Below are 66,737 nucleotides of genomic sequence, written 5' to 3' on the forward strand. Positions count from 1 at the left end.
CTGATCTTTATTAGTTAGTAAATCTGATTATATTGAAATGGGTTTTATTTAGGGCACAAAATCCAACATCTAGACGCTCCTATAAAGTATTTACTGGTGTTCTATTTTTTGCCCAGGTGTAGCTATCACCTTGAAATGGTGGATCAAAAAGATGACAATGATCAAGGGCACTTTGAAAAGCACTTATTTGTGTTTCACTTCGCAATGACCCCCCTGATTTATTCTGATTTGACAATATCTCATTGAAGTCTCCAATGATTAACCATGGCTGCAAAGGAGCCACATCTGCAAGCCTACAAAGAAGTGTCCATGAACTAGATCTATTTTGTGCAGCAGGTGCTCCGTAAAAAGCTGTAAAATGGAATTGTGGGCCTCCAGCTGCAATCAAAAAATAATCGAGAAAAGAGGAACCAAAAGTATTAAGGGTGACATTAATGTCGTCCTTCTACAACAACATAAGACCTCCGCTAAGTCCTATCCTTGGTGCTTCTAGACTGTGGGTGAATTTTAAAGATTGTCGTAGTGGTTTAATGTATTGTTACTGAGTCAAGTCTCCATAAGAAAGAGAACATGGGGAGATTGCTGCTAAACAAGCAATCGTAGATGTGTTAAAGCTCTCGGGTTCCCCAATCCCCAAGCGTTCCTTTCCGAGATTGCAAAGCAATCTCCACAGAGTCGTCTGAATATCCTTGAATACCAAGGAAACATTCTTGTTTGTGCAGTCACCTTTTGACGATGAAGGAATGACAACATTATTATTCTGGTGTCAAAATCTCTTAAGCATTTGTCTCATAGATGGAGCATCAGTGTGCCTCTTAAAAACTCTATTGGGGTTGATATTTTCTTTACTAACTTCTAGTTTATTGCATATTGTGGATGTAATTGGGGGTGGAATGGTCATCAGAGAGGGATTTATAGAGGAAGAAAGATGCAAAGAACTGCCACTGGTGCTGATATTAGGCTGTAAATTTTGTGGATAGGTTGCAAATGGAATGTGTGGATGGTTAGCAGAGCCAATATCAGGGGTATAAATGTTGTCTAAATTGGTGATGGGTGTAAGGTTATGGGGAAGTGAATTCGCTACAGAGCAACCCTGACTGACAGTGCTACTTGTAGTTAAAGGTATGGTAGGAGATGTAGAGCGTTCAGTGATGAACATGTTTGATTCAGCAATGGTTATGGAGTACATTTGGTTATAGGGGGAAGTTGTATTTGTATGAAGTGGCAGGGTCACAGATTGATATGGATTCTGTGGAAAGGCAGCAGAGGCATTGCTATTATTCATAGACATGTTTGATACAACAGCAGATGATTCTCCTTAAAAAAGAATCCGGGGTTGAGGCTGTGATCTGATACCCAGTTTTGGGATTGAAGAAACCAGATATTTTCGAGCAAGGCGTGTCAAGAGTGGCCAGGCATTACCCTTGGAGAAATCTGTCTGATACTTGTTGTAACCATTAGTTGGCAACTTCGCACCTTTGATCCAAGGACCATACAAGAGATCATCATCATTACTATTATCCATTCTTTCCATGAAAGCCTCACATTTTTCAAAAGGATGTCCAAGCCTACCACATTCAAAGAAAAATTCTGGTAGTCGTTCATATCTGAAATCAATCTAAAAGTCATCTTTAATCCTTGGCAAACTGATCATTTGACCTCTGAGTAGAGGTTTGTCCACAGGGAGTCTAACACAAATCCTTAAGGAAGGCCCCCATCCTTCATCAAAAGAGTCTTCATGGACATCAATAAATTCTTTAATGATGTTATCCAAGGCAGTGGCAAGCATTTTTGACTTGCTAAGGAAGGGCAAACGATAAATTTGAACCCAAAAAGGAGTAGTCATCAAGTTTTTCGCTGTGACATTCTGCAGAGTATTAGGAAAGCAAAAGACTACAATAGGGCTCTGAAAGTACCAAAGTTCCTTGTTCAAAACATGAAATTTATCTCATGCACAACCGAAAGAAATTTTGAACAAATTAACCATCTCCACAATCAGAGATTGTGGCAAGAAATATTCCCTTCCAATGGCCAGACATTTGATTATAGAAAGTAGGTTTATGAACATAGTTATCAGTGAGAATCTGTGCTATAAGGATGTGGCTCGAGGTAACAGTTGAAGCAGGGGCGACTTCAGCAGGCAAAATAGCAACAGAACATTCTTCTTCTGTAAGAGTTAATGCTGAATCTAAGGAGTGCAGAAGAGGATCCATCACGGCAAGAATGAAACAAGCAGAAAAAATATGATCAATAATAGCAGTTATCGCACAAACACACTGAGGTGATGAAAACTAAAAGCAGGAAAAAAAAAGGGGAAAATAAAATTTTAAAAAATAGTTAAACACCCAAAAAAGTAGTTAAAAAACCAAAACTACTACAGGGCACACTTATACTTGGTTTGAGGTAATTAGTGTATACAAATTTGTTACTATATATAATTTGTATATTAAAATAAAAATATGTTTCTCATATATATTTAAAAAAATATATACAATTATTTGTAAATAAATTTTTTTCACATATATTATAATAAAGTTTTATAATGTATATATTGCTGTAAAGTTTTCTATTTTTTTTTTTTTTTGAATCATATACAATAAAAAATTATTGGGGAATTATTTAATATACCGTTTTTTTTTAATTTTTTTCAAATTTACAGTTTGAGTTTCTAAAGTGGTTTCTCCGGTGGTTTCTATGTGGTTGCTATACAATTTTTTGTTGCGATTTAGGTTGCAGCACTAATTGCAATACGAGTTTCTATGCAGAATTACATAAAAATGCAAAAAAAAAAAAAAACTGTTTTAAAATGTAAAAATGAAAAAAGTCCCAAAATTCTCCTATGCTTTCAAAAAAAATAAAAATTATTCTCCTTATTTCCTTTCATTCCCCTTGCCACAGACCGGAAACTTCTTTTTTTTTTTTTCTTTTCAATATTTTCCCTTTTTTGTATGTATATATTTTTTAAAAGTTTGTCTAAAAATTTAGTAAAAAACCCTTTAAAATATTTATTTTTACACTGTCGCCCCTCACATATAATAATTTTCTACCTCCGTGATGTATATTGAAGAACCAATTTTCTTTAGTACTCTTCTTGTTAATTATTATGTTTTTATTAATCTACTACGGAATTCCCCGCTAGTTTTTCTTGCAAAATTTCTTTTCTTTTTCTTTATTTTATTTTTTTAATAAAAAGAAGAGAGAGAAGGCCATTTGCACCGTCTAACTGTTGATGATGACTCCAAAAGACAACATTATAACAGAAGAAGTAGGTAAAAGAATTGGGTTGTATACATTAGCTTGGCCTTGTTCCAGGTTGCTTTGTTCGCACCCAGTAATATATATATATATGGAACACTTCTTAATGGGTAATACTCATGGATAGAAACTAAAAAGTATTAATAAGATAACAATTTAATAACCTTTTATGACAAGTTTCTAACAATTATTTTTCGAAAAAAATTATATTTATTATTTATAAAATTGGAAATAATAATTACAATTAATAGTTTGACAAAAAATTATAAATTATTTTTAAAAATTAATTAAAATTACTACTTTATTATTTTATGAAATTGTGAGTTGATTAATAATTTATTATTGTAAAACTAAAAATTATTTACATGTATATTAATGTGTTTTTTTTATTAGGAGAATAAGAGTTTGATTATGGAATCCAATGGTCTTAATATTATTCATACTCTTAAAAATAAAATGCTACAATACTTCTTAGTTCTTACTTAGGCTATCATTGTTAGAAAAATATTATTATCATCCAATGATTTTTTTGATATTACCATGCATCATTCTCCTAGAATAACTAATGAGGTGTTGTTCATTATTTATATTTTTAGGATTGGAAGATGATAATCTTATCTAGGGGTCAAATATAATTTTTTATGTTGATCGTGTTGGCAATTGCCATTATTCAATAATGTTTATATATGACACTTTTTTCTTCCTTCATTTTTTTTTTGTTAAAATTTTCTTCATTGGTTTTGTTCTTATAGATTTGGTAAGCTCAAGTATTTTTTAAAAAATAAAAACATATAAATAATTGTTAATTATTATAAAATTAAAGATGTTAGGTTTAGAAAAAATCTTATACATTTTATATGTATTACAGTTTAAAGCTTAAAATTATTATTTTTTTTTTGTTTTCAGTAATGCAATTTAGAATTCTAGTTTGAAGAAATTTTATAAAAATATAAATATACATTTTTTTTCTTTTTAATCTTTAAAATGATTTTTATTAAAAAATTGTTAGTTTTTTTAGTGTGTTTTATTTTTTAAATACCAATTCCATTTATAAATTTTTTATTTCTATTAATAGTTTTATCTATTTTAGGAATATAGAGAAGGGTAAATACCATTTTGGACCCTGTGTTTTGCAAAAGTTGCCAATTGGACCCTCTATTTTGTTAAATGACAAAATGGACCCTGTATTTTTTAAAATGGTAAAAATAGGACACTGAACTGATTTTTTATCAAAATAAAATTTAATAATAATCCGATGTAAAAGTGTTATGACAAAACTGTTTACATTTTCTGTATCTGTTTGTATTTTCAAGTTGGTTATATTAAAAAAAAAAGTTGTTATAAATTAAGCTCAGGGTCCTATTTGTACTATTTTGGAAAATACAGGATCCATTTTGTCATTTAACAAAATAGAGGATCCAATTGATAACTTTTGTAAAACATAGGATCTAAAATGGTATTTATCCTATAGAGAATAACAAAATAGGAAATATTAATTTTTTAATATTTAATCAATGATTATAAATATCAACCATTAGATATTTGATCCGATGGTCAAGAATAAAATACCCATACATGGATAATACCCATTAAGAGCATACCCATATATATATATACTAGGTGATCGTTACGTGCCAAGCCACGTACTGTTAGTTTTATTTAATATTTTAATATTTTAATTTTAATTAATAATTAAAATAGTATAATTATTTGAACGATTTGTTTTAAAAAAATAAAATTTGTGTCAGTATATTTAGTAAGTAAAACATAATTGTGTTATAATAATGTATGTTATTAATAGTAAAATGTACATTAATCTTCTAATTGAAAAAAGTTCTATTATCTCATTTCATATCTAATAATAGCTACACAACTATATATTTATAGACTTTCACATTCTTTGCAAATTACTAATAAGCACCAATAATATTTTCATATTCTAATATTTTTCAACCAAAATAATCACAAACATATAAGGTAAATATCTATATTTTTCTTTTTTTAAAAAAAAAAAAAAATTTATTAATATTCTCCCAAAATAAGTTAGTTAGAGAGATATGTGGCTAAGATGATTTTTTTTAATTTAAAAAGAGATTATTAATATTTAAAAGATTGTTTAATTTTTTGGTTTAATTATTGGGTTTATTTGTTAACGGGAGATCAAAGCTAATCGTTAAATTTAACAGAATATTCTTTTATTTTTAAGTATATTCTGTTAAACCAAAAAATGTCGTTAGATAGACACTTTTAATATATAAAGATATATATATCCTAAAGTACTATTATTTTCCATCAAAATAAGGCTTAAAGGTTTCAGCTATATAATCTCTTTTTGGTGACAGATATTAAAGTGGAAAATGTTGACTGCTGTTAAATTTTCTAATGCAGTACTTCGATGTAGTACTCCTTTAAGCTTTATATGTAATATAATTGATAATATATAGCTAGACTCTGTTTTGCATGCGAAGGAGAGAAAGCTTTATAAACTTGAAGCTTACATTGAGTGATCTTTTCATTTCTTTTCTTTGCGCTTAATCAGCCTTGGGAGTATTCCTATAGGACACCAATAACAAATATATAAGATACAAATGAATTATATTGTACCATACAAAAATGTGTACTATAGTCTCACTTCTCACCAAACTGTGCGCCTTGCCCATTTTTTTTTTTGCTAAATGCCTTGCGCTCGCATTATTAACCAAACCTGATATAGACATAAGCCAACAGCCACTAAAAAGTTTCATGAATGTTTACATTACCAATAGATATATGTATATAGTTTGCTTATCTTGGAATACTTGTACGTTAGTCCATTTTTATACAAAATATTAAAGGAATTTCTTTCTAAATAATTGGCGTCAAGTCATGACTTGAACATTAGTTGGTAGAGCATGCCTAAATTAATAAAAAAAATTCTAAGAGTTATAAAAAAGAAGTGTGGGAAAACTTAGGTCTTTAATTTCCTCCCAACATATGTTATTTAGTTTTAAAGCTCACACTCACACAGGTGTAAATACTTGATCTCAAAGCACAGTAGCCAGAAAGCAGGGTCAAATTTCTAACAGCTTCTTCATCCATTGAGTAACTTAAAAGCATATACCAAAAGAAAATGTATGTGTATAATCCTGAAATTAAAGCATTCATGATATTTTATTTATAAATAGCTAAACTTAGAATGTTAAAATTCATCAACTGATCTCGACAACTTCTGTTTTTGTTGTCTTTTCTCTCTCTTTTTCTATTGATCAAATGGCAACCTTTTCACCAAAAACTACTATCTTCTATCTTACAACTCTACTTTTAATTACTACAGTTCCACAATCAAAAGCAGCTTTAAACGCAAATTATTACAGCCAAACATGTCCACAAGCTGAGAAAATCATTCTACAGACAGTCTATAACGCCTCCATATTCGATCCCAAAGTTCCAGCTCGACTCCTTAGGATGTTCTTCCACGACTGTTTCATTAGGGTAGCTAATAGTACTATATATTTCACTTATACACAAATATTTATATGGTTTCCTTTTTGTATTAATGTGGTGCCTTGTATGTAGGGATGTGATGCGTCTGTATTACTAGACTCAACAGCAGAGAACCAAGCAGAGAAAGATGGACCTCCCAATCTTTCTCTTGCAGCATTTTATGTCATCGATGATGCTAAAGCTAAACTTGAAGCTGCATGTCCTCAAACCGTTTCCTGTGCTGATGTAGTTGCCATTGCTGCCAGAGATGTAGTAACCATAGTACGTATAATCCTATTTAACATAACATGCATATTAATAACAAGTGTATACATCCTAATTCTTATAATTATTAATATGTTTAAATTTTTATAGTCTGGGGGCCCTTACTGGAATGTCCTAAAGGGAAGAAAAGATGGAAGAGTTTCGAAAGCTTCAGAAACCGTAAACTTACCAGCTCCAACCTTCAACATGTCTCAGCTAGTTCAAAGCTTTTCCAACAGAGGTTTAGGAATTAAAGATTTGGTTGCTCTGTCTGGGGGACACACTCTCGGCTTTTCGCACTGTTCTTCCTTCGAATCACGGCTACGTAACTTTAGCGTGTCCCATGATATTGATCCTAGTTTGAGCGTTGAATTCGCTCAACAGCTCAGGCAGAAATGTCCAAAGCCAAACAATGACATAACCGCAGGACAGTTTTTGGACTCAACTTCGTCCAGCTTCGACAACGATTATTACAAGAGATTGATCCAAGGCAAAGCTGTGTTTGGTTCGGACCAAGCTTTGGGTGGTGATCTGAGGACTAAGTCGATTGTTGAATCGTTTGCCAGTGACCAAAGTTTGTTCTTTAGAGAGTTCGCGGCTTCCATGGTCAAACTTGGAAATGTTGGGGTCATTGAAAACGGAGAAGTTAGAGTGAAATGCCGTGTGGCCAATTAGAGATTGAGTATAAGAGAAGGGGACTGCTCTTACGAAAAACAAGGTTTCTTTTTGTTGTGGGAGAGACTAATAAGAGTGGTTTTATTAATTAATAATCGGATTATTGGTTGTTTATATGATTAATTGATGTTGATGTATAAGAAGTTCGGAATTGAATAAGAATGTAATAATAACATATGTTTATTATGACGATGAGTATTTGTATAAACCAAGAAATATAACTGATGAGAAATACAAAGACAATAACATTAATAAAATAATATTACAACTTTATAGCATAAATATACATAAAATAGAGAATAGTAAAAATAAAGAGAAGATTACAACTTTACATAACAAATAGAAACCAATATACAAAAATAGTATACATATATATTTATATATAAGAAATGTATGAACAATCTTATCACCATAAACACCAAGCACCATAAACACCAAGTGATAAGTAAAGCTTATTTCCCACTACCATAAGAACTTATGGAACAAAAATAATTGAAATACCTTTATAGATTTATCAAGTCTATAAATGTTTCTAGCAAAGTACTTTCTTGATAGAAACTCTAGTCTCACACAAAATGAATTCGATTATCAAGCCCTCTATTTCAAACATTCATACATTTTATAGCTATTACCGATCGAAATGTGGGAGTAAATAGGATTCGAAACGTTGATTTTGATTGTTGGTAACACCCCCATTGAATTGGTGTACGTTTTAGAGCATTTTGAGAAAAATTCACCTCCACGCGACGCTTGACACGTTTTAAGCGTGCTCAAATATGGAGTTTTGTAACTCCTGTCCCAACCAATTCATACCCTAACGTCCCAAAACTTTTAATAATATAAATGAGTACTATATCAATTTTTAATGGCTAGAAACATAACTCTTTGAATCCATAACCTCTTTGTGTAGTAACTCACTTATTTACACAAATTAATTCAATGTGGTTCATCAGTTGCGAATTTGTAACCTCCCATATGTAACTTTTTGGTGTATAATTAAACTGTTTACCGCAGATTTTCGTTAACTAAATTTTGAGTGTCACGATAATATTCCACACAGAAAAAATAAAAGCTATAGAAAAATAATGTATGAACACAGGATTTTTTTTACGTAGTTTTGCAGTTAAAAATCTGCATAGTCCACGAGTCAATCTTATTCAGATTTCTGAGTATTTTTCAGGGCATCTTTCAAATGAGTTTTTTTTTCTTCCCCTTATTTGAGCTTATCTGCCACTATTTATAATTACATAGTGGACAGTTAATAACAAAGTTGACTAGAATATGTTTACAACAAATCATCCCTAAAATCGTGGGATTTGATTAAATATTATATAGTGTAAATGCAGTTTATGATTTAAAAACCGTATAGCTGTGATTTTCCCGCTTTTACAGGGTCAAAATATCGTCTTTTAAACACGTTTTTTATTGTTGTATCTAGAGATGTCTCGACAGAAACTTAATTATAGTGATCCCAATAGTGAGCTGGGGCCATTCTTTCTTGCGGTCAACGATGTATGTCTTGTGTCGCTCGAAGTTATTTACAAAGAATTCTTCTGACTCGCCAGGGTTGTAAGCGTCGCTCCCTTTAGCTGGATGAAGCTATAGGAATTCTTCTTATAGCGAGATGGTTACCTCGCTTATTTGTTCTTGGAGTCAATCCATCTTTTTCACTTAGTATGTTTATTGCACGCTACGGATTTCTACGGCTGATACATATCGCTTTCTCCAGTGCCTCGCTATTCGCATTTAACGATGTATGGTTTCTCACTAATACACTAAGTGCCAGTTGGTACGTTGATTCCTCGCTTAAGACTTTACAGTCAGCGGGTTACAAACATACTCTGACTCTTATGTAATTAATGAGTTATTCCACAAGGGAAATTGCATTGGTTCATATTCCCTTCATTCTGACACGTGTCATTCATTAAGGTGGTAGCTGAATTTTGGGTATAACAAAACTATATAATATAATTTTATTACAACATGTTAGTTCTATTTTTGGCATCTTTCAATTGATAAGCTTTTTCATTTTTACACTTTGAAACAATTTTTTTTTTTTGCATTTTTACGGAATTCTACATAGAAATCCCTATTGCAACTAGCGCTGCAACTTAAATTGCAAGAAAAAATCATACAGAAACCCCTATTGCAACTAGCGCTGCAAATTATTTATAATTTGAAAAAAAAATAGTATATGGGGTAATTCCTCAAATATTTATATATATAATTTAATTATTTATTTTCGGCTGAGTTGTTTAGTTTGTTTCCTTAAAATTGTTTTTATATTGATTAAATTATATAAGGTAGGAAATATGACTAGCTTTTCTATTTATGGAATGTTAGGCATAAATGATAAGTTTGATGACTCAATCAATTTTTATCTATACAGTTGTGTATATCTTATGTATATCTGATCCTTTATGAGTTTCCTAAAATGTTTAATCAAATTTCTTGTGAAGAAAATTGATGCAAGAATTTCTTTTTCTATAAAAAGAAAGTTTCAGTTACTGCTCACAATTCTGTAGGTACAAAACGGGAAATTTGTTGAGCTTCTTGAAGAATTATTTTAGGAAAGTTTCCAAGTGATTTAATGCTTTTTTTTTTTCATTTTTATTGAACTTTTAGTGACATGCTTTGTGTGACTCTGGACAGTTTTAGAGTTACGCACTTCGCGTTACTATATACACATATTTTTTTAAAAATATAAATAAATAGATAAATTTTTAGTGACACTTCAAATTTTTAGTGACACACATTATGAAACATAAATGTAAAATTTTCACTGTCTAAGAATGTGTGTTACTAAAAATTGCTTAAAACATTTAGTGACATGCACTTTTTATGCATGTCACTAAAGAGTGTCACTAAATGTATAAATTGTAGTAGTGATTTCTACCATTACTAGGCATAAATCATAAAAAAAATATTAAATTTCATCTCTATTATAAATAATACACTTAGAATTTAGTAAAATTTCTAAAATTGAGAAATAATAATTCAAATACATATTTCTTGAAAATAGAGCTCACATTACCAAAAATAATTAATTAATGCTAATTTTCTACTAAAACATATTCTAAGTATGTGTTCATTACAAGTCGTCTCGTCCAAGGTAAGGGCCAAACAAAACTTGCTTATATGCAGGGCGATCAATGGTTTAATTCTGGGGTCTGGGCATTCCTCCAGCCCGTCCTCTAGTCCTTCGCTGAGGATGTAAAGACCTTTTCCTCTGCTAGTGCCTTGTTTGACTGGCTGGACCTCTTGCCTTTGCCCCCAATTTGTTGGGTAAATTACCCGATCAGGTTGGTGGCCTCCCTCGAGCGATGATTTATTTCTTCTTGCTGGGCACGCGTGGACTGAGCATGACGGTCCATCTACTCCTAGAATTCAGGACGTTGATGTTCGAATGCATGATTCACAATGCTACGTGTTTCTTCATGGTTGTGGTGGAGTGTGTTGGGATGCGTATGAACTTGTCCTAGTGGATCTCTCAAGTTTTCCAACTCAAAATTATCCCCCAGATCAACTTGAGGCTTTCCTAGTGTTGGGTCTAGTTTCTCTGGCATATTGACTACTGGTCGTCCTCGTCTCTTGAACACCAGGTGTGAATCTAGTGGTACGGGTAGTGACCCCAGTAATTCTATTGTTAGTCGCCGTAGGGACTGTACTCCCACCTCTCGCTCCTATAGTTGACACATTTCGAGGAGACAACCAAGAGTTAGGGTTGTCCAATCCTAAGTCAGTTGGTGCATGGATGCTAGATCCATCGCCATCGGATCACATGATTCACTTGACGAGGATCTTCTTGTCAAAACCATTATTTACAGATTCAAAGTGTGGATTGATAATTGAAGGTTGATGAGAGCAAAATGGTCTTTCAGGCTCTTAATGAAAGCACTAAAATATTGATCTCATTTTGGCTCAATGACGTGGAGTCAATGAAACAACAATTATAACTATTTGAATAATCAAAAAGCTATTAACGACACAAGAACTTTATAGAAGTTTGACCCCCTTTTTTTTGTTGTATTTCTATGGAAAATAACAAGTTCGATCACAAGGACTAGCCAGGTGAGTTTCTTGCTATCTCTCAAGGTTACGAATATGCCTGCAGACTCTTTGTTCTTTCGAGAATGTATTGAATTCGGTCCTCATTTACTGAAATGGATCCAATATTCATGGAGAAGATAATTTAGAATATTTACATTTAAATAATGAAATGAACAGAGAAAATCGTGGGAATTTCATTAATCGCATGATTTTCTCATCCTTCTAAATTAATCCCACGAAAATAAGGATTTTTCGCTAACTATTTCTTGAAAATTAGTTAAGGAATGAATCTGGACATCTCCTCTCGTGAGGATATCTGGTCGGATGTATTTCCTATGGTGGGTCTTTGGTGATTCGAAATAATACTCGTAGATATAGTCTGCCCAACATATGCCTGAGGCTAGACTGCTCCATTTAGTTCATAAAGTCGACCAACATCTTTTGGAGAGTTTTGGAGGGTCTTAGATCCTCTCAACCTCTTTCATGTTCACCATGTGTCACATCATTCTATGCCACATCATTAGGACCATTTTGGAAATGACAAGTATTTAAACATAAATATTCAATTAATTATGATATAATTAAAAATAATAATTAATTTTGAGTCTTGGACTTGAAGAATCAATGAAGAGAAATTGAAGCCACTATTTCTCTATGGATTTTGAGGATTTTGACCAATTATAGAATTTTTATCCCATTTTTTTTTCATTTGATTAATTAATTGTCTAAGGAATTAAATCAGTCCCGACTCAAGCGGTTTGGGACCTTTGGGCAAAAAATTAAAATTTGACCTTATATTAATAAAATTATCAAACAATATTTCATAAATTTATTTTTTTCTCTTTTTATTTAAAAAAATACTTCATAAAATCTAAAATTGGCAAGAATTTTAGAATAATGTTCGGGACTACAATCTTTTATCATTTTTTTATAGGTACAAGAATATTATTTATGTAAGTACAATCACCAAAGCTACCTAATACTTGAGCTGACCTTGAATTAAATGATTTAATATATATATTATTTAATTAGTTTAATTTCTAATCAGAATATGATTTTTTTAAGATTTAAAATTAAATATCATTATTTAAATCAATTAAATATTTAAATCTAAGATAATTAATTATTTGTGTATATAAAGAAGCTTAAGGTTATAGTTGTCAGACAACTCACATACAACTGAATCAAAAAATCATAAATCAACCCTAGCTTTAGTTTTCTATAGGTTGTGGAACCTCTCTCCTATTCCTCTCTCTCTCTCTCTCTCTCTCTCTCTCTCTCTCTCTCTCTCTCTCTCTCTCTCTCTCTCTCTCTCTCTCTCTCTCTCTCTCTCTCTCTCTCTCTCTCTCTATTTTGGCTATGCTAGTGACTGAGAGTACGCCCACACTAATGTAATATGTAAAGGGAAATTTCACTTTTTGGCCTTAATAATACAATCCATATCAAAATTTATACCCTCCCTTAATTTGTACAAATTTAGTCCATTGATTACATGAACTTCCCATTTTACCCTTTTTTTTAAAAAAAAAATAAAATTGGTAAAAACTGAAATTGGATCTTTCTCTCTCTCTTCCCTCTCTCTCGTTCTAGTGCACCACTCTCTCTCTCTAGAAAAAACTGAAAAAACTTCTAAAAAATTTCCCTCTTTCTCGTGCACCACTCTCTCTCTCTCTCTCTCTCTCTCTCTCTCTCTCTCTCTCTCTCTCTCTCTCTCTCTCTCTCTCTCTCTCTCTCTCTCTCTCTCTCTCTCTCTCTCTCTTTCGTGCACCACTCTCTCTCTCTAGAAAAAACTGAAAAAACTTCTAAAAAATTTCCCTCTTTCTCGTCCCACTCTCTCGTCCCTCTGTCTCTTCCCTCTTGAATGCTTGTTTCTCGGTGGGTGTTGGTGGAGAACCGAAGCACACCCCAATATCACTCAAGAATCTTACACCATTACAATGGGTAAGTTGTGTTTTAAGCATTTTGTTAGACTTTATGTAGTTTAAAATTATTATATGTATCGTATTTGTTGGAACTGCTGTTTTTTGGTCTGAAATGGTTGAGATCTGGCAGATCTGGTTTTCAGTCGAAATTTGGGTTTTCCAGTTGTTATCGATGATATATCGATAACTTATCGATGGTTTGTCGATAATTTTACGAGGAAAGGTCAGTGATGACCATTATCGACGTGTTGTCGACAGTGTGTCGATAGCATGTCGACGAAAAGCAATCAACTTATTATTTATAAGTTGTCGGTATTTTGTCGACTGTTTGTCGATAGCATGTCGACAAAAAGCAATCAACCTATTACTTAAAATTTGTCGAAATTTTGTCGACAGTTTGTCGATAGCATGTCGACAAAAAGCAATCGACCTTTTGTTTAGAACTTGTCGACATTTTGTCGACAATATATCGATGCAAATGAAAAAAGCCATAAATAAAACATAAAATATCATTAAACATAACATAAAATAACATTGAAATTATAGAAAATAAAGTTCATAAAAAAAATATTAAAGAAAACTCACCACAAGCCATAACATAACAAATTATTAAAATTGTTTGGCTTGTGGGTGAGACTTGCAATACTTGCATAATGTTCCAGGCTTCACCGGTTTACCGTTAAAGATGCCTAGTTTGCAACGACGGTATCCTTCAGGGAACCCTGGTGGTAGAGCCGGCCATACACCAGTTTTGCAAAAATGTGCTTTAAGGTGCATCAACCTGAACTCATTTCGATTTCGTTCTCTTTCGAAAGCTCTATCGGCGTCAAAAACTTTTTGCATTTCAAGAGTAATTTTGCCATCATCCTCCTGCTTCAGCTCTTCAGGAGTTAAGATTGGGAACTTTCCCTTGTTCTTTCTTGGCGCCATATTTAGAACTTAAGAATAAGAGAAATTTATAAGAGTAAGAGAGAAGTAGAAGACAAGAGCACTTATGAATAAGAAAGGGATTTGCTTTTATAGAGCAGTATACATGTTCAGAATGTAGGAAAATTTAATGGCCATTACATGTGTAACTGTACAGGTGAAACACATGAAATGGTGTATTTGTCGACTGAATATCGATACTATGTCGATATGTTGTAGACAACATGCCAATTTAATGGCATGGCAAACTTATTTGTCGATACTATGTCGACGTTATGTCGATAGCTTGTCGATAGGACACGTGTCTGACATGCAACGTGGCAGTTGGGAAGGGTTATTGGGAACGTAGGTAAAATTTATTAACATTAAATGAATAACCGTAAAATATGAAACGCATGCACTGTGTGTTTGTCGAGTGAATGTCGATACTATATCGATTGTTTGTCGACATAGGAATGGATTTATTACCATTGTACACGCGTCCGACATGCAAATTCCTTTGGGAGTATATGTCGATATGATGTCAATGGTGTATCGATTATATATCGATGAGGAGCATGCTTGGTAATGTTGTCAACATTATGTATATATTATGTCGACAAAATGTCGATAATTCTGTCATATTTTCTGCTGTTGTTGTTATTGACATTATGTCGATTGATATCGATGGGATGTCGATATTTGTTTTTTTTTTTTGGTGTTTTTTCCTTTACTCACCTTGTTTGTTTGGTTTGAAATTGCAGGAGACAAAGTGTTCCTTGTTGTATCGTACGATGGTGTTTGGTTATGTGAGAATTATAATTGGATTTACAAAGCAGATAGCAGCTTGACAATGACAGTTACAACTGAGACAATCCTACAAGAACTGCGCCAAATTTTATATGAAGAGTTGGAAGTTGATCCTGTAGCGTATGATTTAAAGTTGGAGATTTGTTCCTTGTACATGAAGGGACAAATGGTTGCGCCAGAGGTTATTAAGAGAGAACGCCAATTGAGAACGTTCTTAGAGATGAGGGCAACAATGTCAAATGCAGAGTTTATGCCATTATTCGTGACCAAGGTGAGAAAAGTTGGGAATTCGGAGCCTATGCCGCCTACTAATCCTCTCCCTCGGAGTGTTGTAGGGTCTTACGTTCCCGAAACAGATATTGGGATTGGTGTGAATGAGGAGGTTCTGACCAATGTAGAGGTTCCGACCAATGTAGAGCAAGAACAAGAAGCGACAGGATTTCATCAGTTTGAAGAGTTCGATACAACCTTCTACAATAACGATCCTATTGTAGATTTGAATATGGACGATGAACATGATTTGGCAGTCGATAGAGCCGTAGCGGGACCTTCGTTGAGGTTAGAGTGTGTACCGAGTAACCAAGGTACACAGCGAGAACGACAACCTCGTAGTGAAAATCGCACTGTACACCTGGAACTAGCAGTAGTCGACAAGGCAGAACTAAAGAACATGCTCATTCTTGTCATGCAACCTTCTCAACGTTCTCCTCTTTTGAAGTTTGTACCAAGTTCAAAGCTCCTATGTGGACAAAGGAAGATATAATGGAAAATTATGAGCTAACTACTTGTTTACAAAGTAAGGAAGCAGGGGTGATAGAGCTTGGTAATTTTTATGAAAACAAGGAAGAACTGAGACAAGTAGTGGGTAGGTTTGCACTTAATAACAATTTTGAGTGGATAGTGAAGAAGTCATCCCTTGATGTGTTGTACGTTACATGCAAGGCTCCAGATTGTAAATGGAGATTGAGGGGGAGGAAGAAGATGCATTCTGACAACTTCGAGGTCACTGTATTTCACAATGAACACACATGTAACTTGAATGCGAGACGTTCAGATCACCGTCAAGCAGCACCATGGGTGGTTTGCCACCTTATTAAGGGGAAGTACACCCAAGATGGAACTAAGTACAAGGCTAAAGACATACAGAGGGACATGTTTGACAACTATGGTATCCAGATGAGTTATGTGAAGGCGTGGAGGTGTAGGGAGATGGGACTTACGTATGCTAGGGGTACGCCTGAGTTTTCATACATGAAGCTTCCTGGATACTTGTACATGCTGGAACAGAAGAATCAAGGTACCATTACTGACTTGTATTTAGAGGATGAGTGGTTCAAGTACTGTTTTATATCACTCGGTGCATGTAGAAGGGGCTTTTCTTTTTGTCGTCTTGTTTTGAGTATCGATGGCACCTTCTTGAAGACGAAGTACGATGGTATAATGTTAGTTGTTATGGCATACGATGCGAACAACCAATTGTTGCCGGTTGCTTATGGTATCGTTGACAGTGAGAATAACGACTCATGGACGTATTTCTTACAGAAGTTGAGGGTAGCAATTGGCGTGGTTGAGAACTTAGTGTTTGTGTCAGATAGGCATCAAAGCATTAATCTTGCTGTTGAACTTGTTTTTCCTGAAGCAGTCCACTGTGCATGCTATCACCACATTGTTATGAACGTGAACGCCAAGTTCAAGACTGATGCTTTTCACAACTAAATATATAATGTTGCTTACGCATGGTCGAAGACTGAATGTGATAGAGAGTTCGAGAAGCTTAGAAATATGAATCCGACCATTGCTGCATATGTGGAGAGTATAGGGTTTGAGAAGTGGGCTCACCCTTATTGTTTGGGCGATAGATACAACATCATGACGAGCAACGCTGCTGAAAGCTTCAATAGTGTTACAGAAGAGTTCAGGAAATATCCAATAACTACTTTGGTTGAATTTATCAGGTTCACACTGCAATCATGGTTCGCTGATCGCCCCGAAAATGCTGACAAATGTACCACCCCTTTGGCGACGCTCTTTGAAAAAAACTTGGCAAAAATTCATGAAAACGCAAGGTACAGGCGCGTCCAACGAAATGGAGCCAATTAGTATAACGTTGGTAGGGGACCTAACGGTGAAAGAGGTGGTGATGTGAATCTAGTTGAAAGAACATGCACCTGCGGAGTGTTCACGTTATTGAAACTCCCTTGCCTTCATGCATGTGCCGCGGCATTAAAAACGAACACAAGTGTGTACACGCTTTGCTCACCTTATTATTCAAAAGAAACGTGGAAGAAGATTTACGATGATACCATCAATCTTGCTGGTGACGAGGATGATTGGGTTCTCCCAGAACACATCAAGAATATGAAAGTTGGGGTACCTGTGGAAAAGAAGCCTGTAGGTCGTCCAAGAAAAAGCAACGCTGGAAGAAGACGGGAGAACCGTTTCCCGTCTGGTGATAAAAAAGGTTCTGTACCTCGAAACTGCAGCCGCTGTGGCAGTTCAGGCCACAACAGAGCAACATGCAAAGCCCGCATTTGAGGCGTAGTGTACTTATTCGTTGTAATAACATGTTTTCTATTTCAGGTTTGAAACTGCTTTAAAATAATGTCGAGGTTGAATATTTTTTTGAATATTTTAATTATTTTTAGGTTTAATATTTATTTTTGTTGAATAATGTCGATATTTTATATTTGAAACCACGAATAATTATCAAAATTTGAACGAAGAGAAAGTCTATATATACATAACTGTAATGTTAATTACACAAAATATACAATGTCCCCATAATTACACATATAATCAGCCGACATTCTGGTAAAATAAATCAACACACCACCGTTCACGAAACAACTTGATCCGGCCTTGCGTGACATCGGTCAATCCACGTTGCATCATGAGATGCTCCACATACTCAATGCAATAAACGCCACAATCACCACTAAATGCAAAATAAAATATAAAGTTAGTCTAACGTAAAACATATTTTAATACTATAGTACTTTTTTATCGCTATGTACCTGCTTGTTGCCTTCGGAACTAAGTCATGAGTGGCTCGACTCGAATGCATTTTTGGAAGCACCCTGATGTCCTTGTTAGTTAACGCCATGATCTGGTTGTTATGTGAAAAATCCCCGGTTGCATGGATTAGCGAGGGCAGCAGTTCTTCCCAAGTCTTCAAGACGGGTGCCATGGCGGTCCAATGACAGACGCTGGAATCACAGTCGTAGACATTAATTTTCCACAGCTCTATGTCAACTTCAACTGTGACCCAGTGCCTTTGGTCGGTAAGATGCAAAATGAAGTAAATGAAGTCGTTACCCATCCATCTCGGAAAGAACTGGTTCTGTAATTACGGAGAACAACGAAACAATTAACAAACCATAATAATCCTCCTAAACAATTAACAATCGAAGTTATAATCATAGTTCAACATTTAAAATCTTACTAAAACAATACCTTATGAACCCCTCTGCAGTACCCTAGGATATAACTCTCCCACACAAAGTTTCTCCTCGCACCCCTGTGGTTCGTCCATGCACTGATGATCATGCTGGTCACGAATGTGGAGAGAATGATACCCTTCTGAGGAAATGTCAATGGATAGTCGGCGCGTCGCCTCCTCAGCATATGCATTGCTGCATCTATATGCTGCATATAAAGGGAAATGTCAGTTAGACAACAAAATATATTAATTGCACATAAAGTTTTAAAGTGAAGTAATATTATAAAATACTTTACTTACGTCATCTGTAAGCCATTCCTGCGGTGTCAGCAGCTTCCAAAAGAATGATGGACCGTAATCACCACTTCTCAAATCCCGAAGTTGGTGGTTCGGAATGAGTCCACAACACCACTTTCGGAAAGTATCTAACAATTGCTGATCCGGTGGCGCCAGGGGATCAAACGTCGAAGAAGGCCTCTGTCTCTTCTTCGTCTCTGTGTAGTCACGGAACCATACAGGAGGATTTCTCTTCCTCTTCCGACTCTTAACCACTACAGGTTGTGCCTCTATCGACAGAATGTCACCCTGGGACTCGCTGTCATGTACATGGATAACACCTGTATCGATGGGAGTCGCTGGAGCTCCCTCATAAGGATCGTACCCGTCAGGGAAGACCTCCTCCTCTTCTAGTGGGGGTGATGCAGCTGGTAGTGGGGTAGATGGATCTGCTAGGGCCTCCGGTGCTGAAGGTGTCGTTGGCGGACGATTCAACATGGCCAATATGTTTCTGAGCTGCTCCATAATTACGTTCTGACCACCCTTCAGCTCTACATGGCTGGTCTCGTATGCCTTCTTCAGCTCGGCATGAGCAGCGTACATACCCTGAGTGTCAGCCTCGATCCTATCCAACCTCCCCACTAAATCACTGTACTTGGCACCACGAACGCCTGATGAAGATGGTGCACTGGGCTGAGGGTCTGAACCAGTGGCCTGAAAAAATATATACCAAAAACATACAGTAAGCATACGATAATTCCACAATGTAACAAAAATCACAGAACAAAAACAATAAAAAATCAAGTTATACAATCATAAAAACAATCATAATTGGTACCTGTGTGTCTGGTGCCTGAGTGTCTGGTACCTGACTGTCTGGTACCTGAGTATCTGCCTCAGCCTCTGTGTCATCCACACCATCATCAACCAGGTTTTCCACACCATCGTAAGATATGGTCCTCACAAATGCCTCCTCCTCTGTCCGTTGAAGTAGCCCCTTCACCACTTCAAGATTCTGTTTATGGTTCAAAAAATATCAGAATAAAACCATTTAGCGTTTATTACAAGCATTTATGTTAAATAATTACTCTGAACATAAGTGAAATTCATACCCGTCTAGAAAATAATGCACTGACTTCTTTCTTCCCAATATCACCCTTGCTCGTCCAGCTAAGCATCCCCGGAAACCGAATCCCGTGATTCGTACCATACCTCTTCCCTACCTTCAAAATGGCCTCGTACGCCCAATATTGTACTATAGGTGCGAAGCCATATGCTGTGTATTTGCACTCATGCTGAACATCCGAACTTAGTTTCTTCTCGTAGTTAGCCTTCTGTTTCAACATATCTTTTTGAAGCGAGTGCATGAGTCTGGCAAATGAGTGCTTCCCCCAAGGAATCTGGAAGAAGAACTCGAGGTCTTCGACATATCTAAGTATGTCAGGAGTAATCAGCGCGTTAGCCTCGCGCCCCAGAAGCATTGACTCCACAAACAAGCACAAGTCGAGCTTGTACAAGTCTTCCGGGTTCTGACAGTTTGTGAACCTATCTTGGAGTGCTTCTGTCTTCACACTACCAGACCTGTTGAAATATTTGTTGATCAATCGGTCTGAGCCTGAGCGAACAACCTGCGCAGCCTTCTCCTCTTCTGTTGGCCCCGAGGAGAAGTCCAGGCCTGTAATGAGGGCAAACTCAAGCACTCTGAATCTGACCTCCTTCCGACCAATGTAAAACCGCATCTTCAACTCCTCCTGAGCATCAACCTTCATTTTGTGGAGCATCAGCTGGTGAAATAACACCGAGGAGAATGTCAGGGGTACGGCTTTCCAAAAGTTGCCGAAACGGCTTTCCTTCGCCGTGTTATTTAGGTTGTACTCCTCAAACCGAGCTTTGATTTTTGCAAAAATTATGGTGCCTCTATATGTCACGCGGCCAGTAAAATGCTCGGGTGCTGGAATTAGGAGTCTAGGAGCCATCTGAAAAAACAAAAAACAAATCAATATTACTGCCAAAAAATTTAAACAATGGTCGACAGACATGATGTCGATATGATATCGACATTATCAAACAGCCAACACAATTAAATTATGTCGACAAAATATCGACATTCAGTCGACAATTTCAATCGGACAACAATTTCACAGCATGTCGACAAAATATCGACATCATGTCGATATTCAGTCGACAATACAAACTTATAAGCAATTTCCTAAAACAGTCGACAACACATCGACATACTGTCGACAAGTTGTCGACAATTAAGGGCAAAAAATAAACTCAACCCTCAGTCGACATCCTTTCGACATACAAAAACATCAATACAATTCAAACAGACACCAATTCTATCGACCTCCTATCGACATACAAACGATATCCTATCGACATACAACAACAGCAATACAACACAAACACCAAAACCATCGAAATCCTATCGATATTCTATCGACATATCATCGATAACCCTGTAACAATCACATATACCATTGAAACACCAACATCTACAACCTAAAGAGCACAAAATCTACAAAAATTCCACTAATCTCAATAACATGCAATAATTGGCATCCAAATCTATGAAAAATATATATATTTTTTTTCAAAAAAAAAAACACTTACCTTTGAATGAAATTCGTGGTGGCGGCGACGGGTCCTGCTCGTGGTGGTGGCTATGGCCTCTGTTCGGTGTCGACGACCACGGGTAGTGGTGGTGGCGACAGTTCGTGGTGGTTGGTGGTGGTTTCAACGGGCACGGGTCGAATTCACTACCCACCGAGAGAGAGAAAGAGAAAAAGAGGGATGGGTCGGGGTCGTGGGTGGATGGCCGGAGTGGGGTTGTGGTCGTGGTGGTGCGTTGTTGGGTCGTTGGGTCGTCGTCGTGGGGCAAAGTCGAAGTCGAAGAGGGAACGACAGAGAGAGAGAGAGGGAAAGAGAGGGAAAGACGGAAAGAGTGAGAGAATAGGAAAATTAAATTTGAGGGGTATTTTGGGTAGAAATGAGTAATAGTGGAATTGTTTTGTACAAATTAATGGAGGGTATAGATTTTGATATGGGGTGTTTTATTAGGGTCAAATAGTGAAATTTCCCTATGTAAATCCAAAATCAAAATCCAAATTCTTTATTATATTGCACAAAAAAGGGTCATTCCACATATCCAATCTAATTGAGAGCCAAATTGTCATACTTACTACCTTCACATGATTTCATATAATTAATACACTCAAACCCAATCTAACCATTATCATCAAAGTAATAAGTCTTCTCTCATCAAAACAAAAAAAAAAAAAGTAAAATCTTATAAAGCATAAAAACTGTAAAGACCGCTTAGTTTAATTTGGAAATTAGCAGTTAATTATGATTTAATTATGGAAAATTATTTATAGATATTTAAATAATTATTTATGCTGTTATTTTAGAATTCAGAATGTATTTTTATGTCATATAGTGAAATATCATAATTTTATATTTCTGGTGCCCGGTAACATGAAACTCGGTGTTTGGCTCAGTAGAATCACAACTTAGCATGTTAGTATATTGGGACAATTTATTAGACATTGGGAATGTCGGGATTGGTCGGGAATTTAGAGTTTTCCCAAAATACCCTTTTTAGTGCTTTTAACTCTTTAGTGTGGGCAAGGGCATTTTTGTCTTTTTGCCTTATGAGTTTTGTCTTTAGTGAAGATTTAATATTTAGTTTTAAATCTGATTTTCTAAGTTTTATTTGGCTGAAATAAGGAAATAAAATTATTTTGTCATTTTTTACAAAACTAGAAAAAAATCAAGAAAAGCAAAAATTCTTTTTTCTCTCAAACTCTCTCTACTTCGGCCCCTCTTTGAGCAGCAAGATTCTTGGTGTTTCTTTGGTATTTCAAGCAGATTTTGAGTTCAATTCAAGCTGTAGGTATAGCTCTTACTCTTTCCCTCTTTAATTTCTTGAAAATCAAGTAGGAAAATGGTTGCATGCTTAGTTTTTTATGTTGTACTTGCTGCTATGTGTTGTTGTTGTTTTCAGAAGTTTTGATGAGTTTATTTGAGTGAATTCATGCTAGTTTTATTGTTAGTTCTTGGGTTTTAGCCTTGTGTAGAGATTTTAAACTCAAAGCTATGGTTTTCAAGGTAATATGGTGATTTTCGTTGTTGTAGCTGTTGTTATTGTTTAGTGATGTTTCTTGTGGATAAATTATGTTGAAATAGGTTGAGTTATGCAGGATTTAGTGGCTGTTTGGAGGGTTAGTCAAGTTTTGAGTTTTTGAACTCAATCTGAACCTCCAATGGTGAAATGTGTTTCTGTGTTTGAAGCTTAGTTCTATTGCTTGGGTTTTGTTATTTGGGGTAGTCAAATTTAAGATAAATGCAGAATTAATTGATCAGCTCAAATCGAGACTGATTGCAAACTTTTCATTTATAGAACCAGAGGAATACAGGGGAAAAACAAAGATACAATCTCAGCCTTACACGTATTACAGATCACTTTTACCACACAAGAATATTCTCCCAATCATGCCTAACGGTATTGATTGTACAGCTGGTTGTTACCTCGGGAATACAATATTCCAACAACTTAGGAGACACCTCACCACAGCAGACAAAGACAATAATACCCCTGCTAATATCACTCTGTAACACCACCCCTCAAGCGCGAGGGTGAAGCAATCACACCAAGCTTGTCGACAAGAAACTGAAATCGAGTGTGTGACAACCCTTTAGTTAGACAATCAGCCACCTGATCATGGGATGGAATGTATCGTACTTCCAATTGCTTTTGTAGAACCTTGTCTCTGACGAAATGAACATCTAGTTCAATATGCTTGGTTCTTGCATGATAAACAGGGTTTGCAGCGAGAGCACTAGCACTCATGTTATCACACCAAATAACTGGAGGTGCTGGCAGTTTGAACTTCATTTCTTTGAGTAGCTCTTGTATCCAGGTAAGTTCAGCAGCTAAGTGAGCCAAAGCTCTGTATTCGGACTCGGTACTGGATCGTGCTACCACAGTTTGTTTCTTTGAGGACCAAGAGATTAGAGAATCTCCCAGAAAGACGCAGTACCCAGCTATGGATCTTCGATCATCTGGACAACATGCCCAGTCAGCATCAGCAAAACCAGTGAGAGAGAGTCTATCACTTGGTGCTATGTGAATACCATGCTGCATTGTGCCCTTGAGATATCTCAACACACGTTTGGTTGCATTCCAATGCACATTTGTAGGACACTTCAGAAACTGACTGAGCTTGTTCACTGCAAAAGAGATGTCGGGTCTCGTATGGCTCAAGTATTGAAGCGCCCCTATCACACTTCTATATTGAGATGGATCTGTCATTGGTTCTCCATCATTGATGGAAAGAGTTTTGCTTGCTGTCATAGGAGTCGGGCTAGGCTTCAGGTTGGACATGTTGACTCTTTGAAGCAATTCAGAAATGTACTTCCCTTGAGACAAGTATAAGCCCGTGTCATCTCTAAATGCCTCAATTCCTAGGAAGTAATGTAATCCTCCTAGGTCTTTAAGTGAGAATGTGCTGTTCAGCCTTGCAACAAACTTTTCCAACTCTTGTGTTTTACTCCCCGTGACAATGATATCATCAACGTAAATCAATACCATTATCACATAGTCATGTTGCTTCAGCAAGAAAAAGGATGAGTCAGCCCTTGAATTTTCAAAATTCCATTTCATCAGTGTTGTTTTTAGTTGCTCATACCAGGCCCTTGGTGCTTGTTTCAACCCGTAGATGGACTTTTGCAGCTTGCACACATAGTTAGGTTTGTCGGGGTCTTCAAAGCCTTGTGGTTGGACCATGTAGACATCTTCATCAAGTGTTCCATTTAAGAAGGCATTGTTTATATCAAGTTATCTTATATCCCAATTGTTTGCTACAACAATCGTTAGAACTATCCTGACTGTTGACGCTTTGATTACCGGACTAAAAGTCTCTCCAAAATCTACACCCGGTCTTTGATGAAATCCCTTAGCAACAAGGCGAGCTTTAAGTCGTTCAATCGATCCATCTGCATTTAATTTAATTTTATAGACCCACTTGTTACCAACAACATTGTAATAGGGTGAAGGAGGTACCAAATACCAGGTTTTGTTCCTCTTGAGTGCAACCATTTCAGTATTCATAGCTGAGTTCCACCCCTTGTGACTAAGTGCTTCTTGAACAGTTCGAGGCTCACAAAGATCAGCTGCTGTAGCAGTTTTAGAAAGCAGAACTCGAGGCTTAAATATTCCTGCCTTTCCACGAGTAATCATGGGATGTTGTGGTATTCTTCTTTATTGAGCGAATCTTTGAAATGGCAGCAGTGTTCTCAGGTACAGGTTGTTGTGTTTCAGGTTCTTCAGGGTAAGGTGTAGATCGATTCAAAGCAGGGCTAACATATTCAATATTAGGAGATGAAAGAGGACTTAACTCTGAACCTGAATCAGGAAAAGGCATAGCAGATATAGGAGAACCAAGATCAGAATTAATGCAAACCTGATTTTGTTGTGAAGGCTGCTGAGATGGTGATTCTGCAGAGGACTGTGTTGGCATTGAATTAAATGGCAAATTGACCCAAGAATGTGGAGTTGCAACAGTAACTTCTTTTTCTGGTTGATGGTTATTGAAGAAACCATGTTGACAAGTGTATTCCTTTTCATTGAATATAACATGCCTAGAGATATAGATTCTTCCATGTGAGCTAAGGCATTTGTAGCCTTTGTGAACATCACTAAATCCTAGATTCACACATTTTGTGGAGTGGTATTGAAACTTGTGAGTTTGGTAAGTTCTTAGACAAGGGAAACAGGCAGACCCGAAGACTTTTAATTGTCTATAGTCTGGTTTCTTTGAGTAGATAATCTCATATGGAGATTGATGATTGAGCACAGGAGTTGGCAACCGATTAATTAAGTACACGGCAGTCTGAAAAGCATCAGACCAGTACTTTTGAGGCATAGAAGCCTGGGCTAGGAGAGTCAAACCGGTTTCGACAATATGTCGATGTTTGCGCTCTGCACGGCCGTTTTGTGCAGACGTATTGGGACACGAATGATCAAATAGAATGCCATTTTGAATAACCAGACTATTGAATGCTTGATACTCACCACCTGAATCACTCCTAAGTTTTTTTTATTTTCCTTCCAAACTGAGTTTCGACCATGTTCTTGAACTGCACAAAGGCAGCAAGAGCATCAGACTTGCTCTTAAGCAAATACAGCCAAGTGAATCGGCTATGGTCGTCAAGAAAATGGATGTAGTAATGGTAATTGGTGTGTGAAGCTATGGGAGCAGGCCCCCATAGATCGGTGTGAACTAAGTCAAGTAAATTAGCAGCTTTAGATTGAGAATTTTGAAATGGTAGAGCATGAGATTTACCATACTGACAAGCATCACAGAAATGTTGAACTTCATTAAAAGGAAACTTTACATTTGACATTTTTAGAACTTGATTGAAAGCATTTACAGAAGGGTGTCCTAAACGTCTATGCCAAATGTCTTTTAGGGAATGATGATTAGCTAAAGTTACTGGTGGCTTGGTCACTGCTACAGCTGAGAAAGGAGAATGACTTTGAGATGATTGTGGAAAAGGATTGAGTTGGTACAAGCCATCTTTAAGAGTCCCTTGCAGAACCACCTTCCCCGTTCTTTGATCCTTCACACAACAAAAACCAGAGAAAAATTCCATAGAGACGTTATTATCTGCTGTAAGTTGAGAAACACTGATAAGATTTTTCGAAATGTCAGGAACATGCAGCATATTGTTCAACAGTAATGGTTTTGAGGTATTAGTTTGAAGAGAACCTGTACCAATATGAGAGATAGGCAGTTGACTGCCATCTCCAATTGTAATCAACTCCTTACCCCCATATTCGGTTTTGGTTTGGATCTTGTTAGGGTCTGAAGTCAAGTGGTTACTCGCACCACTATCGGCATACCACGAGTCATCATTCAGCATCTCTGGTGTGGCTATTAGAGCTGAGAACTGCTTGTCTTGACTACCACCAGTGTTAGGTTGTTGCCCCATATAGCTCTCATCGTATCTGTTATAACAGATTGCTGCTGAATGGCCATATTTCCCACACACTTGGCAAGTGGGTTTTGAGCCATTTCCTCTTCCACCACGGCCACGGCCTCTATAGCTTCCTCCTCTCGAGTTTCCTCCAGTTTGTTGCTGACCTCTGCCATTGCTTTGGTTAGAGTTGTACCTTCTCTGACCTCCATTGTTGCTGGATCCACTTGAGCCTGGTCTTTGAGCCATGTTTGCAGTAGCATTGTTCACAAGCTTGCTATTGACAGAGATACCATTGAGTCTTTCCAAACGATTGTCAAAGCTGAGGAGAGAGCTCTGTAGTTGCTGCCATGATAGATTGCCTTGCGACTCGATTAACACCACAATGGAGAGGTATTCTGCATCAAGGCCAGAAAGTACATTAGAAATTAAGTGTCTCTCAGGATAGGGTTCACCTGCAAGTGCCAATGAATCTGCCCACATCCTTTTCATCTTCAAGTAGTCAGCCATGGATTGAGAGCCTTTTCGAGTAATCTGTATTTTTGTTCTTAAGTCATCCATGTTAGCTCTTGAGTGTGCTCCATAAAGTTCTTCAAGAGCATTCCACAGACCAAGGGCAGATTGACAACCCATGACCTCAGAAGCAATGGCTTCTGTCATAGACCCATACAACCAACCCATTAAGAGTTGGTCATGTACAAGCCATGTCTCATAATCTGGATTTGGATCCATACCAGATCCTGGAACTCCTTCGACTGGTGTGCCTGTGAGAATGAACTCGGCTGGGGCTGGTCGAGAACCATTTATAAAACCTTCCAAGCGATGTCCTCTTATGATTGTGTTTACCATTGTTTTCCACAGTGGAAAATTGTTTCTGTCGAGCTTCAAGGAGAAGGGCTGGCTCAACGTGTTGCTGAAAGGTGTTGCAACCGGAGCTGGGTTTGATATGGAAGAGGTTTGAACCATGACTGAGGCTGGAGTCTGATCACCAACGTTCGGTGCACTTGATTGATCCTGGGGAATCGACATTGCGTAGGCAAGGGCGGCTCTGATACCAAGTTAAATTTAAGATAAATGCAGAATTAATTGATCAGCTCAAATCGAGACTGATTGCAAACTTTTCATTTATAGAACCAGAGGAATACAGGGGAAAAACAAAGATACAATCTCAGCCTTACACGTATTACAGATCACTTTTACCACACAAGAATATTCTCCCAATCATGCCTAACGGTATTGATTGTACAGCTGGTTGTTACCTCGGGAATACAATATTCCAACAACTTAGGAGACACCTCACCACAGCAGACAAAGACAATAATACCCCTGCTAATATCACTCTGTAACAGGGGTATGTAGAACAGGTCTGGAAGGTTTGAAAGAGTTTGGGTTTGAATTGAGTGAGAAATGGATTTTTGAAGTTTCCTGCACGGAACCGGAATTTCGGTTCAGTGAAGCCTGCAGCAACCGGTCTACCGGTTGGGGGCTTCCAGGAATTCCCAGAACCAGAATTCTGGTTGTAGAACCGGTCTACCGGTTGGGGAAAATTTGGGAACCCTAGTTCTTCCCATTTTCATGTTGTTTAGGGTATTGCCATGCTTTTTATCGATAGGAAAACTTCTAGTTTCTAGTTTAAGTCCCCGGGAAGTGATTTAGCGTATCACTTATCAGTGTTGTGATTGTTATGGTTTAGGAGCCCGTAAATCGCAGTGCAATTCGTTCCACTCAGGTTGACCGGCACACCTGAATTTAGAATGGAGGTAAGATTAGTTTAACAGTATGCATATGTATTACATGTTTAGCGTGCATGTTAGGAAGCCTGTTAGATTATATTAGATATGTATGTTGGCTTCGTACCATCCGACACTATCACTTCGGTAAAGCTAGAGTATGACTAGCAGCTGGAGTATGACCAGTGTACCGAGTATAGGCTGATAATATGGTTAGTGGTACTGTACTGTTTGACCGTATCACATCGGTAAGGCTAGAGTATGACTAGCAGCTGGAGTGTGACTAGTGTACCGAGTATAGGCTGATACTGTAACACATCGGTAAGGCTAGAGTATGACTTGCAGCTGGAGTATGACCAGTGTACCGAGTATAGGCTGTTACTTTGTCAAAAGTACCGTCGTACGAACGTTCGGGACTCAGTATCGTGTGGGACACGACAGTTAGGGTTGTGGTCAGGGGTATGGGCGTATGATCATAACCCGGGATTTATGTATGATTATGATTTGTGCTTTTCTTACTGAGTCTGTCGACTCACAGTGCTATGTTTATGTGTAGGTAAGGGCAAGGCTAAAGCTGAAGAACTGTGAGGACGAGCCGATGAACATTGTACATGTCGGGGCGGTTAGGCCTGGAGAGTACGATCCTCGGGACAACAGCGCTTTTGTAGTTAGTCGTTGGGTGACAAGTATTTTGTAATAGACAGTAAACTTTTTGTAAAGTATTTTGTAAATGGGATCCCAAAGTATTTTGTATGAAATATTATTTAAGTTTAATTAAAAGTAAAAATCTTAATTAATCACGATTTCCATAAAACCTCGTTAATTAGCAACGAGCTGCACAGTACGTTTAAAAAATCATGTAATACGCTTATGCTAGTTAGGGTGTTACAATTTGGTATCAGAGCCGCCAGGTTGTCTTCCGAAGATCTTCACGACATGTACAATCATCATCAGCAGTTAGCTCGTTCTACGGTTCAGTAATCTTTTATTGCTTTAGTAGTTTATTTAATAATATGAATTAAGAAAAGCCTGTTAGGAAGCATGTTAGTAGCCTGATAGTAGAATAGGCTCATGTTTTTAATTTTCAAATTTAGCGGCATCAGTAAGCTCTCGTTGATCATGACCTGATATGCCAACTCTTGGTTTCGCAGGCTGTTCAGACTAGATGGATGCCAGACGAAATACCAGGAGTCAGGGCAACTCGGTCGGGTCAAATCAAGGTCAAGGAGCTCAGTTTCCCCCAAATGTTAGGGGCCGAGGTAGAGGTCCCACGGGCAGGGCTCGTGGTCGGGATGATGTTGACCCGCCACAAGCTGCCCAAGCTACTCAAGCCAATTAGGAAGCCCAGAATTGGGAAACTAGGTTTGCTGAAATGCAAGCCAGAATAGAAGAGCAAGATAGTGAGATTCAAAGATTGAGACAGCAGGGTGCTCCTGCAGTGCCTGTGCCAGAAGTTTCAGTGGCACCTGCCCCTGTTGTCCAGGCCGAACCAGTAGTAGCAGCTAACAGAATGGAACCCCTATATGAAAGGTTCCGGAAGCAGGCACCTCCGGTTTTTTTGGGAGGTTCAGACGTCATGAAAGCCGAGCAGTGGCTAACAGTGATTACGAGGATTTTGAACTTTATGGGTGTCACCGGGAATGACAGGGTGGTGTGTGCCACCTTTCAGTTTCAAGAGGATGCGTTGGTCTGGTGGGACATGGTGTCCTAGATACATGATGTCACTACGATGACCTGGGAAAAGTTCCAGGAACTTTTTAACGCAAAGTATTATAATGAGGCCATTGGAAGCGCCAAAAGGAAAGAGTTTACTCACCTGACCCAGAAAGAAAATATGAGTGTGACAGAGTATGCAACTCAGTTTGATCGGTTGGCGAGGTTGGCCTCAGGAATTGTGCCAACCGATTTCAGTAAAAAGGGAAAGTAATTGGATGGACTGAATGTGAAGATTAGGCATGACTTGATGATTACTACAGACGATAAGACCACCTATGCTGAGATGGTGGAAAAAGCACTGCGAGCTGAGGGCGCAGTTGGATGTATGGCAGAGTCAGTTAGGACTCCAGTGAGTGGCGGGGCTCCTACCCCTACTGCATCAGGCTTTAGCAGGGGAGGTAGTGGTTCGGTCATGGACTAGAAAAGGAAAGCATCCACTGCAACCAGTGGCTCGGGGCAGAACAAGAGGTTCCGGGGGAACCAGAGTCGAGGCGGTCGTCAGGGTAGTGCTGAGACCCGTTTTTCGTACCCAGAGTGCCCTAGTTGTAAAAGGCACCATCTGGGTGAGTGCAGAGGTCAGGGGTGCTTTCAGTGTGGCATGCCCGGACACTACAAGAGGGATTGTCCCTAGCTCAAAATAGAAGCACCAAGGGCTCTGGCAAGACCACTCCAGCTAGGGTGTTCGCCATTACGCAGGCTAATGCAGAAGCCAGCCCTTCAGTGGTGACAGGTCAGCACTCAGTTAACTAATTCATTTTACTCAATATTGTTTGATTCTGGGGCCACACACTCTTATGTGGCTGCCAGAATCTTTAGTAAATTAGATAGACCATATGATAGATACAAATCGGGGTTTGGAACCCTATTACCTGGCGGAGAGTTAGTTATCTCCAAAAGGTGGATTAGGTCTATGCCGATCAGAATAGACGGTAGAGAGTTAAGTGCTGACATAATAGAGATGAGCTTTGTAGATTTCGATATTATTCTAGGAATGGATTTCCTATCCAAATACTCAGCCAGTATTGGCTGCAAGAGGAAGGTGGTAATCTTCCAACCGAAAAGTGAAGAACCATTTGTATTTGTTGGTTCGGTTCGGGGATCTCGGATCCCGGTGATTTCGACCCTGTCAGCTAGGGAACTACTATGTGGCGGCTGTTTAGGGTTTCTGGCCGTGGTGATGGACACCACTCGGCCATATACCATTCGGCTAGAGGACATCAAGGTGGTTCGGGAATTTCTAGATGTTTTTCCCGAAGAACTTCCAAGTTTACCACCTTAGCGGGAGATTGATTTTGTTATTGATTTGGCACCCGGAGTGGAACCGGTTTCCAAGGCTCCGTTTAGAATGGCTCCAGCTGAGCTTAAAGAATTAAAGATTCAGCTTCAAGGGTTACTTGACATAGGGTTTATCCGGCCTAGTGTGTCACCCTGGGGAGCTCCGGTATTATTCGTCAAGAAGAAAGATGGATCTATGAGAATGTGCATCGATTATCGAGAGTTAAACAAGCTAACAGTGAAGAATAAATATCCACTACCTAGGATCGATGATCTTTTCGATCAACTTCAGGGGAAGCAGGTCTTCTCCAAGATTGATCTCCGATCGGGTTATCATCAGCTGAAAATTCGAGAGGAGGACATTCCAAAGATGGCTTTCCGTACTAGGTATGGACATTACGAATTCTTGGTTATGTCGTTTGGACTGACCAATGCTCCTGCAGCATTTATGGATTTGATGAATAGAGTATTCAAGGATTTCCTTGATATTTGTGTAATTGTGTTTATCGACGACATCCTTGTGTACTCTCAATCAGAAGAGGAGCACGAGTTACATCTTCAAATGGTTCTGCAACGGCTTCGGGAACACAAGCTTTATGCCAAATTCAAGAAATGTGAATTTTGGCTATCTCAGGTGTCTTTCTTAGGGCACATTGTTAGCAAAGATGGGATCAAGGTGGATCCACGGAAAATAGAATCCGTCAGGGATTGGCCAAGACCGAAGACAGTGACAGAAATTAGAAGCTTCTCGGGTTTAGCCGGTTATTATCGTCGGTTCGTGGAAGGGTTTTCTAAGATCTCAACACCCTTAACCGAACTTACGAAGAAGAATCAGCGGTTTGTGTGGTCAGATAAATGCGAAGCTAGTTTTCAGGAGCTGAAACAGAGGTTGATTACAGCTCCAGTGCTAGCTTTGCCTTCAGACAAAGAAAAATTTGTAGTTTATTGCGATGCATCCAGACAGGGTCTGGGGTGTGTGTTGATGCAAGCTGATCGGGTTATCGCTTATGCCTCTCGTCACTTAAAGGATTATGAACAACGATACCCGACTCATGACCAAGAGTTGGTCGCGGTAGTTTTTGCATTGAAGATTTTGCGGCATTACCTTTACGGAGAAAGGTGTGAAATCTATACCAACCACAAAAGTCTCAAATATTTCTTTACTCAGAAAGATTTGAATATGAGACAGAGGCGTTGGTTGGAGTTAGTGAAAGATTATGATTGTGAGATTCTCTATCACCCCGGGAAGGCCAATGTAGTGGTCGATGCCTTGAGCAGGAAAGGTCCCGGGCAGGTAGCTAGCATGATTCAGATCTCACCTCAGTTAGCAGAGGACATGGTCAGATCTAACATTGAGTTCGTGGTAGGCCAGCTTCACAACTTGACGGTGCAATCTGATCTATTAGAAAGAATTAAAGTCGCTCAGATGACTGATCCAGAGTTAGTAAAGGTTAGAGAAGAGGTTTCAGCTGGTCAAGCCAGGGATTTTTCAGTGTCAAACAACGGGATGTTATTGTATAAAGCTAGGGTTTGTCAACCGGATAGTGTGGAACTCAAGAATGAAATCTTTGAAGAGGCTCATTCTACCCCTTATTCCCTACATCCTGGCACCACCAAGATGTGCCAGGATCTTAAATCGTACTTCTGGTGGAGCGGTATGAAGAAGAATTTGGTAGAATTCGTATCGAGATGCCTAACCTGTCAACAGATTAAGGCTGAACATCAGAGACCAGTAGGGTTATTACAGCCTTTAACCCTACCTAAATGGAAGTGGGAGGATATCACGATGGACTTCGTGGTTGGGTTACCTAGAACCACAAGTTTATTCGATTGCATCTGGGTTGTGGTGGATCGATTCACGAAGTCTGCTCACTTTCTGCCTGTTAGAACAACCTATTCAGTGGACCAATTGACAGAATTGTACGTTAAAGAGATAGTAAGGCTTCACGGGGTACCGAAGTCTATAGTTTCGGATAGAGATCCGAAGTTCACCTCCAAGTTTTGGCAGAGATTGCAACGGGCAATGGGTACAAAACTAAAGTTCAGTACAACATTCCATCCTCAGACAGATGGGCAGTCCGAAAGGACAATGCAGATATTGGAGGACATGTTACGAGCCTGTGTTATGGATTTTGAAGGCTCTTGGAGTAAATATCTACCGTTGATAGAATTTTCTTACAACAACAGTTATCAGAGTACGATAGGGATGGCTCTCTATGAGTTGTTATACGGTAGGAAATGTAGGTCTTCTATCCACTGGGATGAGACAGGGGAGAGAAAGTACCTAGGTCCGGAATCAGTACAGCAGACCAATGAGGCAATTGAGAAAATTAAAGCTAGAATGCTTGCCTCACAGAGTAGACAGAAAAGTTATGCAGATCCGAAACGCAGAGATGTTGAGTTCCAAGTAGGGGACCATGTGTTTTTATGGGTGTCTCCAATGAAGGGGATCAAACGTTTCGAAAAATGAGGCAAGTTATGCCCTAGGTTTACAGGACCTTTCGAGATTCTCGAGAAGGTAGGTCAAGTGGCATACCGGTTAGCGTTGCCTCCAACTCTTTCAGCAGTTCACAACATATTCCATGTCTCTATGTTGAGAAAGTACGTTTCAGAATTGAGGTAAAGTTCGTTCCACTTAGGTTGACCGTCACACCTAAATTCAGAATTGAGGTAAGATTAGTATAATAGTATGCATATGTATTACATGTTTAGCGTGCATGTTAGGAAGCCTGTTAGATTACATTAGATATGTATGTTGGCTTCGTACCATCCGACAGTATCACATCGGTAAAGCTAGAGTATGACTAGCAGCTAGAGTATGACCAGTTTACCGAGTATAGGCTGATAATATGGTCGGTGGTACTGTACTGTTTGACCGTATCACATCGGTAAGGCTAGAGTATGACTAGCAGCTGGAGTATGACCAGTGTACCGAGTATAGGCTGATACTGTAACACATCGGTAAGGCTAGTGTATGACTAGCAGCTGGAGTATGACCGATTAATGCAGAGTATAGCGTTACTTTGTCAAAAGTACCGTCGTACGAACGTTCGGGACTCAGTATCGTGTGGGACACGACAGTTAGGGTTGTGGTCAGGGGTATGGGCGTATGATCATAACCCGGGATTTATGTATGATTATGATTTATGCTTTTCTTACTGAGTCTGTCAACTCACAGTGCTATGTTTATGAAATATTATTTAAGTTTAATTAAAAGCAAAAATTTTAATTAATCACGATTTCCATAAACCTCGTTGATTAGCAACGAGCTGCACATTACGTTTAAAAAATCACGTAATACGCCTATGCTAGTTAGGGTGTTACAAAAACACTTCGCCCCTCTCGATCACTAACCTCTCTACCCACTTGCTTCATTACATAGTTGATTTTTTTAAATTAAGGTGTCGTTTGCTAACACTTTTTTTAATCAGTTTTGCATTTTTAAAATTAAAAAAAGTAAAAATATTTTTTCAAAAACATGTTCTATAAAACTGTTTTCACTTTTAAATTTTTTAATTGAGAATCAAAATTTTAATAACAAAAAAAAAACACTTTCAATATTTTTTTTAAACAGTTTTTTTTCTCTTAATCAATATATTGGACTTCGATCAGACCCGGACCCAAATCTCCCTCACGGCCCTGGCGCTGAACCCGACTTCTGATTTGAACCCGAATCCAACTACGAATTTAGACCCGACGTAAATAAAATCAAAAAATAAAAATGAAAATAAATTTTACTAAACACACTTTTGTTTTCTGTTTTCAAAATTTAAAAACAAAAGTGGTTACAGAACGCATTTTTGTTTTTCAAAAATAATTTTTTTTAAAAAAAAAAATTTACTTTCATTTTCTGATTAAAAAATTAGAAAATAAAAGTGTTAACAAACGACACCTAAATAAATAAGACATTATAATGACAAAGAGGGAATTATACCCCGAAAATGGCAAAAAAAAACGTAAGTGTTCAAATAATAAGAAATTTGAATTGTCTCTCCACCATTCTCTATTATATTTCCACAATAATAAATGTAAAAATATTAAATGCTTTTAAGAGTAATACAATAATTAAATAATAGGGGATAGTACAGCAGTGGACTCCCCACACAAGAGAGCCATGTGACACGGTCGTTTGTGATTGGTGCAAGTGATGATTTTCTGCTGACACACACTGATGTGTTGTCACTGACTCATTGGCCTTTCACGCAAGTCATTGTACGATGAAGTTGCCATCTTACACAACTTATTCTCCACATTTTTGGTTTCCTTTATCCTTTTACGAATAATAAGGTTTAACATTATATAATTATTTTAATAAATATCTTAAAACATATTTTTTTAATTATTTTTTTCACTCCATTTGTCTTTCTTCCAAGTAAACTATGTTTTTCTCAGTTTAATTTACTAAATCAAGGTAGTTAATGCGCTTTAATTTAAGAGCTCTCATTATATGTATATATATTTTTTTCTTTTATTGGTAGGTCCATATTTATTTCATTTATTTATATTAAATTGTATTCCTCTTTTTGGGTGGGTAAGACCTTGAAAAAGATAGACAGAGGACAATAATGGAAACGAGGGAGAAGTGGATGAATAAGGAATCCAAAATAGAAGTTTTGTGGTTTAGAATAGACATATTTATACGCTTACTTTGTACATTCCCATATATGTCTACATACCATATAATAATTTTCTTCCTTACATTCACTTCCTGAAAGTTTCTAGGGTTTTTGTCAAATCTTCTAATTTTCCATCTTTGTACCCTTTCTATATATATCTATAGTTCTCATACCTGTCCAGTAGAGTTTTTTGGGATCTATCATTTGTGGAATTTTTTTCGACAGATTTGGCGTAGTGGGTTTTGGGTAGTCAAACCCATCTGTGTTTTTATTCCTAATAATGGAAACTCTTTTGAGTAAAATTCGTTGTGGATGAGATAAGATATTTTGGTTGTTACGCTTGATCTTTCTCCCATTTCAGATTTTCGACCGTACGTGTATTTGTACAGAGCTATTGAGTTGATAGTTTCGTTATATGACTTTAAAAAAAAATCATAGCATTTTGAGTATATTGAAAAATCTGATCATTAATTATTACTTGATATTGGCATGGCAGATCATGGTGAGAGGGAAAATCCAAATGAAACGGATCGAGAATGCAACCAGCAGACAAGTGACATTCTCGAAACGTCGAAGTGGGTTGTTGAAGAAAGCTCAGGAGCTTGCTGTTCTTTGCGATGTCCAACTTGGTCTCATCATTTTTTCTCAAAAAGGCAGACTCTATGAGTTCTCAACTACCGAGTAAGTTTTTCTTTCATTATCTATAAAATTTCTGTTTAATAAAAATGCTTTGATCTGAGATTTTCCCCCTTTTTGTTCATATGTGTATTGTTTGTTTTAATATATATAAAGTTTAATTTTAGTTCGCTTACAATTAAAGGTACGGGATGTGTTTGTACTGATTGCTTTAGTTTATGATGATTGTATATATTAATTATGTATCTCTAATAAGACTGAGTAATTTTGTTTAGGTGTTGACACATTTAGTACAAAAGTATCAGTATAGACTAATCTTTATCTTACTCATACCTAATATTTGATCACTTTTGGTCTCTAGCTAATTCACGATCAATTAGGATCAAATAATAAGCCAGTAAAAAATACATAGCAGCAGCAAAAAAGATCTCAAGATATATAAAGTAATCTTATGTGTATAATCTTCAACTTGATTCCATATATCCTCGAGTACCAGCTGGGGATAACTAGCTGTTCTATCTTTTGTACCTTATAGCTGCTTTTGGTTTGATTTTATATTTAATATAATAATAATAATAATAATATTAATAAATATCGTCAAATCCACCGTGTTTCTCTTTATTGCTATTGTATTATAGTACACTTATAATTTCACTTATTATTTTTCTTTTCTTCTTCTTTTTAGTTTGTGTATTCTTTTTTTTAATTACCAGCTACCGTATAGTACAATATTTTTTACAAAGATAACACAAAGTAGTACCTTCTGCATAATTAATAAATTGACAACTTAGATAGAAGTTCCATCATCACAAAGGCCAAAAGGGATATCAAGATATAGTAATAATGATATCAACAAAATTTAAAATTTCTATATTAGTATATGTTGTATTTTTTTGAACAAATACAATTTTTGTATGAAAACAAGATACATATTCTATTATATATATGCATATATGTTTATCTTTTCTTATATATATATATATATGGGATATTCACTTAGATTTTATGGAACTTCTTTTTCTCTTTCTTATATAATTGAGATTTTATGCAGCTCTTTTGATCAAAGATAATAAGAAAACCTTCAAAATTGTGTTGTTTGTTAAATTGCTAATATTAGACTTAAACATCTCGAGTATCTTTCAGTATTTTCTTCCGAACCCATGATAAATCCAAACATAAATTAGCTACAGTAACAAGTCTGCAAGTTATTTAACCATATGTAGAAATGAGGTACGTGTAGTTCATTCTTATTACTAAATGGATTTTAAGAGGTGTTAATGTGGACAAATGATAACCCTTACATAAATTTTAAAGTAGATACATATAATATATATTTTAAAAAAATAGTCTCTTTAGTTAGGCATGATATATATACATAAATATTTATATAGAAAGCGTACTTGTTTTTATTACCGAATTAATAATGTTTTGGAAGTGTGAAATAATGTTGAATTTGTCGTTAAGGTTTTCGATCCTAAAGAATTAAGTCCCTTAACTTCTTTAAAATCGTTGAAATGTTAAAAAGTACTACTTATGCTTAATATTTTTGTCAGTAATATACTGTTATTTGTGTAATTAAGTATAGATCTTATATAACTTAAAAAAAATAGTTTTTAGGAAATATTACAAACTAATCATAAATTGCCACCTATATAAAAAATGATGAACACCACGTATCCAATAGCAATATTATATTATAAAAACAAGAAGTAATTTTGGATATTTATGAAAGAGAGACACAGGTAATGATAATAGGTTGGTCTAGAACATGGGTGAGGGGTTGGGAAATGGGGAGACCAAAGTTGGAATTTGATCTCTAGATATTGAGTCTCTTAATCACCAAATGTGTGCCAGTCACTAAAGAGATAGAGAAATGCTAAAAGCTATGCACTAGTAATGTCAAGCACCCTCTTACGTGTCAATATCGCTATTGGTCTAATTAAGTATCGGGTCTCATGTAGTTTAATATAATAGCTATTAGGGAGTATCACTAACCAATCACAAGGGGACACGTCTTGAGGGTGCTAGGCATTACTGGTACCCAATAGCAATACTCAAAGAGATATACTTAATATAAATTTTATGTAGTTTGTTTTTTGGAAAGGAATTTTCTATATTGTCATTGTCATAATATATATAGAAAAATATAAATCTTACTTATATGTTAATAGTATTTATCTAATTAAAATTAATTTTACGATTGAAAATTATATTTTATGTACGATATTATAACTCTATTATGCTTTATTTGTGTCTTCATGAGTTTAAAATTTTTATTGTCTCATGCAAGTTTTTAAAAGCAAAAAGGAGTACCAAGGCGTTTTCCTTAGCCCTGCGAGAGGCATAAGCTTCGAGGCACAAATTTCTCAAAATATCATGAAACTCATAAAATTCATAACAAATAACACATGTCATAATTCTATAACAAAACCAAAAAAAATCATAAAAATTACTAGTTAAGTCTTAAAATGATAAACTAGGTTCATAAAAAGTTAAATTTAAACGAAAAATCTTAATTAATAGTGAGTCTGTGAGGATTAGGAGGTAAAAGTCTAAACATATAAAGAAGGCATAAACCTGGTAAGGATGATAGTAAGTGTGAGTCTGTCACGATTTTGTTACTTAGAGGCTGAAGAGATGATGCCTCAATTGTTTGTGGTTTTTAAGGTTTCATTTATCTTGCCGTTTATATTTACAAGGCATATTCTTAGTAAGGAGTAAAGTAGCTCTGAAAATAAGACCAAGTGAGCCCACAAAAATAACAGTCCGATCACACAAAACAAAGCCAAAAGCTGAGGTTTAGAGCTCATTGGCCTGACATGCACCTCATTTGTTTGAGGTGTACATGGCATATGTTAGCTAGCATATAGAGAATGGACAAGATAAACAAGCAAATATAACAACATAGATTGAAGAACATAAACATAATTATAGAATAATGAGATACAAAGTTATAAATTGAAAGGAAAGTTGAGGCAAGTAAAACACACTTTTTTTTTAAAGTAGATTTGTTCCCTTTTTACCTGTTAGAGGATATGTGAGCAATCACTTTCTGAGATATAATGACTAACTTGTAGATGAATACACCACTTTTACTATTTTAGATATAAAACTCGAATAATACATTCATCCTATATCCTTAAGACTACGAAAAAGACAATAAATAAGAAGACTAGGGAGTTTTTGAGTATTCTTATTTAGTGTGTTTTGAATGAAAGGAGAAGCCTCTTTTTATTGATTTATATGAGTTGGAATACTAATGTGAACATAAGTGGCAAAATATTTCATAAAATTATTGATATTGATTAATGACAATATTCATAATAATTTCTCATATCAATATTAAAATATTTAATATATCAATTTCCTATTCTCACATCAGCTTAAATTAGATATCAATAATACATTTTAAATATAATTTTTCCATCCTCAATAGCAACAACAGCATATGCCTCAACTAACTTTTAAAACTATGCTCTCGTGTCAATGATCATTAAAATTAGTTTGATATTGTAGACATAGTTTTTTTTAGGGTGATATTGTAGATATAGTTGACATCTTCCAATAAAACAGTAATTAAAAAACTAACTGTATACGATTATCATATTATATAAAAGTTCTTTTAAAACATAACTATATTAATATATACAACAAATAAAATTCTTCTGTAAGAAACAAAAGGAAAAAAACTTACAATTAATAATAGAACTCTAGTTAATGTGACTACACTGATCAATATCATTGATTAATTACCTCGCTTTTAATCAAACTTGTTTTCATTTAATAATATCGTTAATCTAGTCAAGAACTGAATTCTATAACAAACATTCAATGGACATTACATGAACTTAAAAATCTTATAGAAAGCTCAATTTCTCGCATACATTAATTATGATTACATTAATAATAATTTATGGTGGCTTTAACCATGAATCTCTTATACATGTGACATAAATATGACTACACACCACTAAATGTGCTTGCTTCCATGCATGTGTTTATTTTTGTATAGCCATTTATTAATAACTGTATGCATATATTTAGATTTCATCATTCCAATATATTTTTTGGAGCAAGAAAATTGGCTTGGCTTGCGTCAGTTATGCGTATGCAGCATTAGGTTTCTAGCTAGTTAGTAGCTCTAGCTGATCCCATTATTAAGACATAATCAAAGTTGTCTTTTATAATCGAACTTTTAAAATGGGATTATCCTTTTCTTTTATCTCTTAATTTCTCAACTTATTGTAATGGTGAGATGGTTTAATGAGGTCTAATAATCATTGTGTTAGTATTTTGACAAGATATAAAAGTAAATAGATGGATATGAAAGTAGGGACAGAATATATATATGTTTATGTATATAATCACTCATTAATTTTTCACAACGTTAACGCCATAAATGTCTTTCTAAATCAGCTTGATTCAAGTTTATTATTTGATTTCCTCTGAACCTATTTCAAATTTAGTGTAGTATAGACATTACTAATGTATATTTTTCAGAAGTATTATGTCCACAAAAAGCTTATACACAATTTTCATTGTTTAGAAAGAAAATGTTATTACACCTATATAAGTTAATAGTTTGGTACTATAAATTTTTTTACTTTTAGTCACAATAAAATTTGTGACTAAAAATTAAAAAATTGTGACTAATTAATATAAATCATCATTCATATATCTGACTAAAAGGTCTATCACTAAAGATATTAATCATAAAAAACATAAATTGTTGTGGCTAAATGTATTTTTAGTCATAATACTTTTTGTGACTAAACTAAATTAGTGACAAGCCACAAGTAATTTTTGTTGTGACTAAAAATCATATTTAGTCACAAAAAATTATGTTGTGATTAAAAAATTTTCACCAAAGATAATTTTTTAATAGTCATCCTCAAGTTAATTATACACCAATGTTATTTCAATCAAAGAGAATTTTGTTGAAGTCATCGAGATGCTTGCAAAACTCTTTTGTGCCATCCATTTAAAGTGTATAATTTCTTTTTTAAATGTAGCTTGTTACAACAAGGATTTTTTCATGTAAATGGAAGCTAACAATTGTTCCACAATTCATGAGTGCCTTCTCCTTCAATTTTCTCTCAACACTTTATCTCCCTAACTAATAAGCAAGATTGCAGTGAGAGTTGTTGCCTCAACCTCATATTCGCATAGTTTGTTCATGTCATCTCTGAGTTGCCAATAATTTTATTTATTGCTTACATACAATCATATTGATTCTCCATAGGTACGTAAAATTATTAGCCAAACTTTTATAGGGATTTTTATATCATATGTTACGACAACACGTAATAAATAAGAGAATATGAGAGAAAATGTCTATTGTGGGAGCCAAGCCCACAAGTTGAAGGATGTGAAGATCCCCACTTTAGTGACAGACCCACCCAGGATATAATTTTAGTGCGGGTTAATAATTTTTTTTTAAATGAAGTTATTATATAGATTAGAACAAATTTTAGCATCTAAATAATAATATGAGATTCTATAATTCTTTTTTTATTTAATTTTTTATATTGAAACTTGTATATATTAATTATAGATCAAATATAATTTAAAATAATTTATTATATAATAAGCTTTTTTCCTACAGAAAATTATTTGTAGTTTGAATACTTTATCTCAATATTTTGTATTTTTTTTTCCAAAAAAGTATATTTATATATATAAATAAAAATAGAAGATAGAGTTGAGTGAATTATATTCAAAACCATAACTACCAAGTAAAGAATGAACACTTACACCAATTATACTATCTAAAAATTATATAATATTTCTACCTCTAATTTTATATAATCTGTTTTAAAAATTGAGGAAGGGCTTAAGTCCTCCCTGGGCTTTATGTAGGTCCACCTTATGACCTCTTTTAATCCTTTTACAAAACTACCCTCTGACATGTGCTCGGGCATATTGGCCCTGTTTGATTAAGCTTTTACTTTTGTTCATATCTAGAAGTATAAGATAAGTATAAGCTTTATTTTATTTTTTACCGTTTTGATAATTATTATATAAATATTTTTTTTAATAAAAACTACTTTTTAAAATATTTGGATATCATTAAAAAAGATCTTTTGTGAGTAAATTAAGAATTATATAAATTATTTTAATTTTAAAAATAGTTTCTCAAAAGTCTTTTTGGAAGAAGCTAAAAGTCATAGCTTCTTCAAAAATGACTTTTAAATTAAAAAAAAAGACTTTATCCAAACACACTTAAACTATTTTTTTAATTCTAAAAGTTAAAAAAGAGCTTAACTAAGCTAAACAGGGCCATTAGCGACTCACGAAGCCAACACCTCCCATTTGATTCAATAGTTCTTCACCTTGTTTTCTTGATGAACGAACATATGCTCCGTTGGAAGTGACTTGACTAGCAATGCTCAATATCTCAAAAGGATCATTTGCATAAACTATAGAATTTTTTGCCTATGATGTTATTGGTTCATTTGTTTACCCATTAAAATGAAGTTAATGCTTTCCCTTCTAGTCCAATCATAGCAGACTCGAGCATGAGAGTCTCAATCGTTTGGGTTAATAAAAACTAATGTTCAACCTAAAAGTTCCATCTATCATGATTTTCACTGGAGAACAATGGTAATTCTTTTAGAGGTAGTTAGGAGTCTCAGCCTTGAAACTAAGTATAGAAGTAAAAGTATGATTTATTTCACTACAAGAAATTAATGTCACTTTTACAAGTACAGTTTGCTACTGCTTTGGTAAAAGTAACTTTTACCAGCGCATTTCGCAAACTGCGCTGGCAAAAAGGTCAAAGTTTACCAGCGCACATTTACAGTGGCTAAAATCTAACTTTTACCAGTGCATTTACGTGTTGGAAAAAGTCATTTTTGCCAGCGCTTTTTTATTTTGTGCTAGCAAAATTTCTAATACCAACGTTGATTTGCTAACCTCTTTTGCCAATACATCAAAAGTAAATTCTATTTTACCAGCGCAATACCAAACTTTTACCAGCACAAAAATGTGTTGGTTAAAGTGACATTTCTTGTAGTGTTTATTGGAGAATGTTAAGCCCATTGAATCTCTACCGACAAAGACACTAGTGCCAATGAGGCATCTCCATCTACAACCCTTAGTTGGAGATCGTCACTGGCGATAATCCATCTTTTTTCTTTATCATTGGCATTCACTGAACAATTGATTTTAGTATTTCCCGCTCTTTGAGTTCCTGGTAATAAAATTTGACTTTAGATATTTCCCGATGAAGTTATAATTGTAAAGCTTTGAAGTGTTCTTTCCAAACTTCCAATTGCGTATCTTCTTAGGACCGATATCAATTTACAACATCTACTCCCATACCAATTCAATAGGGGTTTCTTCCGTTGATTAGTTATCTAGAAGAGTAAAGAAAAATGAAGAATATAATAATAATGTGTATATTTGATAATCTAGAGCTTGGTTCTCTCTTACACGGGATACAACCAACTAAAATTCTCCACATTAAAATCACTTTCTCACCTCTTTTATTATATTCCTTTAGAGGTATTTACTCTATCCTCACTCTAGACAATCCAATATACTATTAATTTGGCAGTGACTGTTCTCTCTCTTTTACTCTTTGGGTGTATTTATATGTAAGGACTCATCGACATTATTCTTGAACCACAAAAGTGTTGAACACGACAACAGGTGAAGAGTGTTGAACACGACAACACGTGAAGAACATAATTACTTTTATTATTTCAAAAGTAATTACGCTAAGACTTGAATACTTTTACTAGACTACAATGCACCAAGCACTCACTTTTATTTTACCACTTGACAACCTTACTACACACATATACAACTCACACTTTGGAATTTTATTTTGGGGCACTTTAGAATATGCACTTGTATATAAGCAACACACCATACACTAGGACTTCACTTGTTTTGTGCACTCACCACAAAGGATTCAAGGTTCGTGTATATAGATGGTGTTGGTCAGTGGTGATGAATTAAATTTGCTAGAGTTTTCTAGCAATTTTTTTGGGCTTATGTCTAAGGCCCAAGTGCTAGATAGCACTTAATTTATCTCAACATTTTTTAAAGTTTCTAGAATGTTCAAAGTAGGTGTTGACTTTCAACACTCCCCCTCAACACCTTTTCATATTGAGTTGTTCTCTTGACTTTAAAAATCTTGAAATGTCGAGTCCTTTAGTGAACAAGTCTGCTACCTGGTCTTTGCTCTTTATTTGGTGCATCTCCATATCTTCTTGATGTACTTTCTCTCTGAGAAAATAATCATGCACCTCCACATGCTTTGGTCGTACATGAAATACTAGATTTTTCGCTAGACGAATAACAATGATTATCACAATGAAGTTGCACTGCATAATCTGTAAAGTGGTGCAAATCCTTCATTAGTTGCATCAGCCATATACTCTCTTGAGCTGCCATTGCTGCTGCTCTATATTCTGCTTCTGTGGTTGATAACAACATTGTAAATTACCTTTTGCTACACCAAGATATTACTATAGATCCAAACATGAATACATAACTAGTTATTAATTGGCAAGTATCATGATCTCTAGCATAATTAGCATTGCAGTAGCCAATAATTTTAACCTCATCACCTTTCTTATAGAAGAGACCATAGTTAATAGTATCTTTCACGTATCTCAGTATTTGTCGTACTACTTCTAAATATAGTTTCTTTGGTTGTTGCATATATTGGCTCACTATCCAACTTCATATGAAATATCTGGTCAAGTCAATGTAAGGTAGATTAGACTACCTACAAGTTGTTGATACATTGCTCCATCTTGCAAGTCCTTCCCAGCATGAGCATATAACTTGGCTTTAGCTTCCATTGGTGTTAAGATGGGCTTGCACTCGAGTATTCCAAATCTTTGCAGTAAATCTTTAATATACTTTTGTTGACATAGAAAGAAGTGCTTTAATTCTCCAAGCTCCTTCATTTGAAAGTAAACTTACAAGTTCTCCTTTGTTTGCTGAATCTCTGCTTCATCATTGCCAGTAATGATGAGATCATCGACATATACTAGAATAACTATGATCTTTTCTTTTCTTACTTTGACGAATAAGCTTCAATCTGTGTGTCATGACGTAAATGCTCTCTACTAAGAATTCAGCAATCTTGTCATACCATTCTCTCGAAACTTGCTTCAATCTATAGAGTGCATTTTTCAGTTTATAAACATAGTCTAGATGAGCTTTATCCTCAAATCTTCTTGGTTACTCTATGTATATCTCTCGATCTAGTTCTCCATGTAAAAAGGCGCTCTTCACATCCATCTTCCATAACCTCCAGTCTTTACCGGCTGCATGTCTTAGCAGAATGTGCACTATTGTAATCTTAGCTAGTGGGTTAAACGTCTCATCATAATCTTGCCCATACTATTGAGAGAATCCTAGAGCAACTAACTGATCCTTGTATCTCTCAGTTGAACCGTCAGGACGAGTCTTTACCTTGATGACACGAAATGGGTTTCACTTCCTTGAGTTTTGGCACCAGCTCCCAAGTCTTATTCTTCTTAAGAGCAGTTATTTCTTCTTTCATAGCTTCAAGCCACTTGGAGTACTAGTATGCCTCCTCATATAACTCCTATTATTTGAACTTCTGTTCTTCAGCTACAACAACATTGGCATATTTGGGATTTGGCTTCTGCACTCTTGTTGATCTCTGAAGTTCTTGTTGGCCATCATCATGTTCTGCTCTTTAATGCACCCCTGTTTGCTAGGAAAAATGTGTTGTGTCTTTGTTGCCTTCATTTTTCTCTTAACTCAACGATTTGTTCCCCTATTTTTTTGCTGTAAACTGTTTTCCATTTCTTTAGAATCTTGTAATGCTTCCTTTTACAGTGACCACTATGATGAAGCTTCATCGAATACCACATTTCTTGAGGTATAACACTTTCCAGTTGTAAGGTTACAACATTTCCATCCCTTTCATTGACTGTCGTATCCCACAAAGATACATCGTATTGCCTTCTTGTCGAATTCGCTAAGTAGTAGCTTGGCACAAATTAATACATAGCACACAGCCAAATACTCAAAAGCTGCTTACTGCAGGTGTATAGCCCCAGAGTTTCTAAAAAGGTGAAATGAACCTTAATTTTCTCGAGGAAGTATAAATAACATGAGCGACTGTGTTCATGCCTTCTGCCCAAACCTCTCTGCAACATTCTTTGTGTGTAGCATGCTTCGACATGTCTCTACAAGGTTGCGATTCATTCACTCCGCTACTCCATTCTGTTGTGGAGTATCTGCACATGTGAATTGTTGGCGTACGTGGCATTCTTAAAAATACTCAAAAAGTTCATCTGAGGTATATTTGCCACTGTTTTCTATTTGGAGGCATTGGATTTTCTTATCGACTTCTCCTTCCACTATTTCCACGAACTCTTTAAATATTGAAAAAGTTTGGACTTCTCTTTCATATAGGAAACCCATACGTACCTTGAGAAGTTGTCGATGAATCTAACCATGTATTGCATGTCCCTGATTGATGGTTGCTTGGCTCGCCCAAACACATCAGAATGGACCAGTTCCAATGGTGCTTTCGCTTTGAACTTTGAATCTTCATAGGATTACTGATGCGCCTTAATATCGTATTGGCAGCTAGCATATATGGTGTCTGTTCTCACCTCGAGTTTAGGAAGACCCTTCAGCATAAACTTCTTCATCATCACCTTGAGTTTATGATAGCTGACATGTCCTTATTTTGCATGCCACAAATCTGTTGTTTCGTTATTTCGAGCCTTGCCTACATAAGTTGATTCTACTAACATTACATAGATGGACTTTAAATATTGTCCTTCCATCATCGGTGTTCCAGAGATTTCAAGATCTTGGTAGATCTTGACATGTTGAGGACCAAAAATAACATGGTGGCTTGATGTTGTAAGTTGCGCCACTGATAGTAAGTTTTTCTTCATCCTAGTACATGGTAGATATCCTGGAGTGAAACTTCTATTGGATTGAATCTCATCGTGATTGTTATTTTACTGATTTGAGCGATTGGTAACCTTGAGTTGTTGGTTGTCACCACTATACGACCACTTCTGTACTCGATCACGTTTTGTAGCTTCTGTTCGTCTCCTCGGTCATATGATTTGAGCAATTAGAGTCAACAACTCAATCATTATTGTAGTCAATCTTGTAGCTGTACAAGAACTGTTGAACTCAATTAATTTCTTATAATATCTCAGAAAACTATTTTCACTACATTTCTATATCGTTGACCGAATGCCATATGGACATTTTTGTAGCCCAACACTTGAACATTTATGTATTTATACGTGTATCTCAAACCATTGTAATTATAAGGAATAACGTCTTTTGATGAACTTGATATGTTTCTCATAGTTCCCAACTGGAAACACTTTATTCCTATATAAATACACTTTGATCCCATTGATTCACTTTATTGATAGATAGATCTAGCTATTTTTGTGACAATGTAACTCAAATCTCCTTAGAGGTTCAACAGTTTCATTTCATGTCATGTTTTTATCATATGTTTATTGGTTGCTATTATTTTTTAAATTAATTATTAGTTTTAAGGAGATAATACGAATCCTATGCTTGCTAGGTTAAATATTTTTTTTTTTTTGAAAGAAAATATTTTATAACTTTTGTTTAGCAAGTTACATCTTTAATAATTTATATATACACCACAAAAAATTACTATTTTTAGTGATAATTTTTTAGTCACAATATAATTTTTTAGTCACAATATAATTTTTTTTTTTTTGTGACTAAATGTGACTTTTAGTCACAATAAAATGTTACTTGTGACTAAAACATAGTCTTTAGATACAAGTTGTCACTAATTTAGTTTTAGTCACAACAAGTATTGTGATTAAAAATACGTTTAGTCACAACAAATTTTAATTTTTGTGACTAATACTTTTTGCCACGGATCTTTTAGTCACAACATAAGAACAATAATTTATATTTAGTCACAACTTTTTCACTTTTAATCACAAGTTTTGTTGTGACTAAAAGTAAGATTTTTTGTAGTGATAGATTATGTTACAATATCTCAATACGTTAACATTGTTACACTCTTTCTCTAATTAGCCATTGGTTTTTATTAGAAGCCATCCTTAGTACCTATAATATGCTATTCTACATTCAATATTATTCTTAAGACTCTTAAGAATACACCACCAAACACAAGAATATGATCCTATAAATGAACGTAGGAACGGGAATTAGAATAAGAATAAAATTGAATAAAAATTAATATACATGAGAAAAATTGATAAAAAAATTTACTAGTTTTTTATTTTATATTTGAATTATTTATTTTTCATTTTAAATTAAAATAGACACTATAATGGTGGTATATTTATTCCATTAAAATTAATTTAGTATATTTATTATACAATTAAACAAAAAAAATAGAATGAAAGTTGATTCTTTTTTTACATTCTGTTCATTTTTATTGTCCTGAACCAAAACCAATCAGTATAAACTTTAATTCTGCCATCATCCGTATCCTAATAAAAACCCCAATGTCATATATAGCATATATATATCGAGAGACGAAACAATTCTGATTTTTCATCTTTAAACTTGGTGGAATTTAATTCTGTTTTTATGTATTTATATAGACAATTTCTATACGGTACGTCTTAAGTTGCTTTGCCCAGTAAGAATTACATCTATATACATAAATTAAATTAAGTACTGATCACAAATTTTTGTTTATAATATGTTTTAGTATGCAGAATATTATCGAACGATACCATAAACATGCAAAAATTCAAGAGCAAACCAATAAAATGGAAGTCGAGCAACACACGCAGGTAAGAAACTCCATTATGCATCTTGATGATATACAGTGTTATTCCAATATGAAAAGAAAATTAGTTAACCCTGAACTTCATTTATACAATTTTACATTTTTACTAGTTTATATAACTAATTTGAAGATTTTTTATCCTTCTAATTAATTGAGGTTGGCATTCATTTATTCCAATGTGAAAAGAATGTTAGTTAATCCTAAAATTCCTTCATTCAATTTTGCCTTCAATTAATTTAACTAATTTTGTTATAGTGGTTTGATATTTATGATTATTTTTGGTGCATACGTCTCAACACTATTGCTTTTGGCGTTTACATGAATTTTGTTGAGCTTTATTGATGATTCTCAATGTGTTCAGGCTTATATTATCCCATATTTTTTTAAATTTTCTCAAAATTAAGAGTTTATGAGAAAATAAATGAGTATTTAAATGCAAACCCCTATGAATTGGTCTATAGGCAACATTATTCTCTTCTTTCTATTTTCATTATCTATGTATGGTAATTCACTACCAAAAATAACTACCTTTAGTGATCATTTTTAAGTCACAACAAAATTTTTTTGTAATTAAATGTGATTTTTAGTCATAATAAAAAGTTACTTGTGACTAAAACATAATATTTAGATACAAGTTGTCACTACTTAATTTATGTCACAACAAAGTATTGTGACTAAAAATATATTTTGTCACAACAAATTTTAATTTTTGTGACTAATACTTTTAGCTACGGATCTTTAAGCTATAATATATGACTGATGATTTAAAATTAGTCACAACTATTTTACTTTAGTGACAAATTTTATTGTGACTAAAAATAAGATTTTTTGTAGTGATTAGATTATATGAATATGCAAAAATTATATACGTTAAGATTTGAGATTGTGAAAGAGAAAATTAGACCTTTTTTTTTAATCAAGCATTAGACTAGTCCATCTTACCGAACAACTTTATCCATGTAGAGACCAAGATGAGCTTTAAGAACTCTAGAAAACAACTTATAAACAGAGACACAAGCGTAAAATGTTATAACTCTTGAAAATATTTTTTTGATTAAGGGGAGGTGCCAAGGCACCCAAAAATTTTATTGTTGTTGCTAGAGTTTTTAGAGTATACCTACATTTACTAAAGTTTCTAGTATTTTATTGTATAGTTTGTTTGAGTACTTTTGAATTTCCTATAATTCTCCTTCACTTGTGTTAGTAATGGGAATTATGTAGAAAAATATAGAAGCTAGTCATTTTGTACCAAGTCAAAAATCTCACTAATTGAGTAATAAAATGGCAAGTGGAGGAATGATATTCCTTTCTAAGTTCCAATGCTACCAAGAGCAAATATGACAATTGAAGTTTTAAGATGAAGGCGCTACTAGGAGCCAATGTTTAAAAAAAATGCAAATGAGCCTTGAGGCATTTTTTTTTTTGTAAGGCGATACGTAAGCCTCGAGGCGTATGAGGCATAAGCCTGAAAAATTAATACAATGAATATTTTTAGAGCACCTAAGAATAAATAAACTATCACATAAAGGGGCAGTGCACCAATTCGAAGGAAGAAGGCAGCAAGCTTTTTTTTCGTTGGTTGAAGAAATAAGCATGTGCTGCTGTGAAGAAGAGAGGGAGCTGCTGTGAGATAGGAAGAAGATAGAACAAGGGTTTTATTTTTAAGTTTTATTTGGGCCCACTTAAGTATTTTAGTGGGCTTTTTAAAAGTTTTTTAAGTCTTTTAAGTTAGGCAGCAAAAAAATAAATTTACAATAGCAATTTAGGTCTTTTTTTAGGGCTCAAATAGCCCATTTTACTTTCAAAATTTGAGGCGCACACCTCTTACGCCTCACGCCTCACTTCTCCTCAACAAGGCGCACGCTTTGATGCACTATTCAAATGCCTCAGCTTGAGGCGCGCCTCAAAAATTCCTTAATAAACATTGCTAGAAGCTTAGGATGTGTGAGATATTATTGAGAATGATCATAAAAAACAAGACGATATTGCTCTTTTCCAAACTCAACAAGATGCCTTAAGAGATTCAAGAAAGCTCTCTACCTAATCTATCAAGCAATGGATGAAAATGTGTTCGAAAAGATATTGAATGCATCTTCAGCCAAAGAAGTGTAGGAGAAGCTTCAAACTTGCAACAAAGGAGTGGAGCAAGTGAAAAAGATTCGTCTTTACACTCTTAGAGGTAAGTTTGAAACTTTATTTATGGAAGATACTGAATCCATTTCTGATTATTTTTCTAGAGCCACTACTAAAAGAGGTGAATTATAATTCTTGATCATTTTAAACAGCCGGCTAATGTATTGCCTTTGGTCTCTATAATCGTCACCTATTCGACTGTCGCAAAACTAGGTAGAATAAGCGACGATTTAAAACAGTCGGCAAAAAACTTTACTGTTAGTTTAAATTCGTCAGCAATAGTGAAAACTATAGCTGACAATTTTGCACTGTCATATTAAAAAAACTAGATTTCCTCTCGAAACATTCACCACATCTACGAACCGGATGCAAAACCAAAAATCCTACACATCTCAAATAAAAAATAGTCACAATAATAAACTCATACACATCTCAAATCAAAGAATAACATAATAAATACAAATAAAAGGCAAAGAGAAATGATAATTATTAACGGTGGTTGCACTAGTGGTTGGAGGCAGTGCCGAGATGATGGTGTGACTGGTGGTGGTGCCAACTATTGATGTGGTGTGATTGGAAGGCAGTGTCGACTGTCGAGGTGGTGCAATTGAAAATGATGCCAAGATGGACCAGCTGGTGCGAGTGGTGGTAGCTTCGTCTAACTGGCGGCTGCTGCTATTGTGCTCCGTTAAAGGAGAGGGATGAGAAAGAGCGGATGGAGAATGAGAGAGAGAGAGAGAGAGAGAGAGAGAGAGAGAGAGAGAGAGAGAGAGAGAGAGAAGACGAGAGAGATTGGATGAGCGAGAGAGAGAGAGAGAGAGAGATATATATATAATTTTAAATAAAAAATTAATGAGATAGATCTGATTTGGGGGTTTTTATGAAAAAATCGGTGGGTTTTGTTACTGAGTATCCCCGACGGTTTAAAACCATCGGGGATAGTCATCATAAAATCTCACCCAATTTTTAAGTTATTGTATTAAACCGTCAGGAATTCTTTAAGACTATTTAAAATCGTTGGAAATACCCAATTATAGTCGATAATTTTAAACAATAACAAATTTTTAATAGCGACAGTTTTTCAAAATTACGAATTTTAAACCATCAGGAATTATGCTTTTTGTGGTTGTAAGAATTATCTTGTCAATCAAGTAAGAAGAAATTAGTGAAGTAAAGGTTATAGAAAAAAAAAAATTGTACTGTGAGTCTAACCTATGAGTACATTGATACAATCATTGAAGAAAATAAAAATTTTGAATCCTTAACTAATAAGCAACTCATGAGTTCTTTACAAGCCTAGGGGGAGAAATAAAAAAAGAAAAAGAAACAAACGAAGAAAATGGAGCAATTACTATAACTCAACTTAAAAGAAGAAAATTCAGACAACAATAAAGTCAAAAAGGAAGAGGGCATGACCGAGGAAGCAAATTAAAGTCAACTACTCTTCCACAAAGATGCAAGCCAATCGGAATAAAGTGGGTGTAGAAGAAAAATAAAAATGCTAAAGGTGATGTGAAGAAATATAAAACAAGATTGGAGGCAAATTAAACATTATAGTCAAATAGAAGGCATAGGCTATGATGAGGTGTTTGTTATGGTTGCTTGTCTTGAAACTATTAGATTAATAAGTTCTTAGTTGTCCAAAATAGATGGAGGATCCACCAAATGGATGTAAAGTATGTTTTCTTAGATGGGCGTTGAAAATATTAAACTAGATTTAATATAGTTAATTCTTAGAATTTTGTTGTTGTTACTAGAATTTTTAAAGTATTCCTATATTAATTAAAGGTTCTAGAGTTTAATTGTATTTGGAAGTTTGTTTGAGTGCTCTTGAATTTTCTAAAATTCTCCTGTACTTATGTTAATTAGTAGTGAGACTTATGTAGAAAAATATAAAAGTTGGTCATGTACTAATATTTTTAGAATAGTTCATAGAGTCCTATAAATAAAGATGCAATTCTACTATTTTGTCAAAAATCACAAAAGTTGTCTCTTCCATATTAAAGTATAGTGTCCAAATACTCTTTATTTTCCAACAATAACAACAAATCTATAAACCTTAGAAAATTAACAACAAATGTAGAGTGTTTCATTAATTATTGATAGGAGTTACGATTCAATTGGTATTTTTGTTTTGTTTTTTTTTTTTGTATTATTGTTAGTTTGCTAAAATAGTAAACTTATTCTGGTTTAATGATCTGCATTTCGTCCATTTACAAAAATCTATTCATTAAGATGGTATGAGCATTTTGGTTAGGATTTCTAACCTTTCTTCTTTTATGAATGATTCTTCATCATCTTACTTTTATCTCATTTCATTCCCATCACCTTCTTTTGATCCTTCTGGTTCATCCATTCCTTCGTAATTTTCCCAATTATAAGTTTTGATTAAGGGTCACAAGCTCAAGGATTACATTGATCATGATATTTATCTTCTTGTGCGCATTCTTAACCGAGTTTCTAAACGCCATGCACCTTATACCTAAATATCTTATTAGTTGACATGGTTAGGTTTTGTTGAGAACATTAACTATATATATATATGCCAACCTTAGCTAACATAAAAGTCAAGTTCTTTGATTTTATTGATTTATTTATAAATTCATAATTCGTTGATTCATCTTGATACATACAGCGATTGAAACTTGAAACTGCAGACATGGCAAAGAAGATTGAACTCCTTGAAGTCTCAAAACGGTTTGATGTGGCCCATCCTATTTCTCTTCCCCTATAATTTGGCTTTTGTCAAGATTTTACTAATGTCTTAAATATTTTCTAATCAGCTTTGATTTTATATTATAAATATTTATAGGAAGTTTCTGGGTCAAGACATAAGCTCTTGTTCTCATGAGGAACTCCTTAACATTGAGCACCGACTAGAACAAAGCTTACGCAGCATCAGAGCAAGAAAGGTACTTAACTTTACTTATATGATAATTTTGCTATTTTTTTTTTTTTTTTAATGCTAAAATTTCTTGCCTAATTATCAGGAGCAATTGTTTCAAGAGCAGATAGAAAAACTAAAAGCCAAGGTGACAATGTAATTTACTTAAAGTAATTATTGTATATGTTGAGATGAGATTCAGAGACTCAGTGTCATTAATATTGCTTTTCTTTTCGGCTAATTCAGGAAAGGCTTCTTTTACAAGAGAATATGCAGTTACGTGAAAAGGTGAACGCTCTACCTCTTTCAATCACTATTACTTGTCTATCCAAATTCTGTGGAGGCATGTCAGTATTATAATAGTAAAGAATTTCAGAAGAATACTAGCTAGCTCCCATTCAATATTACGAGTAATTTAACAAGTTGAAAACTAGGACCATATATAGAGTATTAATTTTATAAAAATTGAGGATAAATATGCTATATATATAGGGATACGATTTGTGTCGTGATTACTTTCACGGAATGTATTCCGTGATGTACGGCAGCCATTAGATGGGGGAGTTATTTAATCTGAGGGCTGAGGTTGATCTAAAGGTAATTAGAGTTAAAAAATGGTGACATACCTGAGACCCAATCTAATGTACTACGGAATACATTTCGTAAAAGTACATCACGCTACAAAATCTTAATCTTGTACCTATATATATTATATATGTATGTGAGAAATGTTGATGCAGAGAATCCACCGTAACAGCGATCAACCGTAGACAAATAAAAAATAAGATATATACATAGTCTTTTTTTTTAAAAAAAGAAAATTATATTCTAGGGAATTTACGGAAACAGTATACATAAGGATCAAATACTCGAAAATTATAATGGTTTTATGATCCTATGTATATTCTTCAACCTTTTACAGTGTCCAAAACCTATATATTTATATTAAGAAACAGTTGTGGTTACACATGTAGAACTTAACCATTATTTGTTGAATGGTAATGTTTACTATAGTTAAGAATTCTCTACACGTTTTCAGAAAATTTGAAATATCTGGAGTCTGAACTTCCATTTCTATCTCAAGTGCAATATTTTATTTGGATTATCTTACCTTGTTTGTAGCACCCTAAACTATTTCAAATTTATTGAAGACATGAATATCTGCTCTCTAAGTACAATAAACTATTATGTAAAAACTTTGAGAAATATATAACTTTGGCACGTGTAAACTGGAGCGAGCAGCACCTCAATACCACATAAAAAAATTGTGGTACTCCACACACATAGATATATATAGGGACACGATTTTGTCCCGTGATGTACTTTCACAGAATACACCGTAGTACATTAGATGGGTCTCAGGGCACATGAGTATACATATTTAGGTTGTTTTAATATTTATACACTCTTAACAGTTCATAAGATAAAATGTCACGTGTAATCTATGTTAAATGTCACACAATTTGAAGTGTGGATCATTCATCATTTATCATTTTTTAATGTTTGCATTTGTATTTGTAGTTAATAATAGCATTGTATGTATGACAGAATACTAGTGGAGAAAACCTATTGCGAGAGTCAATGTTTCGAGAGAAAGAAGTGGTTAGGTACTGGAGTAAAAGTAGCAATAGTACTAATACAGAGGTGGAGACAGGACTCTTCATTGGGCTCCCTGAAATTCGGTGTTGATCATTAATTAATGAATCATCAAAGGCATTGCCACTCGTATAACATTTGTATATCTATAAATCAATATTTTACAAAATTTGTAGATGAAGACATATTTGTTCTCTAAAACTACTATTTTGATTTTAAATGTATTTTTTACAATAATCGAAAATGATCGATGTATGATTATGAGATCATTATTACTCCAAATTTGGTCATGATTTGCTTGTATTATATAATAAATTTCTCAAGTCGTGATCCCTCTTCTGTTTTTCTTTTTTGATTTTGACTTCAATGTGTTGTGTGCTTCTTCACATGTGTTTTTTTGTGCTATTTTTTTCGATTCTTTAAGAGAATTATCCTACATTATTCAAATTTCAAAGTTACTTTAATTGTCTTTATGTATTCGACATTATTCAAAGTTATTTTAATTTAGTGTTCTTCATGTTCTTCTTCCGGGGGAAGCAGAGCGATACAAAGCAACCATAACTAGAACAAGATCTTGTTCAGATCTAACAAAACAAAATTTAACAACCATAAATAGAACAAGATTTTGTTCATGATATTACAGAGAAATAATTTAATACATATATAAAATTATCTCTTATGCGTGTATTTAGCTTCTATCAACACTTGTTTTTTGTAGATTATATCTCTTGCACGCATTAAAGAGGATGTGTAGTTTCCTTTTTCAATTACACTTCTGTATCTCAAGCCGTGAGAGTGTAATTATTTATGTGAATTGAAGAACACAATGAATGTGTTTTTCACAATAGGGGTGACACACAAAGGAAAAGAGAGAGAAGGGTTAGGGTTGGGCCTCTATTTATAGAAGAACATTGATAAGGACCAAGTAACACCAATACTTAGGGTTGGGCTTCACAGTCCATGGACTGTGCTAGGGCGCTGCCTAACATTGATTGTGGTGGTCTTTTTCTTTTAAGCAGTCCAATACTACATTATTTTCTCATTTTTATTTATACCATCTATTATTTCTCTTAAAATATAAATTGTATAAATAATTAATTTTCTCAAAATTAATTCTTTATAAAATATCACTAATTTTTTTTATATATATTTCATTATTTTAGAAACTATTTTTCTCAAAAAAATTATTTTTTTATAATTTATTTAAAATAAAATAAATTTACCATTTTATTCTTTTTTCGTAAATAACAGTCATTATTATTTTATTTTATTTTTTTTATTTTATCAAATACTTTATCTTTGTTGCTACTCTTGGGACAGGTGGACATGTAGTTCTGTGCTCCAATAAATTAATTATCTTGCTAACTATTGATTTAATGAATTAATTTATTAACAATGACATTATCACACTAATAAATCTACAACTACCAAAAGCACTTTAGCTTAATGTTAAAAACTGACAATATAGAGTACCCCAAGTTTGATGTCTCGGTTTAGAACCGACCTTTAAAAATAGTCAATGGTGTTGTTAGTAACCAAAGTTTCATCTGACATTTATATAAAAATAATAATAATATCCTTTAGTGTCGGTTATGAACCAATGCCATAGAGGTTTACTTCAAATAAACCCCAAAGTCGCATGAGCCCCTTTATTGTTCGTCACTTTTTATTTTTGCTGAAACGTTAGCTCTAATCCTAACCACTCTTAGTCGCAGTAGGTCCTACTCCGATCCCAGATTACTGACTGTTCTGTCCTACCCCCCGTCCTCTCTCTGTCTCACTAGAAACACTTAAAGCAAGACCCCTTCTTCTTCCCCCTCTCTCTCATCTCCTCTGAGGCCGGTTGTTGGAATTTATTTTACCAGGATCTTAGATCTACTCACAAGTATGTTTATTAACATCCTAAATATGAACTTTCTAAAACGATAAATTAAACACATATAAAGTTTAAGAAACCTTACATTGGGTGCAGCGGAATATAATGACTCCTTCCGTTCAGATATCTAGCCCTTGATTCCTTTCTGTAGCAGAGCATTATCAATATCTGAACCTGGATCTCTTTCTCTGAATCCTTGATACTGAATCTCCTTTGCTGATGATCTTTCTTCACGATCTTCCTCACTATGATTGAGGTATCACTTGATGTGTGTGGGCACTACTCAAATCACTAAGGATTTCGAAATTATCAAGAAGAAGAAAGAAGAAGTGGTTGCTAAAGATAGGGAGAGAGAGAGAGGCTCAGTTTTTCTGAATAGAAAAAGTGAGAAGAAAAAGTGTGTTTTTCTGAAGCCTTCACTATCTATTTATAGCATTCCACTAGGGTTAGATTTGAATTATATGGCATTAAAATAATGAAAAAATCAATTTAAAATGCTACAATAGGTGGCCGGCCATGCCTTTAATGGATTGGGCCTTGGGCTTTGCAATTTTACAATTTTAACACCTTTTGTATCTGATTTTCTCAAAAATGCCAATTTCCTAATTCAAACATTTAAATGCCAATTCTAACTATTTAATAACTATAAATAATTATTAAATAATATTGTCATTTATCATATTTATTAATTGAACCATACAAAGTATCATAATTAACAAATATGCCCCTATAAACTCTTTCTTTACAATTTCGCCCTTACTTAGTGAAAAATTCACAAATAGACATAGTCTAATTTGAGAATTATAATTGATTAATCAAAACCAATTACATGAGTCTTACAAGCAATATTATCTCAACTAGTGGGGGGACCATGGGTCTATATAACCGAGCTTCCAATAAGTAGATCAAGAATTTAGCACTAAAATTCACTAACTTATTAATTCTTCGTTGAATCCACGCATAGAACTTAGAATTGCACTCTCAGTATATAGAATGCTCTATATGTTCCACCATATAGACACATCATTAGTTATCCATTGTTATAATCCTAATGTGATCAATGATCCTCTATATGAATGATCTACACTGTAAAGGGATTAAATTACCGTTACACCCTACAATGTATTTATTCCTTAAAACACTTGACCCCGTATAAATGATATTTCAGCTTATGTGAAATGAGTACTCCACCATTTATGTTCGTTTGGTCAAGCTCGAAGGAGATCATCCTTTGCTTACTATTCGCCAGATAGAAGCTATAGATTCCATGTTTATGATAGCGCTCCCACTCAATTGCACTACCGTGTTCCCAAAAAGTACGTATCACCCTGACCAAAAGGTAGGCTTAACTAACAATTCAAGGAACACGAATAGCCTTTCAAGATTGAGCCTAATCATAACAGGATTAAGATCATTTGATCTAGGATCAACTAGGCGATATTGACTTGAATAGATATTACGGTAAGTTTAATTAAATCTAAGTCAAAGTTCAATATCGATCCCTTCCGATGCATACTCCATGCATCCAACCTGAGCTTTACTTTAACCAATGCTCTGGAAAGAACATAGCACTTCTCCAAATGCAAGTAAACTCTGTTGTAGATTATCATATCAGTAAAACCCTATGTCTGATAAATCTAGGAAACTTTATTCACATAGTCATGTTTACTTTCCAATGTGTTGACGGCACAATAAACAGGATCAAGTATGTGAAAAGGGTTTCAGATGAATTTATACATTATGTACATATAATCATGAAATAAATCATGTGAACCATGCAACATTAAATGTTATTTCTGATCTATATTAATAAGTAAATCTGATTATATTGAAATGAGTTTTATTTAGGGCATAAAACCCAACAAACTCCCACTTGCACTAATATAAAACAAAAAGTGTGTTTCAAATAATCTCAACACCTTGATATACAAATCAAGTGTAGTAGTAGTAAACTCCTCGTAATAGGATCTGAAAGATTGAATTAAACACAACCTTTTCTCCACCATTACTCTTCCTTTAATCACAAAATCATTGATAATGTGAAATTCCTCTCTATATGTCCACTCTCTTGGGATACTGGATTCTATGTCTTTGGCAACTACTTTTGGTTAATCAGGAAAATAACACTAGTAGTTTAAGGCAATTTGGAATGGTGCCAAAGATGTATAGAACTTTCCTTAGACTGAATAAGTACCTTTCCTGCAGCTTTAACATTCAGTCCCTCTCTGGTAGACCTAGAGATTTCAGATAGGTTTTTACACTTCTCCAAAATCACTATTCCACCCCCAGAGTAACCACCATCTTATCAGAAAGATTTACTAGCACAAAGGCAAATTTTGAAATCTGATATGGTGTAGTCTAAGAGTTTTAAACACACCCTTATAGACTAACATATAGTTCCTCTTCTTAATCTTAAGATTTACTTGATTGTCTTCCAATGTTCTTCTCCTGGATTAATCTGATACCTACTCATTACTCACACTCAACAGCAGGTGTCTGGTCTAAGGCATACAAAAGCATATCTAAGACCTCTCACTATTGATATAAGAAATTCTTTCATGGCTTTATCTTTTCTGGAATAGTTGAGACTTTTCCTTAGATAAATAAAATCTATACCTAAGAAGTTGTGAAGCTTCTATAGATTGCCATTAGAAAGAAAATGCTTCAGCATCTTACTAAAGTAAGTTGCTTGCATTAAAGTAAGTAATTCCCAGGTATACCACAAGCCATAGGTTTAGATAAACTCAAACCTATAATACTAGGAACAGGAAGTTTTGTTAAGTCCATTGAATGGACTTATAAACGAAAATTTCCTTTTATGTCCTTGTAATAGAAAACTTTAGGTTATTCCATGTGACTGGATTAAACCATAGTTCTTTTGGCTTTCATCTTAGTTTCTTATCTTGACAATCCATTACTTGTTTAAACTCACAATGGATTTTAATCACTAGTGTCTCCCAAGTCATAAGAAGGTGAGTTCCTAGAAACTCTCCCACTACGACAAGGCACCGTGAATTATGTCTAAGAAAACTAAATGGTATTGACCTCTTCGGTTGTGACAAGACAACAGAGGCAGTGGGATCATCATATGTTATATAAGATGATAGAACACTTTTTGGAATCAAGAATTAAATATCTCCTTTATTTGCTTTGTTTTTCAGACTTAGTCATTTTCTTAGAAAAGTAGTATTTGTTTGAACAAACACTTTCTTATCTATTGACAATGGGATGGTCCACCCTTAATCACTTAGAATAGCTTACAAACCATGGTTAACAGTTCTAGCTTTTCTTAAGATTTTGATTAGGTCATCCATGAATCTAGTAATGATTTACATTAAGTACCCAACCATTACATCATTCTGAAATTGTATTACCATAGAAGGACTTAGGCAACGACTAGTAACTAATCATCAATATGCAACTCGAAATTTCTGGGGAGGTAAGTTTGGATATAATTCAAAAATCAATTTAATGATCTTTGAACTGCATATCTACTAACTATTTCTCCACCCCTATCAGTTCGCAAGATCTTTAACCACTTACCTTAATGGTGTTTAACCATTGCTAGAAATTAATGAAATTTTTCAAACATTTCAAATTTCTTTGCTAAAAGGTATAATCTAGAGTTATCGTTTTAAGAATACAACGAAAAACTCATATCCACCCCTGAATGTACATCCATCTGCGAATGAGATGAACTACTTTCAGTGGATATAGGCATATTAACTCTTTGCAGAGATTGATCTTGTCAAATCCACTATGAACAAGATACAAATGCCATAGATTAAGAAAAATGTGGTTGTGTCGTTTTGATGACTTAGGTTTATAAAAGAATTCTTAGAATAGTGCAAGTGGATCCTGGTCACAGAATACCTAACTCATATTCCATACAGTTTGAATCCATTAATAAAAGATGGATATTAAACACTTGAGAAAGTGTAACTGTATTGTATCTGGAATTAGAAATATAAGAAAATTTCTGTTTGGATTCTAAAATTAAAGTCAAAGACTTAAATTTATACCAAATATTATGAGTAATTCTATCTTGGACCACCACTACTAATACAAACTCTAAGTCAGATTTGCCCATACAAGTAGGAGATTTCTAAGATTGAGGATTTATATCAATTGGGAATAGAATTTCGGGATTATAATCATATGCGTCATTTAATTTCTTAAGAGAAAATATAGAATGACATGAAATGATTTATAGACCATTCATCCAATGATATGTTATTGAGCTAATTCGAAATGAATAAGCTAAGAGGAATTAGGATAATTTCGTTTAAAATAAGAATCCAACGATGCTTCGATTAGCGAAAGTCAAAGTAATCTTATTTATATAATCTTCTTGTTTCATATCGTAAAAATACTAGTCTAAGGTGTCATCAATTGATGAACAGCTAGATGTCGCATATACAATATTTATCTTTCGAGATCTAACACTATTATGTATGTCTAATGGTGAAAATCCATTAGGGATTTATCTCATTAGAAAAACAAACATGTTAGACCAACAATGAAGATTCGAAATTAAACTACAACTTAATAACAGAAAATAACATGGTTCAATATAAATTCATACACAATTCAGAAATTATAAACATATAGCAAGTAGGAATGACAAGTGAAAATACTAAAACTTACAATCCTAAATAATTTCCAAGGTTTTCAACAAACTGATATCAGTGTCCCGTTTAGGCGAGAGTCAAAGCTACCATTCATTGAATAGAGTTGTCAGCTCGTCTAAAATGTTAAACATTCTAGCAACCTTTTATTCGATCAAGATTGGAATTCAGCGTTGTCCCATTTAGGCGAGAGTCAAGGCAATTCTATCTTATGAGCTTCCACCATTGTTTCATAATTTGCAAGTCAAGTATGGTCGCCACCATTAGGGTGATCCATACCATACAAAACACTTACAAACTACTTATCATGCGAGGTTAAACGGTGCGAAATTGCTAATGAACGTTCCTCCATTAGGGAGGATTACTCACTAAAACAAACGCGGTGTAAAACCCACAATGGAGATCGAATGTCTCTTGATAATAAAGCTCATTATTTAAAAAGAGTTGTATTTTCTTTTATTCTCTTTATTTATTCTATTTATTTTAAATATATATTTATTTAATTAAAATTTCCAATTTAGAATGAAAAATTCTAAATATAAATTTTAATTTAATATTTATAAATTTTACTTAGATGGATATGAAATAATATGAATTATTTCCATCTTAGTAATAATTTCCAATAAATATTTAGAAAAATATTCAATTTAAGTTGTTACAAAATTAATTTAAATTAATTTACAACTCAAATTTTATTTTCTATAAATATATATATTGCATTTCGAAAAATTAAAGTATTTAATAATACAATTTTCGAAAAAAATGCATATTAAAATAAAGAATAAATCTTGGAAAAATTATTCTAATTTAATGTTGGCCCAAAATTAATTAATAAAATTAATTTACAACAAAAAATATAATTTTTCTATTTAATTAAATATATAAGAAAAATTACAAATATTTAAGTATGATGATGAAAATCAACTTAAATATTAATTTTCTATTTAATTAAATACACTAGAAAAATACTTCAAGCAAAAATATCACCTATCTAGATTTTCCTTTGACTAATTAATTCAATTTCTAATAATATATTTTAATTTAATTTATTTTAAATTAATCAATAAATGAAAAAAAAATCATTGATTTAAGTTGATCCAAGAATTAATTAAAATAAATAATTAATTTACAACTTAATCTATTTTTCAAGATAAAATTCGAAATTCTAGCATTTAAGAAATGCAATTTCGAAAATTGATTAATAAAATAAAGAAAAAATATATTTTGAAAATTATTTAAATTTAGTTAAAAAATTAAATTTCAACTAAAAATAATTTTCTATTTAATTAAATGTCATGAAAAAGAAATATTTAAGTATGATGATAAAAATCAACTTAGATATTTAATTTTCAAATTAATTAAATGTATTAAATTCAAGAAATAAATAATTAAATGTAGAGAAGGCTTAATTATTAATTTCTAGTTTAATACTAGAAAAAATATACTTAAAATAAATTGTACCAAAATTAATTATTTAAATAATTAATTTCACAATGTATAATATTTTCCTATTTAATATTAGAAATAATAAGTAGTCTAGAAATAACTATCTAGAAAATATCTTATTTGACTAAGTATCTTTTCCACAAAATTCGAAAAAAATATCTAATTTAAGTTGTATTTGAAAAATCTAGAACTTAAATATTTTTCAAATTTAAATTTAATTAAATATCAAAAATTAAGTTGTAACCACTTAATTTGAAAATATTCCATTTTAAGTTAATATTCGAAAAGATATTAACTTAAAAAATATCTAAAGAATCCTAATAACCAATGCCTAAAATTCCTCAACTTAATTTTTGAAATTTGAAATTCAAAAGATATTCAGATTTAAGTTGGTTAGTTGTAGATAACTAAATATCAACTTAAATAGGAATATTTAATGAAAAATTTAAATTAAGTTCCAGAAAGAATCTAGATGGTTATAATTCTATATTTAATTAAATACAAGAAAATACATATAGTTTAGCTTAGAATAAAAAATTCTTTAAACTATAATTTTCTTAAATTAATTTCAAAATAAATGAAATTAATTATGTTGCTAATCAATTTTATTAGGTTAAACTAGTGTAATTAACCTAGTACAGTCATTCAAATCAGGCAAATGGGCCTTCACAATTGGGGTGGTTTGTGTGAGGGGGTGCTGGGTTCAGTATGTCGTACCCACTTCTATGGCTCCCAACTCTCACACAAGGCCCAAAAGAGAGGAATTTAACCTTAATAAGAACAACTGTTATTAATTGAATAGGCCCAAAAACTAAATGGGCCTAAATAAATTCTATCAAAAACTATGATAATTTATTTTAGCAACATTAACCTATATGCATCTATAATAAAATTAAACACATAGGCTCACACAGGCACACTTTGGATGGGTCCTATCATGTTGCTAGGTCATACACAGATGAAAGAAGATTGTAAATATACCTGTTACAAATTATTATCTTGACCAAGGGAGCCATCAGATCATTAGATCTGGCAAAAGGTAACCATGGCTATTTGCAATCAAGTAATAATAGGTTTTGAAAACTTACAAACAAGCTAAAATCACATACTCCTGCAACAAGGTTAGCTGGATAGTTGGATGTAGGATTTATTTAATTTTAAATTAAATAATTAATTTCGAAATATTATTAAAATGGATTTTCGAAAATTAATTAAATATTTAAATTTAAAATTAAACCTACAATTTTGAAAAATTAGGTTTGAACCAACCTAAATATCATTTCAAAAATTTGCTAACTACTTTTAAATTTTAAATATTATTTTATAAATAAAAATTAAATAAAAAATTAGAAAAGATAAATAAATATCTTTTTCAAATTTTAAATGTAATTTAAATAAATAAAATAACAAAATTTAAAAATTAGCAAAATATCTTATATCTATTTAAAATTACATGATTATAAATATCTTATTTTAAATTTAAATATGGTCAAAATATCTAAAAAGATTTAATTAGAAAATCTTAAAAGATAAGATATTTTTAAAATATCTTAAAAGATATTATAAATATCTTTAAAAGATATTATAAATATCTTAAAAGATAAGATATTTTTAAATATCTTAAAAGATATTATAAATATCTTAAAAAATCTGACCTTAAATTTTAAAAAAAATAAGATATAATCAAATTTAAAAATAAGATAGATTTTTAAGCAAAAAGATAAATACTAATTCTATTCAAATTCAAATTACACTAATATCTTGAATTAAATTAAAAAAAAATTTAAATTAATTCAAAATGATAATTAGAATTGAATTAGGAATAGTAATAGTATATATACAAAACCATACAAAAAATTGGAAGCTAATTCCATGAAAAAATATGAAAAATTGAAGAAAAAAGGAAAAATTCGAAACTGTAAGGACAGTTCTGTGATCGCAGGAAACTATCAGCACAGCCCCGATTTTGTCAAATCTTCAAAAAATCATAACTAATTCAAATGAAATCAAAATTGAGTTCGGTAAAAGGCTAACTTGCTTAATTTTTTTCATACTATCCAATAAAAATAATTTCAGAAACGAGATCACAATTATTTTTCACGAAAATTTCACAAACATCAATCAATCATCAAATAACACTCAATACAACATGATTCCATCCAAAGAACATACAAACAATCGTTTTAAAGTCCAAATTTCTTGCAAGTAAATCAATTACCATGGCTCTGAGGCCAGTTGTTGGAATTTATTTTACCAGGATCTTAGATCTACTCACAAGTATGTTTATTAACATCCTAAATATGAACTTTCTAAAACGATAAATTAAACACATATAAAGTTTAAGAAACCTTACATTGGGTGCAGCGGAATATAATGACTCC

General features: G+C 34.1%; 2 protein-coding genes across 3 annotated transcripts; both read left to right on the forward strand.

Moving 5' to 3' along the window:
• The first annotated feature begins 6,428 nt into the window (after positions 1 to 6,428).
• Positions 6,429 to 7,842, forward strand: LOC115715638 (peroxidase 66). The gene is made up of 3 exons (XM_030644297.2): positions 6,429 to 6,726; positions 6,811 to 6,999; positions 7,093 to 7,842. The coding sequence occupies exons 1-3, from the start codon at positions 6,505 to 6,507 to the stop codon at positions 7,654 to 7,656; spliced, it is 975 nt and encodes a 324-aa protein (XP_030500157.2). The 5' UTR covers positions 6,429 to 6,504; the 3' UTR covers positions 7,657 to 7,842.
• Positions 7,843 to 36,242: 28,400 nt separating this feature from the next.
• Positions 36,243 to 56,729, forward strand: LOC115717309 (MADS-box protein AGL42). Of its 2 annotated transcripts, XM_030646279.2 has the most exons (8): positions 36,243 to 36,750; positions 36,876 to 37,060; positions 49,713 to 49,797; positions 54,562 to 54,623; positions 54,739 to 54,838; positions 54,917 to 54,958; positions 55,057 to 55,098; positions 56,359 to 56,729. In XM_030646279.2, exons 2-8 carry the CDS (start codon positions 36,879 to 36,881, stop codon positions 56,497 to 56,499), a joined length of 654 nt encoding a protein of 217 aa, XP_030502139.1. In that variant the 5' UTR covers positions 36,243 to 36,750; positions 36,876 to 36,878; the 3' UTR covers positions 56,500 to 56,729. The 2 variants fall into 2 exon arrangements, with proteins under 2 accessions (XP_030502139.1, XP_060971452.1); XM_061115469.1 differs by lacking the exon at positions 55,057 to 55,098 and having other exon boundaries at positions 54,917 to 54,980; positions 56,332 to 56,729.
• Positions 56,730 to 66,737: the final 10,008 nt, after the last annotated feature.

Source organism: Cannabis sativa, chromosome 5 (assembly GCF_029168945.1).
Source record: "Cannabis sativa cultivar Pink pepper isolate KNU-18-1 chromosome 5, ASM2916894v1, whole genome shotgun sequence".
In the NCBI taxonomy this organism is placed as follows: Eukaryota; Viridiplantae; Streptophyta; class Magnoliopsida; order Rosales; family Cannabaceae; genus Cannabis; species Cannabis sativa.

What these genes read in the sequence shown, in the direction of transcription:
- LOC115715638 (XM_030644297.2), top strand. Translation starts at nt 6,505, where the DNA reads ATGGCAACCTTTTCACCAAAAACTACTATCTTCTATCTTACAACTCTA. An exon ending in TCCACGACTGTTTCATTAGG is followed by an intron (nt 6,727 to 6,810) that starts GTAGCTAATAGT and finishes CCTTGTATGTAG; the next exon opens with GGATGTGATGCGTCTGTATT. An exon ending in CCAGAGATGTAGTAACCATA is followed by an intron (nt 7,000 to 7,092) that starts GTACGTATAATC and finishes AAATTTTTATAG; the next exon opens with TCTGGGGGCCCTTACTGGAA.
- LOC115717309 (XM_030646279.2), top strand. Translation starts at nt 36,879, where the DNA reads ATGGTGAGAGGGAAAATCCAAATGAAACGGATCGAGAATGCAACCAGC. An exon ending in GCAGCATCAGAGCAAGAAAG is followed by an intron (nt 54,839 to 54,916) that starts GTACTTAACTTT and finishes CCTAATTATCAG; the next exon opens with GAGCAATTGTTTCAAGAGCA. An exon ending in TAGAAAAACTAAAAGCCAAG is followed by an intron (nt 54,959 to 55,056) that starts GTGACAATGTAA and finishes CGGCTAATTCAG; the next exon opens with GAAAGGCTTCTTTTACAAGA.